This window comes from Equus przewalskii, chromosome 2 (assembly GCF_037783145.1).
Source record: "Equus przewalskii isolate Varuska chromosome 2, EquPr2, whole genome shotgun sequence".
NCBI lineage: Eukaryota > Metazoa > Chordata > Mammalia > Perissodactyla > Equidae > Equus > Equus przewalskii.
In genome coordinates, this window is record NC_091832.1 from 11025747 (window position 1) to 11089006 (window position 63260).

At 53.3% G+C, this 63260-nt stretch overlaps 2 protein-coding genes across 2 annotated transcripts; both read right to left on the reverse strand.

Moving 5' to 3' along the window:
• Window positions 1-15281: 15281 nt before the first annotated feature.
• On the reverse strand, window positions 15282-18168 carry FOXD2 (forkhead box D2). The gene has a single exon (XM_008541872.2). The coding sequence runs from the start codon at window positions 17812-17814 to the stop codon at window positions 16324-16326; it is 1491 nt and encodes a 496-aa protein (XP_008540094.2). The 5' UTR covers window positions 17815-18168; the 3' UTR covers window positions 15282-16323.
• Window positions 18169-35272: 17104 nt separating this feature from the next.
• Window positions 35273-36893, reverse strand: FOXE3 (forkhead box E3). Its single transcript, XM_070592681.1, has one exon. It carries the CDS (start codon window positions 36891-36893, stop codon window positions 35961-35963), a length of 933 nt encoding a protein of 310 aa, XP_070448782.1. The 3' UTR covers window positions 35273-35960.
• Window positions 36894-63260: the final 26367 nt, after the last annotated feature.

Below are 63260 nucleotides of genomic sequence, written 5' to 3' on the forward strand. Positions count from 1 at the left end.
CTTAAGCCCTCAGTCCTGCGAGTGCATTTTAAACGGGATTGAGTTTGCAGAAACCCATTTGCACATGACTTTTCAAGAACACAGCAGCCCAGGCTCTAATGAAGGCAGGCAGATCCACAGAGAGAGCGCCCTGGGCAGACTCTCTCAGATCCTGTCCAGCAGGATGCTCTGAAAGACTGGAGACTAAAAACATCTTCTCTGAAAACCCACAAAGACCCAGTGGCTGCCCTCTGGGAAGCCTTTTTTCCGTGCACATTTGGAAGGGCTGTGGGATCTCCAGCTATGGGTCTAGGCTTATGAAGACAATAGCAAGAGGCTAACGACATGAGCTAACGTTTATCGAGGGCTTCCTATGTGAGAGGCGCCGTGTTAATGCCCGTGCATTATCCTGCACAAGGCGATAAAAGCGAATGTCTGTATAACCACAACAAGTGCTTTCTGACAAAAGACGTTCCTATAATTCCTCACAAAGATCTCACGAAGTATTACAATCTCCGCTGGTTGTCTTTTTTCAGTTAGAGAAACTGAGGCACAGAGTAGGTAAATCATTTGCCCAAGGTGACCCAGCTGTAAATGATGATTTATTCAAACCAGCCTAGCTCTGAAGCCCAGCCCATTACAGACCCACTGCTCGGCGCCCCATACCCGCTCCTTACCAGCACTAGATCCAGCAGAGACGGGACTGTAGGGCAAAGGGTCCCTGCAGGAGGCGCTGCCCCCACCGCCGCCCCCTCCTCATCTCACTTAGCCCTCCAAAAGCTGTTGTCAATTGCACTGAAGTATTTACAGCAACCAGCGACCGCTGACACCTCTGGCCACGTGGGCTATAATTTGATGCTCAAGTTGTTAAACAGCTGCTTTCGAGAGCTGAGCTCTTCACACATGAGTGTCTCTCCCAAGAGCCGGGCTGGCTGCCTCTCGGCTGCTCCTGCCGCTTGCACACCTCTCCTGCTGGCCCCAGGCGTGCACACATGGGCACACATGCCAAATTCACCATCACAGACAGACACCTCTTTATACACACAACGACCATCACAAAATGCCCCCAGCTCTCTGTTCAGGACACACCTACCAACACTCATGATATGAATCACAGACTCCCAACCCACCCAGTTCACACACCTCTTGTCATCAACACACAAGACGCCACAAAGACAATGGCTGAGGATCCTCTGTGTAAAGCAGAATGCACAAGTGAGTGATTGCTAGTCACGCCCAGCCCATATCTACGTCCACGGAATATGCTCTCCCCACATAACCATTTATGGGGCAATTATCTACACACTCATCTCTGCACTAGTGTAGATAGAAAAGTACTAAATATATTTCTTCTCTGACTTGTGCTAAATGCTGACTTGAGCTAAAGCTGTCACTTGGATGTACCTGTATCTGATCTTTGTTTTATTGAAGGGGTGGGTGTGTAAGGAGTTCATTGTGCTGTTCCCTCTATTTCTGCATATGTCTGAAGATGTTCATCCTGGCATGTGTACCTAGACCTCTGACTCGACATCTGTGTGTTTGGGTCTGTGTGTGCGGTGGGGTGGGGCTGGGGTTGAGGGGTGTGCATGTGCTCACACACTAACTAGCATGCTCCTCTCTGTGTCCGTTTGTACAGAGCAGACCCCGCCCTCTCCCCAGGAGTCTTTGCAGAGTAGGGCTGCCCTCTGCATAACTAGCCAAGAGCAACCACATCAGAAACCAGATGCCCATGCCACCCCGCCATTAATGTAGCAATGGTGGGGAGCAGTTCTGAAAGAGGTGAGGGAGCAGGGGATAAGAGGGGGTGAGGGTCATGAGGGCAGAGGAAGAAACTGGGGCGCATCAGGCCAGAGGAGAAGAGATGCGGGAACAGGTGCTCACCCCTAGTCACCGAGGAAGTGGCTCAGAGCAGCAGAAGTTGGCAGCGGAGAGTCTGAGGAAGACACAGGTTGCCAGCCTCTCCGGGGCCCTCCAGGGTCACCAGGTCTGTGAAGACAGGGATCAGCCTTAGCCCCCTTCCTGGAGGTGCTGAGGCAGGGGGCCCAGGAGGCTCCATGGAGTGGTGGCCACAGAGTGAACCTGAGGCCAGAAGGCGCCCTGCAGAGCCGCCTGCATATGGAGGTCTGGGCCTGTCCCAGATGAGGAGATGCAGCCTGGACACAGAGATAGGTCAGAGAGATAAAGGAGGAAAGAGAGGGAGACGGACGAGGGATGGAGGTGGGTGGAGCGAAAAAAGGATGTCTGAGAAGGATGGATAAGAAGACGGAGGCCCGAGGGAGACCCCGGCTGTGCTGAGAGATGAGAGACAGGAGCTCTCTTGCAGCAAGAGGGGATAAAAGGACTCAGGACTGCAGTCTCTCCTGCAGCCTCAGCAAGCCCTGGTGAAAAGCAGGACCTGCCCTGTGCACGTCTAAACTGCTGCCAGTCCTCGGACCTCCTCCCTGGGGCCTGGAATGTGCAGAGCAGGGGGAGAGGCGAGCACACCTCCCTCAGCCGACCCTGCAACAGGACCCGACCGGAGGCCCAAGGAGGAACAGGACACAGGGGGAAAGAAGACCTCATAGCCCCCGGGGGGAAGGGAGCACGTGGACCCATGGAGTCAGGAGATCAGTCCTGATGCTGCCGTTGACAGTGCAACCCTGCAGCGGCCATGAGACTTTACCAAGTCTCTTCCAGAACATCATGGCTACACATGCCCATCTCAAGGCCCTGTGAGGACTAAATAAGACAACAGGGGTGGAAATGCTTCCTAGGGCAGTCTGGGAGCCTCCTCATGGATGGAGATTGCCAGTAGGGGAGAAGTCATGAGACTCAGGGTAGACAGGCCAACCTCAAGATTTTATTATTAATACTTTTGTATGCTTATGTGTCCTGCCTCATCCCACAAAGGACTTGAGTTGACTGAGAGGGCAAAAGCACTGACAGACTGACTGAAGGACAGATGGGTGGATAGAGGAATGAAGACAGAGGCAATAAGGAGCAAGAAACCTCCAGGGAAAGAAGATCGTTGATTCAGATGTTCAAGTCAATGTTTATTTTCTAAGCATCTACTATGTTTGGTTTCAGGTGACTTCACCCAGGAATAGAAGGATGGCATATGTGAACTTATTCCTCTCGCTGTTCCTTTTCCTCCTGCACATACAGCTAGATGATATTTCCCAGTGTCCCTTGCAGCTAAGTGGAGCCATGTGACTTGGTTCTGGCCAAGGGAAGTGGTCAGACGTGATATTTGCCACCTGCAGACCCGGCCCTTTAAAAAAATCTCTCCCAGAATCCTCCATTCTCTCTCCTCCTCCACTGGGTTTAGAAGATGCAGCAGAGGATGCCAGGAGCCAAGGACCGGGGTCCACAACCCCCAGTGGTCAATAATAGGATCTGTTACATGGGAGCTCCGGAAATTTGGATGGGAAAAATTTTATCTTTCTTTTTACAAAACTCTAAACTCAAATTCAGCATTTTATTCAATTATGAAGGGAAGCAACAAACCACGGTAATATTCCTCAAAGCTGTCGTTTTTCCACTTGTAGAAATCGCAGGTACTTTTCTATATCATGTTAAGTTGTTGCAGAAATATCAAAAGGTCATTTATGAGGAAAACATTCTGCAATTGTACTGTTAATCCCATGGCTATTTTTTAATTTGTTATATTATTATTATATCAGAAATGTATTCTATTGTTTTCTCACACATACTATCACAAAACTGTAAAAATATTTTGATACTTGAATTTCAATATAATTGATTTCTTTTATAGTCCTGCAAATTGGATTTTGAAAAAAATCTTTATTCTTGGGGGTCCATAGGCTTCACTAGCCTGCCCAAGGGGGTGCAGGGCACAAGAAAAGATAAGAACTCCTCCCCTAGAGAATGATGGAGCCCCCAGACAAAAGGACCTGGGTCTCTGAGTGACTGTCGGGAGCAAAGTACCCCACACTGCCACCACCACTGATCTGACATTTGGATTATGAGATGGAAGAAAAATAATCTTTATTTGTTAAACTACTAAGACTTCGGGGACTGTTTATTATACAGAGGGGAGTCCTTGTGGCTACAGGAGGAGTGCAGGGTAGACTTCTTAGCTTAAGTTAACTCCGGACTCACCCTGGCTCTCTCAAATGCCTTTGTTCATAAAGGATGGAATGCCCTGGATGCCCTCCCCTCACACCCAACCTTCTACTGTCCAAATTCGCCCAAACCTTCAAGGCTCAGATCAAATGCCACTTCCTCCAGGAAGTCTCCTGTGCCTGCTCTCCCCTCACAGAATTCATTGCCCCTGACCTGAAGTACCAAGAGCTAGCAACTTCAGACTCCGAGCTTCCGCAGGGGTAGGAAGTTGGATAAATTCCCCTCCTGTCACCCAACCTCCCCCCACCCCTACAGTGCGCCTAGTCCAGTGATGCCCAGCCACAGGAGGGCCAGTGAATGCTTGCCGCATGGGAAGCACTCGGTGGTCAGGGACCTGCCTGTCCAATTCAGCTTTATTACCTCAGCCTGGTTCAGGTGCACACAGAGGATGCATGTTTAAGGAAAATTAGTGATCCAGGGAGGCGCTGGGGGAGAACCTAGTGCTTTCCCACACTGGGGCCTCAAGTCCCCTTCTCTGAGATTATTTCTGCCCAGTCTGAGTTTCCAACCAATATATTTTATCCTCTAGGTCTCTGCAGTTCGGGTAGCCAGATGAGACTAGAAGTCGCGAAGGAGTTAAAAAGAAGATGAGTCTTGAAACCCCCTTGAAAGATACCTCTTGTGGTCCCAGCTGAGTTAGCCTCTGTCCCACACCTGGAAAGCCACTCCCTCTGCCCACTCTCTCTTCTTCCCACCCTGCCCACCTTCAACAAGCCCTGGGAGCCTGTGCCCTTGGGCAGGGAGCACTTGTCTTCTCTGTGCAGCTCTGGAAGCACAGGCCTGCTCCCTGGACAGCCGCTGCACAGTGGAGAGTGGGGATGGTGGGGAAGCGTCTCTCTGGCCTCCTCCTTTGCCTTCAGAGGTGCCTGCCAGCCCCAGCTCCTTTGGAATGGAGACGAGAATGGAGAAGAACTGAACATGAGTAAAGGCCCCGTCCCCTCTCTTCCTTCAGGTTATCTTGCTACACTGGGGCTCAGGCCCTGCCCTGGACACTGGGGTCCCTCCTCCTTCTTCCCAACCATGCTGGGCGCCAGAGACCATTATTGCTCTATTAAGGGTCAAACTTCTGAATAACATTAACTCCACTTGTCCTTGGGCAATGCGACCCACTTTTGGAGCAGTTCCACACACATGGTACGTTCATTCACTCACGTGCCAGGCCTTGCACCCAGAACATAGTAGTGCATCGGATCCAACTCTTGCCCTCAGGGAGCTCCCAGTCTGGTGAGGGAGGTAGAGTGGTAAGCAGAAAATAATACACCCCAACACATTCTTTAAAAGCACCAGGGACAGGATCTAACCCCAGGTTTGGGCGAGGTGGGAGCAGAGGCAAGAGACAGCTTCCTGGAGGCGGTGACATCTGAGCTGGGAGTGAACCAGGTAGAAAGGGAGAGAAGGGACAATCAGAATCACTGGCTCTTGGGTTCATCAAAGGATAGACTCATAAACTCCTAGAATCATTCTTTTAATGAACAGCTATTTTTTGTGCCAGCTGCCATCCTGGGCAAAGAGATCTGAGGGACAGCCTGGTGATAAGCTCATTTCATTTCACAGAGAGGGACACTGGGCCCAAGAGAGGATGGAGTTGCCCCAAGATAGAGTTGCCAGTGTGCATGGAGGTGGAGGGGTGGAGCAAGGCCTGTGGCTGGGGTGGGAACATAGACACAGCAAGGCACTCACAGCCCCACCCCAAAGATGCCCCAGCCTCCAAAGACTCAGGTTCCTTCAGGAAGCCTCCCTTCCCACCCTCAGCCACCTTCTTGACGTTGTAAACTCCTTGTTCCAGAGCTGCAGGGTGTGTCCAGGCTTCTCTTCAAAGGACCTCTGTCTCAGAACTGCCCTAAAGGGCCAGAGGGGAGAGGGATGGAGCAACGACCAGTGCGGGGGTGGGGAGCCTGCTTGGGAGTCAGAGCTAGGGAATCCACAACAAGGACTGGACAGCCTCAGCCCCTAATCTGTGCAGGTAAGCCTTGAGACCGAGAGCACAGGGCCACCGCGGTCAGCCCAAGCACGTGTCCTGAGCAGGGATCCGCCGCGGTCAGTTCAGGGTCCTGCCTCTTAGCGCACGGTCGGGCCTGCTCAGAGCTGGGTCGCCCCATTGGCACAGGGTCTTCCCTTTAGTGTAGGGTCTGCCCGCTTTGGGGCCAGAGCGTCCTGGTTTGCAGAGTGAGCCTCTAACGGAGGGTTTGACCAGGGCGGTGTCGCCTCAGTCAGCGCCGCCTAAGCTCCGGGTACTCCGGGGCCAGCGGCGCCCCCAGGTGGCTGGGCCCCGCCGGCGCTCGCGATGCGGGTGGGGCGGGTTTCAGGAACCTCGCTCCTCTCAGGCTCGGGCAGGGAGCCTCGCCACTCAGGTCCCGCGCCTCGCCCTTCAGGAATTGCTTCTGCTTCGGAACATTCTTTTCACGCATCTTTGGGGCTCCTTCTGCTCGCAGAACACAGCTGGGTGCGCGAGCGCATCGGAGAGGGAGAATCCTAGATGCAGGCGCTGAGGAGACGAGTCGGGAAACTCCAGCCCCAGCTCCAGGGGGAGCGACGACAGAGCTCGGTCCTTCCCCTCCAGCCCCTCCCCAGTCCCCGGAGCCTCTGTCAGCCAACACCCACGCTGCGGACTTGTCTCCAAGAGCAGCGGTCCGGCCCCCCAGGCTTTGGGTAGCTCCCGCTCCGACCCCACAAAATCTGAAGTTCTCCAGTTTGGCCTGGGACTGCGGGACCCCGGGGGAAGGAGGCAGAGCCGAGCCCCTTCCCCGCTCCGGCTTTGGGACTGTTCTCCCCACACCATGACCACCACGTGCACAGGTTCGTTCTCCAGCTCCCAGGGAGTGCCCTGCCTCTCTCACCTCGGGCTAAACACTCCAACACTCCCCAAGGCTTCCCAGAAACGGAGAGGGGTCAGGGTGAACAGAGACAGGAGTCAAAGGGCGCTGTGGCAGAGGCTCCCTCTCACACTGAGGGCTGGCCTCCTACCCCAGGCCCCCCATCCCAGTGCCAGGGCACCAGGGCAGAGACACAACCGGCAGGCTGCCGGGTGGGGATTCACCTCACTCTCATTTCCCACCCTCCACCAAGGAGACAGGTTCATGCAGAACCGAAGGACCAGGGTGTCCATGGAGACTTTGTCACCCCTCCATGGCCCTGCCAGGGGAGGAGAAATCTCAGGGTCCTAGGGGGAAGCCCCTTGGATCCAGAAAGGAGGGAGCCAAGTCCCCTCCACTCAGCTCCTGTTCGAAGTGGAAGCCCTGAGACGGCCACCTGGGCTGTGTCTCCGGAGTCCCAGCCAACCTGTGGTAGGCCATCACTGTCCCATCCTGCATCCTGCATCCTCACTGCAGAGGGAGAGCCAAGGGAGGGTGGAGAATGCTTCAACAGACCGGAGAGGGGAGCTGGGAGAAGTCACTGACCCCAGACCCAGGAGGCGAGTCCAGGCTAACAGATTCCAGCTCCATTTCTCAGACAGAGAAACTGAGGCTCACTGAGGGTGAGAAGTACCAGCCCAATGTCCCAGAGAGTCAGCACCCTGGCTAGAATCAGGAATCCTCTCCCCTCCTCCCCTTTTCTACCCCCAGTATTAGATAATTAATCATCTTCGGGGTGGGTGCTAAAATGAAGACCGAGAGGGAGGAGGAAAGAGCATCAAACTCTGATACCTTCCAGGGCTAAGAATAACCCAGAGCCCCTATGCTGAAGCCCAGCAGATGCAGTCGCTGGCCTGCACCACCCCCCAACCCCTACCCCTAAAGCCCCAAAGATCGGCCAGCACATCCCAACCTGGAATGAATAGCTCCAGCCAGGGAAGCTTCGGGCCTAGAGGGCCCGGATTTTCTTCATCTATTCTCCACTGTGTTAAAGGTCTAGAGTCGGGGGGGCCCGGGAAGTAGGGCTTGGAGTAGCCAGATGCGCAGAGTGGCTGCAGATTCTCCAACAACAGACTCATAGAAGCAGGGAGAGAAAGATGCTCCTGCCTGGGAAAACTGAAGGCCAAAGCAGCGATTTACTGTGAACTCTGACCACTCCCCTCGACCCCTTTCCTGTCGCCAAGCTGGTGCCCAACCTTCTTCATGGCCTGGAGGAAGGATTCTGCCGCCTTCTTCAGCCTGGGAACCCAGAGTGGCAACCCAGAATGGGATGACCGAAAGACTCTCTTGCTCGCCCACACTCCTCTGGATGTCCGCCAGCACCTCGTTCACCTAAGGGCGACCTATTTCATCGCTGATTTGTCTTGATAATTGTCTGCCCTCCCACATCTCCATCTCGATTTTCCTCCCATTCTGCCTCTGGGAAGGAAGGAGGATTCAGAAGCATCCACAGTCCAGACGACACTGAGATTTCCCGAGGCTACAAGGGGAGATGCTGGGTTTTCAGTTTCCTCAAAATATCTAGCTGAATGCTTTAATTATCGATGCAAGTGCATAGAGGCTGCAGGCTCCAGCTTTACATCTGGCATCTGGCTGACTGACTCTGGGCAAACCCCACCCTCACCCCTCCTCCAAACCTGCTTCCCCATCCGGTCAATGTTAGCCTTGGAAACCTTGCAAGCTCCGGTGTTAGCAGCTCTACAAACTGCACCCACCTCCTTGCTGCAGGAGGACAGTTTCCTGGGGACGGAAGGGAAGGCTCCAGAGCCTGTAGGACTGCCCACAAGAGGTCCCTCTGTGCAGGCTGAAGGGAAGGGAGCTGGCAGCACCTGGCAGGAGAGCAGGTCAGAAGCCAGACAGTAGAACCCCTTGACAACTATAGAACAACCTGGATCCATGTGAACCTAAGGCAGGCTAAAGGGGCTGAACATCAGCAGGAAAGGGAGGAAGCAGGAGCTTCTGGAGGAGGCCAGCCTGCTCCACTGCTGGTCAAGTCACCGAGCCGCCTCAGCACCTTCACTGGGTGCTCTGTATTCCCAGCTTTGTCTGCACTGGGGAAGGAAGTAGAGAGAAGGTGGAAGATTCTAGTCTTTGCTAGAAGAATAAGCGAAGAGGCTCCGAACTCAGGCCTTTTCCTCCCCACCCCTGCAGAGACCCATTCCTAACCCTGCCTCCCAGCCCTCCACACCCACATCCCTCCAGCCTCCGCCCCAGCCAACTAAGGAGGGGGGACCACACTCTCCGACTCACACTGCCACAGTCACAAATATACACATTAGCACACAGAGTCACTCACAAATATTCACCCCCAAGCACACACACTGATACACACTGGTCCCCTCTCACACACAAACATACACAGTCACAGACCCCAAATTCCCAAAAAGCACATCGCATCTATGGGATGTGATACCTGAACCATCATCATAAAGTGGAAATCGACCATCCTTAACCCTTGAAACACCAAACATTTGTTTACCTCAAAATGGTGATAATCACTTGTTTTGCCTTTCCTTCAGTTCTCAACTACTGAGTTAGACGGCTTGTAAGGACGCTAGGCAGATGCTTGCTGCTTGTACCTCCAATACAAGGCCCAGCACACAGTAGGTGCCCCATCAATATTTGTGGAAGGAAGGAAGGAGCCAGAGAGCAAAGAGATCTCCCTGGCTGGAAGCAAAAGAACTCGCCTGTGTTTGATCCTTACCAAGTAACTCCTCAAACAGGCAGAGCCCTGACGCTGGCCTCACACTCCTCAGACGGTCAACAGACAGACGGACAGCGGGACCGAGGCGCGCCGATCAGAGGCCAGAGCTGCGCCTGGGGCGCATCAGAACCAGGAGCGGCTTCACAGTCCCTCTGTCCTGGCATTCTATATCGAAGACCCACGGATTTGCAAAAAGGACTGGCCCTCGATCCTGCCGCCTGCCTGGGGGTCCACAAAGCGTGGCTGGCTGGGGCCGCTGAGGCGTCTGGAACTGGGCGCAAAGCCGGCGCACCGGTGTATCTAGCCCAGAGATCCTATTCCTTGTACCCGGAGTCCAGGTCCTTGGATCCACTCCCCGGCTCTGCAACTGATCCGCTCTGTGATCTCGGCCTGGTCCCTTCCGCTCCAAAGCAGGAAGTGGAACCCTACGATCCTCAGGCTCCTGCCGTCTGGGTCTGAGGCTAATTTAAGCCATAATCTCACCAGCTGCCCTCTTTGACTGGGTGACTCGTTGGGAAGACAGGACTAGCCCCAAAAGACTGGGACATTGGCATGGAACTCGCAGTTGAGACGCAAACCCACAGGGCCCAGGAGAAGAGGTGGCCCCGAGGGAAGGAGCAGATGAGGCGGAGGGCAGGTGGTCCCCCCACACCCAGCCAGGACCGGCACATCTGCATCTGAATGGGATGGGGCATCTAAGTCAAGGAGTCCGAACCGCACCAACACCTGCTAGGCAAGGGGGGCGCAAAGCGAGGCCCCTCTGTAGACGGCGGTGATTAACTTGGATAATAAGCCCCACTCCCGTTCCCTCAGCGCCCCCCACCCCCGACTCACACACATGTTTGGCAGTATCTAGATAGATCTTTTGAAATACGCTTTACAGGACCGCAGTGATTTTCAGGAATCTAAGGGATGGATTTAAATGTTTTGTTCCCCCAATAATTCGTCCTTCCCAGTCCTAAGATCCGTGCAACCGCAATTGCAAAGATACTTCTTTCTGCGTAGACAGAAATGCCCCAGAGGTGAGACCAGCCTCAGGCGATTTTCCAACGTGGGGGCGGGAGGGGGGGAGCACACATCTCCAAAACCCCAGCTCCCCACCGCGAAACGCGCGGGACCCCTGCAGGGCAGCTCCGTGCATCTCCGCGGTCGCCCGCGCGCGCGTGCCGGCTCTGATGCGCACCCCGCGAGAGCCGCGCATCTGCGAGTAGCTGGGCGGGGGGATGGGGGGCACACGGGGACAGGGTGAAGACCCGGACTCTGTCGACACCTTCCAGGAAGACAAAATTGCGGCGCAGAGGCTGGCGTGGCCGGGAGGAGGGCACCTGGCGCCGAAACCTGCCGCATGAAGAAAAGCAAAGGCGCAGAGAGAGAGCGACTTCCGCTCAGAGTCCGTGTGGAGCGAAAAGAGAGCGCTCCGCAGAGACCCAGGCTCAGAGCTGGGAGCGAAGCGAGGATCGGAAATAACCCCGAGGGTGTCGGCGCCCAGTCCAGCCCCGGGGCGCAGGCACCAGAGGAGACCGCCTTCCTTCTGCAGCAGTCCGGAGCCTCCGGGCCTTGGGAGCGGCCGCATTCTCCGGCCGCACCGCTCGCTCGGCTACGAAAGGAGGCGGCGCCCGCTCCGCCCCGCGCCGCGCCGCGCCCACTAGCTCGCGGAAAAATTCGTTCCTGAAACCAGAGCTGGGAACATCTGTCCTCCCCACAGCTTTCTGTACTGGCACGTGTCTATGCTAACCTTAAAGAACAGAATAATTCCGCTCTGGAACTCCAATTAACATTTGTTTTGTTCACAAATATTCTGATAGACGAAAAGCTTAAGAGGCTGAATGATCCCTACGACCTCTGCCCACCTTTAGTTCCCTTTCACCGTTTCTCCACAAATCTCAGAACGCCAGCCCCAAGGACGAATGTAAGCTGGGTTTGATCACCCTGCCTGTCCTCCTGGACGCATCTCCAGGCCCTGGCTAAGACGACCATTTGGACTACGTATCGGAATCATTTAGGCGCAAACCCAAACTTGCCTCGTTTTTCTTTGGCGGGATGCGCAGGGTTGGAATTAAACTCCGAATCCGGTCCATAAAGACCCTTTGCGCGCAGCCTCCTCCCACCGCCCTCTAAGCTCGAAATCCTACGAGGCACGCTCCATACTCAAAGCCTTTTCTCCCTTTCTCTCCCAAGGTCCCTCGTTTAAACAGCGTCGGCGCCTTTATTCGCCTGACCCTATGCGGAGGAAAACCCGCCTGATCGGTCATTGTCTGGTCCGCGACCGCCCCCACCCCCGCCCCAATCAGTGTCACAAAACGCCCCTTTCAACAGATTCCAAACCCTCTTCACCCGGGCTCACCGAGCCTTCGACTTCATTAAGTGCGCGCTACGGCGGCGCTGGAGGAGGCGAAGTTTAAATAAACCGGAGCGGAGAGGGAGGAGGGGTGGGCCTGGGGTGGGGGGTGGGGGGTGGGAAGCTGCTAGTTGAAGGGAAGAGAGAGAAGTGTTTTTGAAAAGGGGAAAAAAGTCATCAGGGGAAAAGCGCTTTGTAACCACGAAGACGCGCCCGCTGTGGCGAGAACAAATTGGATATGGAGGGGAAGTGTCCGCCCCCACCTTAACTCCCGCTCCTGGGTGGTCCGGGGAGCCCCAGGAGAAAGAAAGATGGGGAGGAATCGGCGGTGAAAAGAATTAACCACTTTAATTGGGCTGCAAGAGAGAAGTGGGGAGAGGCTCACCGACGTGCCTCGATCGCCCAAACCAAATACCCTTCAATAAAGTAAAATAAAATGTCTGCCCTTAGCGGTGGCTGAGAGACGTGCGTCAAAGTTTGAGAATCAAGGCCGTTCTCAGCCATAGAAAGTAAATCTGCAAGATGGGGGAAATTCTGCCCGGAAAGACCCCCTCCCCCTCCTTGTGGCCTCGGGCCTCCCGGCGCCGGATGAAAAGGAATGAAATTGAACGAAATTGAACGAAATGAAGTGAAATTGACCAGTGAAATTCGCCAATTTTCTTCCCCTTTAAACTGCCCGCTCTCAGCAGCACTCTCTGAACCCCGGGCCGATTTCTTAGCATTTTTTTTCTCACCTCGAGAGATGAAGGTGTGCCCTGGATATTTTCTTATTATTGTCACCGATTGTTGGGGCCTGCGGGGGCAGGAGCTCAGCTGTCTCCACCCGGACAGCGAAGGAACCCAAGGAACAGCTCCAGATGGGATGGTCTATTTCTCCTCCCAGGAGCCGCCTTACACTGAACACCCACCCTGTGGGAGGGAGTCACTTACAGACCCTCTGGTCTGGAAAAAAAAGAAAAGAAAAGAAAGTGGGAGGACTCTACCATACAAACCTGCAATTCCCTCATCTTTCTCCTTTGCCCCATCTAAAGTCCAGGTCCCAGGTAGGTCCCTGCCAGGTTAACAGGTTCCCAGCCCACGCACCTAAAGGAGTCCGGAATTCCAAACACCCTCCCTTGTTCCTCGCCTTCAGCAGCACAGATAGCTCAGCAGTTCTTTTTCTGGTATTTTTAAAGGCCAGTTGGGCATCAGTGGCTTCTTTCTGTCCCCTAGTCCTCGGTCACAATTATATCTGGCCCAGATCTAGCCTTCTTGACCCATGGGGAAACTGGGGTCTGAGTCATGTGTCTGGGGCCCCAAGCTCCCTAGAAGCCCCTGGAAGGGTGCGTCTCACTCTTCCGCAAGTCTTTTATTTCTACCTTTTCCTGATACGGACCCTCTAACACACACATAGACACTGAGCAATGTGCTCAGATAAATTCACACAAACACACACTTTCACAAAGCCACATTGAGGAATCTAGTTGTGGAAGTATCTCACCAGTCTATCCACCATCAGAGATGAATTCTGGCTGACTTAATTTTCTCTCTGCTACAGAGGAAAAACCAACTAATAAACATTTTACTCAAAGATCCAACCTAATATCTGGGAGTGACATAGTCATGGTAAATGAGATCACGTAAGCTACAAAGTGCTTTATTAACGGCAAACACACACAGTCATGTTCAACCTTCCTCAAGTGAAAAGAAAATGAAATGAAACTCAGCAATGTAAGCCAACTAAGCAGACAGCCAGAGACCACTATCCCAGGATCAGCAGACATTTCCCTCTTTTTTTTTTTTTTTTTTACCATTGAATCTAACCTTACTTCTCCTGGACTTATTTGATAAAATCGTGGGAAGGTGGCCCACTGCATTCCATCTCTCTTCACTCCCGTAGTCTCAACAAGATGGCGGGGAGGGCACCTCACCTCTGGCAGAGGGGCTGCGTTTACCATACGCCCTCCGACCTTGTCTCTCCTCCACTGGGGAAGGGGCTGGGAGACTTAGGAGTCCCAGCCACTCTTCCTCAGCCCCGGTGCATTCTCTCCACCCTGATCCTGATTCCAACCCTCTTCCATAGGACACTCCATCCTCTACCTCCTCCTTCTTTCCTACTACTGCTGATGCCTGGGGATCTGGCAAAAGAGGTCTCAATGGCTTCTCCCTGCCTGCCCCTCACAAGTTCTCTGCATCTGGTTCTCTTCTTCTTTCTCTGTCTCTCTGTCACTTGTCTCCCAATGCTCACCCTCAGCACGTGTCTATATTCTGTGAAAGCTGAATGGCCTCTTTCCGCACCTCCATATTTCTCCCTCTCTCAGCTGAATGTACAGAGGAAAGAGCTAAGAAACCATATTTGCTTCACCCAAAGCATCACATCTCACCCAAAACGCTCGCCAATCTGGCCACCAGGAGTCGGGCAGCGAGCTGGGAGGCTCAGTGAGCTGATGGAAGCCTCCAGCAGCCCAGTGGCCTTGCACGCAGGCAACAGTCCCCGGCTGTGAGCATGACTCAGGATTGCGGAGGTTGGCCTAGCAGAGGGAGACCACACTGACGCTCTCCCTCACTCATAGCACACCTCTCACCCTCTCAGCTGCAGGAGAGAGGCGGTTCACAGTCCCCAATTCAGTCCTTTCACTCTGACTCTTCCATGTGCCAGGAGGGTGGGGGATCCAAAGAAGGCCCTACAGTGGCCGAAAAACCCTTCTCCCCTTAGGGACACAGAAAGAGACAGTGACAGAGAATCACAAACACAGAGGCACATGTTCACGGACACATGTAGAAATAAAAACCACAAACATTGTGAACTACAACTCACCCCTCCCCAGTAAAAGGACAAAAAGCAAGGATGCATGTCAACCCAGACTGACATGAACACAAATCTGAAGCTCCGTAAAAGCCCCTGCACACAGAGGCACACGGATATGCATCAAGAGACTCATTCACTCAAACCGTACTTCACAGGGACAGTGTCCACGAGCATGGGGCACCCAGATCTGCCCAGCCCACGCGAAAGTCTAAAGTGGAAGGAGATGAGAATCCCCAGGTGCATTTGAAACAAAACCTCTCTGCAAAACCCCAGGCAGAAACCTTTCTAGGACCAGAGCGAAAACGAAAGTGCTGGAAGGGTCACGGGCTTCCCAGAGTCCTGGCCCATTAACAGCTGAAGGCCCAGGCCAGGGTCCCCTGCATCTGATAAGCCCAAGCTGGCCTTGGTCTGCCTGGACTGCAGGAGAGCCCGGGGTCTTCTGGGAGAGCCCCAACCCGGGCAGGGGAGTGCAGGCAAGCAGACCGAGCTGGTGACTGCCGGAGTTCACATACATTTATTCAATTGACACCAACGAGGAGTGGGGGGAGACATTTTTCTTTTTTTCCACACAAACCGTCAGACGATTTCAGAGTCTCCCCACAGTAGAGAAGTCTAAATCAATGCACACCCAGTGGACAGAGAACGCAGATAGCAGCCCGCTGTACAGATATTTACAAATAATTACAGGACCCCCTGCCACAGGATGTGCCCTCACCCACCCCACCCCCACCTCTCCAGCCCCTGACCCAGACCTCCTCTCCCACCCAAACCTCATTGCTTTTAGCTACAATAAATATCCCAGGGCCTGGGACAGAGCAGAGCACTAAGAGGACTGCTGGCCCTGGGTGGCTGGACCCAGCCGGCCACGGGAAAGGGGAAAAGTTCCTTCAAAAGCACCCCAACACAAAAGAGGGAGGATGTTTCTCGGCGGGGTGGGACTCCGCATGGATTGTGGAGACCCCTCGCTTCACCTCTTCGTTCAGCTTCGCCTGTGGACACTCCTTTATAGGCTTCAGAGAGAAGGAACCTCCTTGGAGAACAGCAAGGAAAAAAAGTTGAATTCTTCTTTTGAGCACAAAGCGGATAATAGGTGTCTTTAAATTATAATATTGGACAAGCAGGGCCTCAAAGCCGAGGAAGGAGTGAGCGGGATGCAGAAAGAGAGACCCCTCTGCGCAGTTGGTGTTTCTGGCGGGACCCGCGGGGCCTGGGCAGGCTTCTCTCCGGGACAGCATTCTTCCGGGGCTGCCGGGAGAAAGCGAAGACTCCCCCCGCCCCCGTTATACTGCTCAAATTGGAACCGGATCGTGGCTTGCGAACTCGTCGCGTAGACCCGGGCCTCTCCCTGAGCGATGGAGCCCGCTTCGTCCCAACTGTCGGCGAGATTCTGAGCGTGGAGCCTGAAGTGCCAAGTCACGCGCGCCGGCCCAAGGTCTGGCGACTCTTCATAAATAGACTCCCTGAGTTCCTCTGGGACCGCAGGAGCTCCCGGGAGAGACTTAGGAGTGCGGGCCTAACTGGCCCTGAGCCGACGCGGTCAGAAGTGGCAGCCACTGAGACCGGCGACTTTGCCGGCAAACGGAGGCCCTGAGGACAGGAGCGCGTCCCCGGGGTGCGAGAGGCGGATGTGGCCGGCCACTGGAGCCAGGGCTGGGGCAGTCAGCATGGCCAAGACCTGGGCTTGACCGCCAGGACCCGCCGCCGCCGCGAACGGCGATCCCGGGGAGCCCTCGCCTCCGCCCGGGGGTGCTGCCCCGCCGCCGCCGTGGCCCATGATGTGGTCTATGGAGAAGGAAGGCCTCTGGCCGGCCCCGGCGCCCCCGCCGCCCGCACCACCGCCCGCGTCCGTCTTGAGGCCCTGGCGCAGGAGTGCGGTGGACAGACCAGCCGCGGTGCCGGCTGCGGGAGGGCTCAGCGACGCGGGGTAGAAGGCTTTGGCGCAGCCCAGCTCCGCGCCCAGGAAGGCGGGCAGGCCTGCGGGGCCCGGGCCCGACCCTGTGCCCGGGGCAGGCGCAGGGGCCGGAGCCGAGGCTGCGCCTGCGAACACCGAGGCCGTCGGAGGTCCGGGTGGAGGCGCGGCGGCACGGCCTGGGGGTACCGACAGCTGGCAAGGAGCGGCGGCGGCGGCGAAAGCGAAGGCGTGCGGGTGTGGATGCGGATGCGGGGCCGGGCCCGGCGGCGGTGCGCCGTAGGCCGGGAGAGCCAACCCGTAGCCATAGCCGTAGGCTCCGTAAGCGGGGAAACCCGGCAGAAAGGCGCCGGGGTCCCCCGCCGCCGCAGCCCCGCCACGCAGCAGCAGCTCCGGGTGAGGGTGCGTGTGTGGATGCGGCGGCGGCAGCGGCTGCCGCTTGAAGCGCTTACGGCGCCGCAGGAAGCTGCCGTTGTCGAACATGTCGGCCGACTCCGGGTCCAGCGTCCAGTAGTTGCCCTTGCCCGGGTTGCCCGGCTCGCGGGGAATCTTGACGAAGCAGTCGTTGAGCGAGAGGTTGTGGCGGATGCTGTTCTGCCAGGCGGGGAACTTCTCCCGGTAGTAGGGGAAGCGGCCGCTGATGAACTCGCAGATTTCGCTCAGCGTCAGGCGCTTTTTGGGGCTCTGCAGGATGGCCATGGTGATGAGCGCGATGTACGAGTAGGGAGGCTTCACCAGGGGGCTCCGCGTCGCCGCGCCCCCCGACGGCGGTCCCGGCCCGGGCCCCGCCGCGCCCCGGGCCGCCGCCGCGCCTGGCCCGGGGCTTCCCGCTGCGGCCGCCGCCCCCCGGGGCGCTAGAGCGCGGGGCTCGCCGTCCGAGCAGCCGCCCGACTCCTCGTCCTCAGCTGCGTCCGCCTCGGCTTCCTCCGAGGGAGGCTCGGGGCCGTGCGGGAGCACGTCCCGGGGGGCGCGGGGCCCGGAGCGGGCAGGGAGCTCCCCCCCACCGCTGCCGCCGCCGCCGCCGCCGCCCACTACGTCTATGTCTGCGTCGGCCTCGGACAGCGCGGCCGGGGAGCTCTCGGAGGACATGATCTCGCAGCAGCAGCTGCCCAGGGTCATGGTGCCGCCGCCGCCGCCGCTCTCCGGCTCCGCTCCGGCCGCGGCTCGGGCTCCGCCGCGCTGCCTCTGGGGCGAGTGTGTTTTGCGCGCGGGCGGGGAGGGGGCGGGGGACTGAGGCGGGCAGGGAGGGGTGTCCCCCAGCTTCGCAGCGCCCCCTCGTGGCCCGACTCGGCCGCTCTCACCTCTCGGGGAGTACCCGACCCGCGGCTCTCTCCGCTGCCCCGGGAGCCCGAGCGGGGGCCTGCACCCGGGGCGCGGGCGGAAGGAGCTGAGGCCTCCCCTCACCCTGGCCGGTCTCGGCCCCAGTCCCCCCGGGGCGGGGGGGGTCCGGGTATTAGTCCCTCCCGCCCAGCGGCTGCCCAAGGCGGAAGAGCGCGAGCCCGGGGCGGAGCTCCCTCAGCGGGGTGGGGCGGGGCGGGAGGGGGCGGGCGGAGTGTCTCCGCGGAGGGGCCCGGCGGGAACAAACAGCCGCCGCGGCGGGAGCTCGGCTCCGGTGCCGGAGGCGGGTCCTCCTCTTCCCCGCAGATCCCGCAAACCTTTCGCTCCCTGGAGCCGCTGCCTTCACTGCGTTCGGCCCCTGGATGTTAAAGTTCACGCGGACGCCAGCGGGAGCCGGGAGAAGGAGCGACAGCGCCCACCCATCGTCGCCCCAAGGCAGAGACAGCGCCCGGGCCACCAAGGCCGAAGCGCAGTCGGAGCTGGAGCGGGAGCCTGAGACGCCCAGACCAGCGCCGCCCGAGGAGAGCGGGGCCCGCCGGCGCCCGAGCGGCTTCCGGCCCAAGGGGAGACGCACTTGAGTGATCGCGAGGAGCGAACTTGGCACTCTCAGCCTCGGGCCTCGGAGAGGTGAGCGATTCCGGCGGCGCCCTTCTCCTCCCCTCAAAGGCCAGGACCCTGTCACCCATCCCCTTGCCGCGCTGCGGGACTCCAGACCGGTGCGCGGGGAGATCCAGGCAGCGCGCCGCCTGCCCCTCGCCCCCTCCCCGAAGCTTCTCTGCGGTGCTACGGCCGCATTCTGCGAGCGCCGACCGGTCCATCGTCCCGAGCTTGCTTTACTCTGACCTTTTTCTATCTTGGTGTCCGCTTGTCTCAGTCTCTGAGTCTGTCTCTCTCTCGCTCTCGGTGAATTTCTCTCTCTATTTCCTGTGGGAACCGTGCATTTGTGTGGGTATCTGCTCGTGGGTCTGGGAATCCCTCGCTCTATTTCCCCCACCCCCAGTCGCACTGCAGGGCGGCCCCCCAGCTTTCTGGCGGGCCTTGTAGGCTCTACAGACGGACAGCAAGGACCCCCACGGAGACCTCCAGTGAACCCTGACCTTAGCCCCGGGCCAGTGTTGCCTCCATCTCTGAGCATCCTGTGCTCACAAGGTTGGTCCTGTGCCCTTTTTCTCGCCAGCCGCGTTCCTGCCCGTTCCATTAGGCCTCTTTCTCCCCTGGCCTCCCTCCAGGGACCCAGCAACGAGTACCACCAGCTCAGACTGGGCCCATCTCAACCTCTGGGGGTGAAAAGGGAGATGGGCACTGGACGTGGGCAAGAGCTGAGAGGATGGGCGGGCTGCTGCCCCGACAGCGCCGCGCAGTGGTCAAAGCTCAGCCGTGCGAGGTCTGAGAGCCAGCTGCAGTCTGCTGTCACAAGGCTGTTATGAAGGTGTGCATGTTGTTTCCCGTCCCCAGCCTCAGTTTCCCGCTGTGCATAGTAGTTAAGAGCAAGGATCCTGGAATCAGGCTACTGCATCCTGGCTTCACTACTCACCAACTCTGTCACCTTGGATAAACTCTTCATGCCTGTTGCTTTCTCTCTAAAGTTGAGATTAAAAACACCTACCTCTTGATTAATATGTAAAAGTAGCCCTCACATTCGCCTACTTATGAGAGGGTATGGAGAGCACATTGCAGACTCTTGGGCAGAGAGAAGGTGGTTGGGGGTGGTGTAGTCTCCCACCTGGATCTCCAGGCCTGGTCTAGCTCCCCACTGGGTTACCGCTGCCACCTGATCCTCCTCAGTCACTGTGCTGAATTAGATCCCCTGTAGATAAGCGCTGGGAGCAGGGGGGAGGGAATTTGCAGCCCCTGCAGGCGCTCTCCCAGCAGGGCTGGTGTGCGTGTGGATGAATCCTCCCTTTTATCCAACAGCAACCTCCAGTCTATGGAATAATCTGGTGTAAATCGAACTCCCTCATTCCACAGGTGGGTCAAGAGAGGCCCAGAGAGGGGAAGGGGCTCACCTAGGCTCCTGCGACAAGATAGAGCAGGGCTGGGGACAACCCTTGTCACAGAATCCTCATGATAGAGTTCTCTATCCTCCCAAGCCAGAAGAGGATGGAAGGCAGGTCTGGCTGCTCATGTCCTGTGAGAGCAAGTCCTCTGGGCTGCTCTCTGGGGCCTCAGACCGAGGGGATCTATCTAATGTGCTGGGTTTGGATAAACACACTGTTCTTAGGAAAAAGAGAAGAGGTCCAGTGCTCAAACCATGGACAGGCAATTGGGCAGGGACTAGTGGCCTGGAATCAGAATTTCTTAGGTGATGGGCTCTCCAGAAAAAAGGGGCCTTGGAGAACAGTTTCTTGCATGAATCCAGATAAACTTACATGCCTAGGGCTGCTAGATTTGGCAGATTTATTTTATTTGCCAACCCTACACTTACCCCAGGCTTGCTCATTGCTACATGGAGATCTCTCTCCCACTCATAGACACCCCACACTACCACCCACCAGCTCCAACCAGCCCAGCTCTGCTAGTGTCTAAGGAAATGGAGAGAAAAGCAGCATTGGCATCATGTGACTCCTTCTCAACTGGTGAATGTCTTCATTTCTAAAATGGCAAATGTGAACACGTGGCTTCCTTCCTTGCAGTGCTCTCCTGGTCCCCCAGGTCGCAGCCCCCTGCCCAGCTTCAGGGTTAGACTGGCTGAGGCATTTGCTGCCCAGATACTCTGGTTCTAACACGCCAGGCAAGACGCTCTACTGAGCACCAGCGGCTGCCAGCCCTTGCCTCTGCCTGGCCCTGCTGCACACTGGCTGCGGCTGAGACCTAGGTCGGGGAAAGGGGATACAGGCCTCTCAGCTCCTGTTCTGAAAGGTGAGGGTGGGACACGATCTCAAGGAATCATGCAGACTCTTCAAACACACACTTTTACAGTGTGTAACTGTAGGCTCGAGAGATCATGTGACTTGCTGGGCTTTTGAAGGGCCCCGGTTGGGCTGGACCCAGGTGTGGAGACTCCTGGCCCAGAGCTCCTCTAGTTATCCCAATAACTCTGCTTGGCCCCTGGCGGAGCTGCACGCTTGCCTGGAAGAGGTATTTCTGGGAGCCTGTCATCCCTCCCGAGGTTCTGGGCCACCTTGTTTTGAACAATTCCAGGCGTAGGTGCACTGGGGGCTGGGAGAGGGGCATTCGGGATTCCTTCAGTTTTCCTGTCCTCCTCTCGTGTGGGCTTCTCCCACCTGCCGGCTCAGCCTCTTCGACGTCTTCGAGCCGCCGTCTGCGACCCCGCCTGGGTCTGTCACTCCCCTCCGCGAACACCTGGGCGCCTTCCCAGCAGCCTGGGCTGCAGCCTCTACGAAGTACGAGTGACGGGCTCTGTGGGTCTTGGTTACAATGTCACAGTTCGTGCCCCGCCTCTTCCTTCGTCTGCCTCGCTATTTGGCCACCTCCTTCGAGCAGCCCAGAAACAATTGGGAGGAGGCACTTGGCGGGGGGAGAGCGCCTGTTCCGGGGATTTTCCACTCCAAAATGTTCGGATAATCGGGGAGCCGTCGTTGCGTGTTTTGCGATGTGTTGATCTCAGTGGTGTGCCTCCGCTTATGGCCCCTCCCTTGCCTTCTTATGGTCCCTGTTCATGCTGTTTTCCTCGCCTCGGGGCAGTGAGAGCTCTCAGATGATTATGAGAATATTATTAAGTCAGTTGCGAAACTGGCGAAGAGCGGAGCTGAGCTAGCGGCGGGGATGCTGCGCGGACGATCGCGCGCGGCCTTCCCAGGGTTCGAGTTCTTCCACGCGGCGGTCCGCTCCGCGCAGCCCGGTGGCAAAGCGCGGTCTGAGCTGGGCAAGGGGACCCCGCGCCTGCACACTTCTCTGATTTTATTCACAAACCTGGCCAGCCACGGGACAAGCGCGAGACCGGCGTGGCCGCCGCCCCTTCCCACCCTTCCTGGAGTGAGCGAGACGGTTGCTTGGCCGCGGCTGGTACATCTCCTGACCCCTCTCTCCACCCGGATCTTCGCCTGCTCAAGAGCGATTGGCTCCCTCGGCCCGGGTGGGAGATGGGAGACTCGAGATCTTGTGACCTGCAGGGGCAGACCTCAGGCGGCGGGGCTCCCCACCCACAGAAGCAGGACTCCCGGTTAGAGTTCAGGGAGAGGCCCGACCCTCTGCAAGCACCGAATGACAGGGCTTCCAGCTTGTGCGCCTTCACTCCCGCAGACCACCCGCCTCTGCGGTACCCTCCACACCTGTGTATCCTCCGCTTCTCGGAGGAAATGTCCATCTTTCTGTCCTTCCATTACGCCTGGCCACGGTCTCCTCCCAGCCCCACCTCCCCCAGGGCTACGTGGTGGGAGGCTCGAGCGCGGCGTGGCGATTGGGACCCGGGCCAGCTGCGGAGCCTGTCGGCTCTCGTTCGTGGGAAGAGGGTTCCGGGCTCAGGAGAGGGTGAAAACAGCGCAGCTCCTAAACCCCGGACCTAGGGCGCCGGCTTCGCAGCGACACGCCTGGGAGATGTGCAGCCAGGGGCAGGGGAATAAGGGACGTTTCCAAGTGTCTGGAGCGAGCGTGAGCCTCAGATCTGTGCCCCTACTGTCTGAGTGCATCCTGGGTTCAGGGCCCAAGGGCCTGTTTCTCCATCCGCATGTGTGTGTGTGCCCCTCCTGGTGATGGTGGCTCTGTGTGTCTGAGTACGTCCCTGAGCCTGAGTGCCTGTCCTGAGTCCCCCCTCCCGATCGCCCGATCTGTGCTGGGGACTGCCCTGGAAGGCTCGCCAGTTAGGCCCACCGCTCTACCCAGAGCATGAAGCGGCGCGACCTGGACGGGGACTCAAACCCACTCCGGGCCGCAGCGTGACCCCGGCAGGGAAGGAGGATGTGTGACGGTGCGAGCCTGGGTAGAGGTCTGGGACTATGGCGGGGAGAGGGAGGAGAGCGCACAGGGACCGGGCAGAGGAGAGCTGGGACGACTAGCTGCGGCCTCCTTCCCACCAATTACACGCCGCCTGCTGGAGCAGCAATACCTCGGGCACCGGACGCCCTTCCGCAGCCCAGAATTGGGGCGGGGTAGGAGAAAAGAGGGGGCATAGCCATCCAAACCAGGTCCCCCTACGCACCATACACACACACACACACACACACACACGTGTACACACACGCCATCGCGTTTAGGCTTTCGGAGCCCCAGGCAAGGTAACCGGCGAGGCCGTAAGCCCCGCTTGCACGAGGAATATTGCCGGGTGCCTGAGCCTTCCAGAGCCTCTGCGGAGCCGCGTAAGCCCCACAGAAACAGCAAGAGGACGAGCCAGAGTTCTGCCTTGCCGTGCAGACGCTGGGACAGATTCCTGGGGAACAGCGACCTCTGGAGGAGCCGCTTATCCACGCAAAGAATCAGAACTAGACGACCAGGTCTGGAACCAACGCTCCCTTTCCCCACCGCACCCTTTTGGCAAAGTCATCCAAAGACTCCTAACCTCCGGACTCCTCTTTGCACATGCTTGCTCTTTTCCTAACCTGTACCCATGCTTCAAATCCTTGCTCAAGTCCCTCCTTCTCCAGAAAGAAGCCTGGAGAGCCCAACCCATCTTCCCCTCTTCCTTTCTGAGCTCCCCAGAACCCACAGCTTGAACCCTCCACTCGAGCACTCCCACACTGCCCTGCACAGCCGACCTGCTTCCTGCCTCGCCCTTCTCCAAAGAGACCGTTAATCCATCCACTCCACCCACCCTTCTACATTGCATGCTGGGTGTGCTGTTTTTCTTTCCCTCTGGTAAATAAAGACTGAAGTCATTTATCCCAAAAGTGGACTGTAGGTTTTCAAAGCTAGTCTCTCAGATGGGAAAATTGAGACCCAGAGAAGGGCTGACTTGTCCACGGTCACCACACAGCAAATGGGTAGCAGAGGTGGAACTAGATCCCCAGTCTCTCATTTCCCGGGGTCCTCCCCATTTCACGGGTATGGGAGCAGGTAATGTGGGGGAGGACTCATTTTTGAGGGGCAAGGCCTGATTGGGGGATTTTGGGCATAGGAGAGGGGAAAGGCAGGAGGGAACTAGGGGAGGGGGCACTGCTCTGGATGGGTCAGTACAGAAGGAAGGGGGGCAGGAAGCAAGGAAGGGGGGGCTGGCAAAGGTGCCCTGGAAGGGCAGACCCTTCCTGCCCCAGCCCCAGCCCCAGCCCAGATCAAGCTACTTTGAAGGGCTCCAAATTTCAGGCATTGGCTGAGTGTCTTACATCAGCAAGTGGGTCAGGTGGAGGCTGGGAAGAGACTCAATCCAGACAAATACCACCCTTCTCTCTGCCCTGGGCAGTGACAGAGGGGCTGAGAAACCTCTGCTGCTAATACACACCCAGAGGGCGCTACTGAGACTCCAGCTCAACAGGAGGAGGCCTCCTGGCGCTGTAATTATAAAGTTAAAGGAGAAGCTGGGAGGGTGGTTTGCATGTAATTTGCATGAGGCCCCAGTGGTACCTGCCTGGCTGCCTAAGGCCTTCTCAGAGATGCATTGCTTTCTGGACATCACGTGCTTATCTGCCCTGGCTACTGGAAGCCTGCCCCACACCCCCATCTTCGCTTGTTCCAGTCTCACCTCCAACCCCTGCACTCCACTTGCACCTGATTTGCTCTTTCTCACCTCTTCACCTTGGCATGTGGCTCACTCCTCCCTGGCTCACTGCTAATCTTCCGTCCATTTCAAATGTCAAGCTTTGTGAGATGCTTCCCCCATGACAACACCCCACATTGGCCAGGCTGTGAAGGGCTCCTGCTTCTGTGCTCCTAAAGTACTTAGCTCCCTCTGTTGTCATGACTTGTTTTCCAGTCTTTGGCCCTCTGTAGACTGTGAGCTCCTTGAGAACAGGCATTATGTTGTCTTCATCCTCATCTTTCCTCCTCTACCTGGTGGGGATAATGTACCTATCTCAATGAGTTGTTGTGGGATTAAATGAGATATTGCATAAAAAGCACTTAGCCCAGTGCCTGAAATTTTGAAAGAGCTCAGTAAATGTTTCTAATTAGCATCATCATTGTTAATCACTCTACCTCCTGCTGGGCACAAAACCCAACACACATAGGTACCCCATTAATGTTAGATATGTGGATACGTGAACAAATGACTGAGTGAGTGAGTGGTGTGGCATATCTCTCCCTCCTGTCTGGAACTCCCCAGAAAGCTAGTTTACATCATCAATACAAATAATTGTTCTCCAAGGACAGACATCGTTTCTCCCCCATCAGTTTCTCCCCATCAGGAGAACATGTCCCGCATCAGAGAGGGTTTTCCATGGCCCCTGACCCCAGCAGTCACTGGATTTCTCTCTTGAGCTCTTTGCCTCCATTTCCTTCTTTTAAAATGGTTACAACCAGCCAAACCCTGCCAAAATCTTCCAGGGGCTCCCCACTGCTTCTAAGACAAAACTCAGTCTCCTTAGTCTGGTAAGCTGAACAGGTTTACAGTTTTGGGTGTCCCACCTCTCCATTGGCTAAGACCTCCCCTCCCATATTCCCTGTGGTCTTGATGGGACTGTCCGATCTCTGTCCTCACCCTTACCTCCGGGCGCAGACAGGCCACCGGGCTGGATCAAACATGGCAGTGAAGTCCAGGGCCTAGTGATTGGTCTAGGCAGGAGTAAGCCACCTAAACCAAGCCAATGGCTGCTTTTACAAGATTTGATATATGGACTCTGGGGCTCCAGGACATATGGACTCTGGGACTTCGGGAGTGGTGCCTCTCCTTTCGGATCGGAAGATAAACACTATCCTTCCTGCTATGTGGAGAGCACTGTGTGACATGGAAGCCCATACACAAAGGGAAACAGCCTAAAGAGAGAAATAGAGCTTAGTAACAGTGTTAGTCCCCCAAATCTGCCTGAAGCTAGAACACTTAGACTTTCCAGACATTCTAAAAATATTCCCCCTTTTGCTTAACCTAGGATTGCATTGAATTTCTGCTAGTTTGAGTCAAATGTCACAAACAGCAGAACCACAAGAGAGAAGGATCTTGGGTCCCTGAGACCACTGAGGTGCCCTGCCACCCTGAACTGCCAGCACAGACTTTTATGTGAAAAGGAAGTAAACGTCAATCTTGGTTAAGCCATTGTTGCGGAATTATCTCAGGGGGTGGGGTTGAGTCTGTTACTCACAACTGAACTTAATTAATACAGGAAGGGATGGGAAATTCCAATAGGGCTGTTGCTCAGAGATACTATTTTGATAGTAGTGAGCTCCCCATCATGGAAATGCATGAGCAGAGGCTGGGTAATCACTGGGCAGGAATCTTAGAGGCAGCCAGGTGCAGCAGAAAGAGTACAGGTCTTAGGGCTGGGTTCACATTTTGCTCCGACCACTTAATAGTTTCAGACAAATAATCTCTCCAAGCCTCAGTTTCCTCATTTGTAAAGTATCTAGACAGCTGGGTTGGATATGGAGACCAAGGAGATTTCCTAGGCTGCCACCTTGCAGGGACTCCTGAGACCTAGTACTCTAGTTGGAGCCAACTATGGGTCAGGAGCCCTCAGTGAGTTCCTCGCTCCCCTCTCCAGCCTTGACATTTTGGAGGATGCCTGCTCCAACTTGCCAGGAGAATGCACCTCCTCCTCTGTTCATGCGACTGGATGGCGAGGAGCAGTGGGGCCTGAGTGGAGAGGCCTGGGATCTACCCCCAGTCCTGCCCCTGCCGTCCTGTGTAACCTCAAACATGCGTCTGCCCTTCCCAGGTCCCCAGTTTCCTCATCTGACATGTGAGAAATGCAGCCCCTGTCCTGGACAGCCTGCCTCCAGAGTCAGGTCTCATAACCACTGTGCCCTCCCTACGGTTCCGAATGTGAGCAATTGCCATTCACGGCAATAATCATCATGTTTCTGCATGGCCTTGCCCTGCCCAGGCTCCTGCTCATCCCGGCCTAGGTCAGCCCCAAGTGGCAACATCTGCTACAGGAGCTGACATCACAGGTCTGGGCCAGCCCCCAGGTTCCCAGGCGGCTGAGGGCCTTGTTTCCAGCCATGGAGTGTGGCTGCCCCTTAGCCACATGCGTCCCTCTCACAGGGGGCTCTGCTTGATCTGCCCTCACCCACTTCCTCCCACAAAGCTGAGGCCACTCAGCTCTGAGGGGTTAGAGGCAATGAAATGGGAAATCCGAGGCCAGAGAGGAGCAGATTTTAAGACATGATTGTATGATCAGAAGAAGGGAGTCACAGTTGAGGTCCCAGCTGGGGAGGGCGGGGCAGGAGAGATGACAGCATTCAACAGGAAGCCTAGAGGCCCAGAGGTCCAAAGAGCCCGAAGGTCCTGACACCTGCCCCTGATGCCCAGGATTTGGGGGCTAGAAGAGAGAAGGAGCATCACCCTGGACAGACTGACAGCCAGGGCGCAGACCCCACCCAGGGTGGAGGTGCTAAGTGCCCAGACTTCCCAGATCCAGAGGCCAAAACATCTGGTAAGGGGCCCTGGAGAGAGACTTTGATGGGAAGGCCACTGGGGAGGAGGGCAAAGAGGTTTGAGAAGATGAAATTCTGACCACGGTCACCAACTGTCCTTTTGAGAAATAAAAGAGGACAGCTGCCGAAAGAGCCAGTGTGACCACACAGGGAGCTTGGTGTCCTGACAAGGGCTGAGTGGAAATGCACTTCTGGGAATTTCTCCTTCATGTATACCTACACAGGTGATGTATGCCCAAGGTGTCACTGCCGCTGGCTTTGGAATGACAAAGGGTATGAAATAACGTACATGTCCGCGATTAGGGGGTTGATTACACAAATAATGGCCCATCCATATAAGGGAATAGTATGCTGTGTAAACTAGAATAAAGAAGTTCTATATATATTGATCTGGAAAGAGCTCCAAGATATGTTGTTGAGTGAAAAAAATCAAGATACCTAACAGCATAAACATTATGCTTCCAACTGTGGTTTGTTTTTTTTTTTTTTAGGAAGATTAGCCCTGAGCTAACTACTGCCAATCTGCCTCTTTTTGCTGAGGAAGACTGGCCCTGAGCTAACATCCGTGCCCATCTTCCTATACTTTATACGTGGGACGCCTACCACAGCAGGGCTTGCCAAGCAGTGTCATGTCTGCGCCTGGGATCCGAACCGGCGAACCCCAAGCCACTGACGCAGAACATTCGCACTTAACTGCTGCACCACCGGGCCAGCCCTCCACTGTGTTTTTTTAAGGGGGAAAATAATGTATATTTGTTTTGGTTTGTATATGCAACAAAAATATGTAGGAGGATGAATAAAAACTGAACAACTGATTATCTGTTGAGGCAAATGGGGAACAAAAATGGAGGTGAGACTTTTCACTGAATACTTTTTTTATATGGAATCATTCCAATAAATAAGGCTGAGTGTGCAGAACTGAAGAGTAATGAAGGCCATTACTACATGCTGGGCACTTCCTATGGGCTCCAACATGAACTGTGGTTGGTGGCTGTAGTTTTGAAGGTGGGACATGAAAGCAAGACTTACTGGGTGCCTCTGAGCATTGGCCTGCCACCCGTCAGGCAGGGAGGTAGGTGGGTCTGCTAGCTAGGACCCCAGACTTTCTACCTTGCCCACCTCTCTTCTGTCCCCATCCTTCTGTCTTTGCCTCCTCTCTTGGTCCCACTGAAATTGCTCTGGAAGTAGTCAGACTTTTTCAGTTTGACAAGCTAGACAAGGATTAGGATGGAGGAAAGGGTTTTATAGAAACTAAAATAGCAGGCTCTCCCCTCCCTTCCTTGAAAACCCCAAGCCAGAGCTCACCTCCTCCAGGAAGCCTTCCTCGTGAGGCCCACCAAGCCCCAACCCCTCCACATTGCAGGGAGATGGTCTGATGCCCAAGGTGGGGCCTGCGTCCCCCTCAAGCCAGGCCTAGGCCTCTTGTCTCTAACTCTCCTCCACCCCTTAAACCTCAACTCCAGCCTCCAGACAAGGGGTATCTCAGGCCAAAGCCTGGCATGCCCGCCCTGGCCAGGCTGCCCAGGGAGGGATACAGTGGACAGAGAAGGGGCAAGCCCTGTCCTGGGAAGCCCACAGCCAGGCAGGGGAGAATATCCTCCCCCAGCATCACTACGGCTGTAGCAGTTACAAAGGCCGTCCCACCCAGGCAGAGAGAGCAGGGCACATTCTCGCTAGTTCAGAGGAGCCTGAGGCTGGGGTCGGGGCAGAGGCTTGAACTGGTGAGTGGCCACAGTGACCTGAGAGCTCCCTGATCTTGTCAGCACTCTGCACTATATTGTCACCCACCAATAGTTGACTCCTTTGCGCAAGGCCATCGTCTGATTCCTCTGAGTCCTCGCTGAGGTGGGGCGCACAGTCACAGAGCCTGGAGAGAGCTGTGAGTTGCTGTGACAGAGGGAGAAGGAAGGCCTTGCCTGAGTGTTAGAGTAGACCTCAGGTTTCCTGACACCCACCCAGCACACTTTCCGCTATTTCCTTCTTACGGAGTGGATCAATTCTCTGCAGCTAGAACCACCTACCACACCCCCATTCCAAGCCCCTCTAAGTGGGCCACTACCAAGGGCTGCGAAGAAGAATGGAGGAGGATGGAATATCTGGAAGGGCTTCCCAGGGGAGGTGGGAACTGCAGCCAACTTTCCTCTTCCACACCAAACAATTGGGTTCCCCCTGGAGCAAGTGCCTCTCTGCCACCAGAAGCCACCCCAGCCGCAACCAGCGTCCAAATGGATCCTGGCTTCATTCCACTGCTTTCCTGCTCAAATCAGGTGCATACAAGGTGGCCAATAGGTGGCGCTTTTGTCTCCACAAAATTGGTGAGGGGAGAGGGAGGAGGGGGCCGGAGTACAGGGAAAGGAGGGGAAGAGGGAGCGTGGAAGGGGGAAGAAGTGGAAAACTGGAAGAAAAAAAAAAAAAAGGAAACCAAACCTATCACTTGGCTTCGAAAAGTACCTTTCAAGATCAGGACTGTGGGCGTGATGGATGGGGCAGGGGAGAATATGGTGTGAACTGAGGAATTTTTTTGGTGCCTGGGGCTTTTGATCCAAGTTTCCACTGCCACTTGCCTATTCCTTGGAGGCAGAGAATGACTTTGGAGTCAGGCGGACCTAGAGTCAAGTTCTGAGTGGGTCACTTTGCAGCTTGACCTGGGTAAGTCACTTAACCTTTATAAGCCCCAATTTCATCATCTATAAAGTGGAGCTGTTAATTCTAATAATGCCACCCTGCGTTCCAGGGATAAGCTGTGTTTGATCGTGCATTGTTCCGATGCAGTACCGGATTCGGTCTGCTGATATTTCATTGAGGATTTCTGCATCTTCCTTCATATGTGCGAATGGCTGTATTTTGCATGCTCACGCCTTCTGTATTGGGTTTTTCATAAGGTGATTAAGTAGATAGAATTGGGATGACTTCTGTTTTTTCTGTGTTCTGGAACAATTTATGTAACTAGAAAAATAGGTTCCTTGATGGTTTGACAGAATTCACAGGTAAGACCAGCCAGCCGAGGTGCTCCCTGGCGGGAGCAATGAAGGAACCATCTCTGGCAGTGTTTTCATTTCTTCTGGACTAAGAGGTCTATTGCGATTGGTTACTCCTTAAATCAGTCAAGCCCGACCAGAGTGCCTACCAGCCAAATGACCACCCTCAAGCTTTCAGGGTCAGCATGAGGCTAGTAAGTTTGTAACCTCTCTGGAATAGGAGGATTTGTTTCTATTCTTTTGTGGCTACTTTCCTTTGTCACCACCCCTACTTCCACCAAGTCACCCTCCTTTCCCGCCTGGATACAGCAGTAGCCTTTTCATTGGTCTCCCCACCCCACCCCACATCCCCTCTAATGGCATGTTTGGGGCTATGAAATTTCCTCTGAGCACAAGTTTGACTACATCCTATGGATTTTAATGTGTGCTGTTCTCACTTTTATTAATTTATAAATAATCTGTACTTTTAATTTTCCTCTAACCTAAGAGTTAGTTAGATAAGCATTTTTAAATCTTCAAGTGGTTAATTCAAATTGTGGTCCAAGAACATATTCTTATACATGTAGGAATTTATGAACATTTTTGAATGTTGTGTTTTCATTTCAATAATAATCTTAAGCACATTCATATAAGCATATTCTGGACCACTTAGAAGACCTCTTGATATCATGAGTATCAGAGATCTGGTATTTAGAGTCTTCATTTGCATTTATTATCAAGTAGTGCTATTTTAATCTTGAGATGAGGCAAAAAACAGTGTAGACTTTATAAATACATGCTGCGTTTGGGCCAGTTGGAGGCATGGCCTGCTATATGAAGAAATGTTTGCAGTTCATTCAAAAGAAAAAGATGGTGAGTCAATTTAATGTCACATGGCTCAAGGCAAGCCAAACCCAAAAGACCTCAGGGCCACACTCATGTGCAAGTAATTTAGTTTCAGCAAGACAATATCTTCTTTTACATTTGATTAATGTTATGGGTTTGAATTTTTATTTTGTAGTTCTGTTTGAATTTAATTTATATAAAAATTGTTTTACAGTTACATAAAAGATACATGTCTAAGGATTTTATACCTGTTAATAAAAAATTAAGTCAATACTGGGGGTCCACAGGACTTTTTTCCTTTAAAAGGAAACCACTTTAGCCTCCTGTATCTTGCAAAATGCTCCCCCTCCCTCATACTTCTAGGATCTTCCAAAGAAGGACCTCACCTGGGCTTAAAACCACGCCAGTCACTACAGCAGAGGGTCTCCACGTTGTGCATTTGTCCTTCTGCCTTCCCAGGTGAGGCCCACAGCCCTGAAAATTGCCTGAAGGAGCTTTGTTGATATGCTTGCCTGTGTCCCTGCCAAGGATGCCACTTTCCTGTGTACTCAATTTTCCATGTGCCAGGGTGATGTTGGCCTCTTTCTTGAGCCAGGTCCCACAGGCCCTCTAACCAGCTCAGCACCATCCTGGGCCCAAAGCCATCCTTCCAGTGTTCCAGGTCCCCCTAAGTCAGGAAGCAGCCCCCTCAGCACACCAATAAAGAACTCCCTATTCCTCTAAGGAACTCCAAACCTTTCCCTCCTTAACCTTCCTGCCAAAACTCACATCCCTCATTTCCATAACAATGAGGCACCTTCAGTTTCCCAGTAGGCAGTGCATACTGAACCCAGGAAACAATCTCCCATTCCCCTCTTCCTCAACCTCCCAAAATAAAAGACTATAAAACACAGCTTCGCCTTAACCATTTCGTTATCAAAGTGTACACTTAGCTCCTCACACTAAAATAATCACCTTAATTTCAGATGTGCAAAATTTTCCCCCAAATTTACCTCGACTGAAACAAAGAAACAAAGCAAGAGAAAGGAAGATATGGAAGCAAAGGATCCAAGACAGGAGAGAGATGGAGGGAATTCCAAAAGAGAGAGTGAGTGGAAATTTCAGGTCCACATCTGTGCAGCAGACACGGAGAGCAATCAGCCCAGACCGGAGCTGGAGGACAGCGGGCTCTGGGAGAGATGCCCCCGGGAAAGGAAAAACACAGCAACCAAAAGCAATGACAGATTTCCTAGTACGTTTGACCTCGTGGACAATCGTACCACAGCTATTGGAAGATACAGGAAGATTTAGCCATGAATACAAAGAAAGCTAAGCAAATGAAAAAACATGGCATTGACTCCAGGCAAAATCAAGAGTTGCACCACAAAAACAAAACAAAACCTGATAGTCATGGTACACTAGTAGCTTATCAGAGAAAAATATTTATATAGTAAGAATAACGTAAATGCTAAAAACTAATTTAACCAGAAGTTGGTAATGTGGGTGGGGATGGGAAGAGAGAGAAATTTTAAAGGTCACTGATCATCTATCATAATAGAAAGTTAATCATTACTGTCTCAAGAGAGAGGAGTATAAACGTGGGAATGTGGAAGTATATTCCAAAGGAGACAAATATGAATTGAACAAAGCAGAGGTCCCGAGAGTGGGGCAGGACACCAGTAAAGGCGTTTGCTATTTGACTTGTTAGATTATCTGCTTGTTTCAATTTAATAAGATCAAAAATTAATTGTTAAAAGTGTGTCTGCAGATTAAAGATGACTTCTAGGTTTCTACAAGAATGAAGGGGAAGTATTTACTTAACAGTTCTCAAGTCTCTATTCAGATTATTTTCTGCAAAAAGGGGAGCAGGGCAATAATATTGAAATCTCTCTTCTAGATAAAAAGTGCTTGGTGCTTTTTAAAGACAGAGTTGGATTAAGGCTGTTTTTTGTTTTTTTCAGCATCTACCAAAGTGTCACAATTCTTGGGGCACTCTACCACACATAGCTTTCCAGACAATGGACTCTGTAAGGGCAAGAACAGTCTCGGGTTTGTATCTGCACTGACCTCAGAGCCCAGCACACACCTGGCACACGGTACGCCCTCAATGCTGTGGAATAGGGAAAATTAAAGAGGCATTTTTAAAATAAAATCTTACTCGTTTTCCATTTCAGAAATGACATTTCTAGAATTTCCATACAGACATTTCCCACCTCGTCCTGACCTCACTGTTCCAAGATCCCAGGGACAGAGACCTGCAGGGTGGTGACAAGAATGGAATTCAGAGCTCAAGAAGCACTTCCTGGCTTCAGCGGAGGGAGAGGGGTCATCCCCTTCCCTGGAAATTTCTTGGATTAGGAAGGAATTTATCAACAGGTACTCTGAGGCGGGAGGAGGAGCTGTAACACCATTTGGGAGCAGAGGAACATTTGCGATCTTTGTAGAGACTTACTCCTTCAGGAACTGAGGGCTGGATCTTCTGGCCCCTGCTGGGCCCCAGGGAGGGGCAATTTCCTCATAGGATGAATGGGCAAACCGCCTCCACCTCCACCTCTTTCACCTCTGTGGCCTCTTTTGCAGGTCACTGTGAGGTCCACAAGTGAGAATGGATAAGAAAGTGCCAAATACTGTTAAGCCAGTCCTTATTCAGTAAGTCAGGCACAATATTAGACTGTGGGGATTCACTCAGTCAGTCAACAAATATTAAGTGAAGGGCTGCTATGCATCAGGCAAATTAGATCTGACTTTTTCAGGGGTTAACAGCTCAGGGAGGGGGTCCATCCAGGGCATTTCACACCAGACTGTGCATCACTACAGCCCTACCTCCAAAGAGGGCCTTCCCTTCTTGCTCAGATTTCTGGCACATTTCTCCTCCAGAAGCTGCTCATTCTCCACCCTCACCCTCCACCACCACCCCAGAGCTTTAAACTCCTGTATCTAAGAAAGGTGCATCTGGCCTGTCCAACATGCAAATCTTGATCACCCCAGGCTCAAGGCACACTGATCCCCTCCCCCACCCTTCGCTACAACTAATCCAGGCCCTAACAGACCAGGAGCCCCCGGGCGAGGGAGCTTGGAAAGCCTGACGCTTAGCCTTTGGGTCAGCACCGGAGAGCAGGACTGGGTCAAAGGCCAGCTCCCTCCCTCGTACTGCAACTTCGGAGTCTCTGCTCACTGCTGCCCTGTCCTTGGTGCTGGGGACAGTCATAAATCAGCTCAAGTCCCTGCTGCCCCAGCTCCCAATCCAGCAGGGGAGGTAAGACAGGGGGCATGGCTGATGGGGCAGAGTTGAGCTCCAGAAGTGCAAAGGGGGATGTGTGACTCTGCCGCCTGGTCCCACTTCTTAAAGTAGGGAGCTTGAGCCTTTTAACTTGAGCCCCTAGCCTTGGCCCAGCGCCTTTCCTCCAGAATACTGTGCATGCTAATTACCTGGGGATTTTGTTAAAATGAGGAATCTGATGATTCAGTGGGCTGGAGGTGGAGCCTGAGAGCCTGCATTTCTAGCAAGCTCAAGGGTAATGTTGAAGGCCCGTGGACCACACTTTGAGTGCAGGGCTTCTGAGCACTTCTCCCATCTCTCTGAGGACTGGTTGGCCATGTCTCTCCCCCAAGGATCCCTAAGCTCCAGAAGGCAGGGATCTTGCCCATTTGTTTAGTGATGTGTTCCCAGTGCCTGGCACAGTGCTTGGCACATTCAGTAAGTACCTGCTGGAGGAGTGTCCAATGCTCCCTTATCCCTGGGAGCTGGGAAGAATCCCACAGAGCAGACAAACCCACTGCCCAAACACACGCGCGTGCACACCCCACCTCATCTCCACCAGCCTCTGGGACACAGCAGGTGATGGCATTTCATGAGGCCTCCTCCCTGCATAGCTATGGCTTAATCACATCCTAATCCCACTTCCTGAACCTTTGCCTGACAACTCACAGGGGGCTCACCCCACGTGGCAACCTAAGATCCTGCACTAAGCTCACCACTGCCTCCCCAGACCACCCCCAAGTCACCAGCCAGCACACTGAGCCCAGAGGAAGGTTTCCTCTTTCTTTTTAATTGGACCAGCTTTATTTAAAAAAATAATAACCTACTAAGTTTTAAGTTTTCCAGATGGTGGGGCAGCCTACGGACTCCCCTTTCAGTCAGGAGCCCCTGGTGCTGCTTTTCTCAGAAATCTCGAAGAACTGTCCTCGGGGCCTGGCAGAGTGCTGCCAGGTGTGTCTGTGTGGAAGGAGAGCTCTCTCCCGGGAAGACACCAAGGGCAGACAGGTAGGTAGGGGCAGCGAACAAACACGTGGGGAAATGAAGGGAAGACAGCAAGGGAGTCATCAACCCGGGAGTCTGACTTCTAATATGTTGTAAAAACCACGAAGGAAGGTTGAAGAAGTAAGGAGCCCGTCGAGGAAGAGGCTTGAGAGCGAAGGTGTGGAATTTACCAGAAACCTGGGGTGGGGGCTCACTGGTGGTGGGACAGGGGGCCCATAACAGCGCTGGGGGAGTGCACAGATTGGGGCTCCCAGTGGAGGGAGAAGAAATGAGGGACTCGCAAGTCCGGTTCGGGGCAGGGGGTTCCGTGCGATGGAGAGACGGTGGGAGTCTCCCCAGGGATGAGGGACAGAGAAGATGTCACCGGCGCGCCGGGTCCAAGAGGCAGGGATGCGGAGCTCAGGTGCGCGCCCAGCCCGGGGGCAGCCCCGGTCCCGGCGGAGAGAGGGCCCCGCAGGGCGCTGGGCTCACAGGTAGCGCTCCAGCCCCGGCGAGTAGCCCGGCGGCCGCAGGTAGGCGTCCCCGGGGCCGAGCGGCCCGAGCGCGGCGGCGGGCCCCGCCAGGGCCAGGAGCGGCTCGGCGGGCAGCGGGCCGGGGCCAGGGCCGGGGCGCGCGGGGGGCAGCCCCAGGCGCTCGGGGCCGGCCGGGTAGAGCGGCGGCGCGGCGGCGGCGGCGGCGCAGGGCGGGAAGGCGGCGTCGGGCGCGGCGCAGCAGGGCGGCTCGGGGGCGCCCAGGCCGGCCAGCTCGGGCGGCAGGCTCACCAGGCTGTCGACGCTGAAGAGGCGCGCGGGCCCGGGCCCGGCGGGCGGCGGCGGCGGCGGCAGCGCGGGCGCGAAGGGCGCGTAGGGGCAGGGCGGCGGGCCGGCGGCGGGCGCGGGCAGCTCGGCGCGCTTGAAGCGCTTGCGGCGCCGCAGGAAGCTGCCGTTGTCGAACATGTCGGCGGCCGCGGGGTCGAGCGTCCAGTAGTTGCCCTTGCCCGGGTTGCCCGGCTCGCGGGGCACCTTGACGAAGCAGTCGTTGAGCGTGAGGTTGTGGCGGATGCTGTTCTGCCACTTGCGCGGGCTGTCGCGGTAGAAGGCGAAGCGCTCGGTGATGAAGCGGTAGATGGCGGCCAGCGTGAGGCGGCGGCCCGGCGCGTGCGCCAGCGCCATGGCGATGAGCGCGATGTACGAGTAGGGCGGCTTCCCGCGCTGCAGGGGCCGCCGCCGCCGCCGTCCCGCGCCCGACGCGGGCGCAGGCTCGGCCCCCCCGCGGCCCGCCGCCGCCTCCTCGGGCTCGGGCTCGGGGCCCGGCTCGGCGGCGGCGGGCGGCGACGGCGGCGGCCCCGACGGCGCGACCGAGGGCAGCGCCGGGAAGCCCGAGAACGCGGCGGGCGGCTCCATGTCGCTGCGCCCGGTCATGGGGAGGCGGCGGCCCCGGCCCGCGCTGCTCCGGGAGAGCAGGGGCCGCTGACCGGCCTTATATGGACACAGCCCCCCTCCCCGTCCCCCCAGCCTGGGACAGGGCTCGGACCTGCCCGCTGGCCAGCCCTCCCGCCTAATTTGCCATCCCAATGCCCCAACTAGGCTCACAGGACCCCCACCCCCACCCCCTCCACACACACACACACACACACACACACACACATTTCGCCCCTCCCTGGTCTCGTCCCTTTGGGTCAGTCTTTCCCAGACCCAGCCTCAGCCCTTCCCCGCCTCCACTGAGTCAGGCCCTGGCCCTGGCCCCATCCCACCAGATTCGAACAGCCCCCTTCCCTTTCCGCCCCTCCCTCCATCCCCTCCCCTTTGGGTCAATGCCAATCACAAATCCACCCATTCAGTGCGCTCTCCAGGCCCCCTCCCCATTATGCTTCTCCCAGCTGAGTCCTGTCGCCTCCAGCCTCCTCTGCTAGCCTCCTCCTGGTCCTTCCAACCCCAGCGGGGCAGAAATGAGGGCGCCCAGGGTGGCCTTGCCAGCCCTCAGCGTCCTCACGCTGTGCTGGTCAGGGAGGCGTCGGCCCACCCTCGGACATTAGGCAATGTGGCAGGGTAGGGTGCAGGGAAGGGCAGGGCGAGGCGGGCTTTGTCTCAAGGGAGGACCTTTGGTGGCTGCAGGGTCACCATCTCCTCTCTCTGCTGCCTGCCCCACAACTCTGTCCTGTCCAGCCCACTTGTGAGCATTCTTTGAAAAAACGGAATGGTGAAAAGTGGTCCAACTAGCAGATTTGGGAACTAGAGGACCAACTGCTTTAAATCAAGAGCCCCCAGAACATCCACAACTTGGAGTTGCCTTTCTGGCTGCTGCCTCTCCATGCCCCTTCTGTCCTAGAAAAAGGTTCCCTTTCTTACACACACAGCGTGCGGGCTGGGAAGATGCGCAAAGCGGGCCTGCTCAGCCCGGGGTTCCAAGGAGCAGTTACTGTGTCAGAGAGAGCCCCCAAGTGCTTCCACAGACCGGATATGCATTTTCTCACTTAAGTGTGAACGCCTTGTGAGGTGGGTGCTGTTATTATTCTGTTTTGCAAAGGAGAAAACTGAGGGTCCGAGAGGTTAAAGTGACTTAGCCAACTTTACACGGCTACTAAGTGGCAGAGCTGGCCTTAAACCCAGAGTTCAGAGCACTGGAGTCTGCTAAGAACACCGGATTTTATAGCTGAGACTGTAGAAATGCTTTGCTCAAGGGTTCTTCCAGCTCTTACAATTTCAGCTGCAAAGTTGATTGATGCCTAGCCTCTCTCCTGACCTCCGGGTCAGCATATCCAGGTGACCACTGGGCATCACCCTCAGCCCACTGCAGCCCCTGACCCCCGCCTGCTCCCCTTCCTGTGTTCCAGATCTCAGCACATGGTGTTTGCCCTCGCCACCCAGATCAGAAACGTGGACATGATCATGGGCTCCTCCCTCCCCCATCACGCCCACATCCAAGCAGTCTGTGAGTCCTGTCAGTGCCGCGTGGATTCCAGATCCATCTCTCCCTCAGTTCTCCAGGCCTTGGTTTAGTCCACCTCATTCACCGAGCACTTCTGTGCCAGGCCCTTTGCCAGCACTCAGGGAAGACAGAGATGAAGAAACTCACAGCCTGGTGGAGAGATGGACACAGACAATTACAACTATGAGAGAGGTGGGCAGAGGGGGCTGCAGAAGCAGAGGGGAAGGAGATGATGACACTCGGAGGTCTAGAGACAACCCCTCGCCCCACAACAACGAAGAGGCAACAACCCCTGGCTTATAGGAGAACAGGTCCCGCCTCAGGACGCTCTTCCTGGCATTCTGCAGTCTGAGCACAGGCCTTATGGACAGGACAGTGCAGTCACCACAAACAGCTCACCAAAGAAGCCAAGACACGCGGCTGCAGCAGCGAGGAATCTAGCACCAAGAGCTGAGGGACCCGCGGCCCGTTGCTCCCTTGGGCCTGGGTTTCCTCACCTGCCAAATGGGGGCAGTGATGAACCCTCTCAGCGCTGTTGGGAGATTCGGATGGGTCGTGTGTGAAAGTGCCTGGCCCACACTGGCCCTGGGCAAAAGGAGACTTTTTTTCTACTACACACTGGCATTTCCACTATTAAAGCAGGAAGGGAAGGGGAGGGGCAGAGCCAGAGACAGGATTTCAGAGCCTGTGGATTTTCAACCAGGTGCAGCACACCCTGCAGCTAGACTCACACAGAGCCAGAGGCACCATCTTCCCCACCCTCCCTTAGGGCTGAAGCCCCCTCCGAAGCCCCTGCCACAGCCTCTGTCTCACACCCTCAGATGGAGAGTGGCTCTTACTGCCTCCCACAGCAGACTAAGTGCGTGCGTAGAGCCTGGGACATAGTATATGTTGAGTAAACGACACTGAACGTGCAGGTCGGCTGTGCTGATCCTGGGAAAGGTGGGGGCAGGGAGCTGGGCCAAAGGGGTGAGAACCCAGACTTTTCCAGTTCTCTGTGCCTGCCTGGCCCCCTCCATTGGGCCTGCTTCCCAGAGCCGAGCAGGCCGGAGTGAGGGGGTAGCCCAAGGGCTAATCCGTGTTTTCAGCGTGGCTGGGCCCTCTTTTCACAGGCCCTGGGCCGGACGGGATGCGGCTGAGCATCCGGGCATAAGATGGCCAGTGAAGGCGGCCCCTTTCTCATGGGCCTGGATTCCAGGCGGCCCAACGTCTGAGTGGAGCCCCTGGGGCGGGGGGAACATAGTGGCTGGGCTGGGCAGTCCTTTGTCTGACCACGCTGGGTGGATATTCAGGCTGGCAGGAGGGATTAATGGCCAGGGATTGGCCCTGGGGCCGGCCTTCCCACTGCCCTTTGGAGGCCAAAGGCCCAGGTCAGGGCACACAGCGTTGATGGCTCCCTAGATAGGAGTGGAAATTCCCACCCTGTCCAAAGCTGTTAGCATCAGCCCCCAAGGCTCCCTGCCCCCAGCCCCCTCAACAGAGGCACCATGAGCCAAGATGGGCTTCGAGGCCAGGAGCAGAGTGTTGGGGACAGAGCTTCCCAAGCACTCTGGCTGGGAGAGGGGCTGAGGCTGAAAGTCATTTCAAGTCCTTCCCCAAGTTTACAGCCCCTCTAGGAGGGCCCCACGATTGCCCCCATCCCTACCCCCAGAACTCTGGGGAGAAAGAGCTATGTTAACCCAATGAGAGTCCAAGGGGCCAGCCTGGGCTGTCACCAGACCCCATAAGGCTTCCTGGAATACTCCTCAAATCCCTCTAGTTTGAGAACACTCTGGAGTCATTTATTCCTAAAGACTTCCATCATAGCATCCACGGATCCCATAGCCCAAAGGCTGCAGAAGCGGCTCAGGAACCAAAGGAACTCTCAGAGACACCCCTACCCAACCCCCTGCCACCCAGAGATCCTGAGGCTGCTACGGGGCCTCCTCGCTCTTACCCTCAAAACCAGAGCTGCCCAGGATGCTGCTCCTTCCTCAGGATCCTGGGGCAGACAGTTCCGACCTGGCTGGGGAGCATACAGGGCCCCCATTCTCGTGTGGCCTTGTCCAACCAGGCTGCTCCTAAACTAGGGTTGAGAGCAGCAGCCCAGCCTTACCCACAGGCCTGACCCCTGTGGGGTGCCCTCTGGGGTAAGGGTCTGAGCCAGGCTCAGGAAAGGGAACAAGGGCAGGCCTGACTCTGCGAGCATCAGAGACCAGCCCAGGAGTATGATACCCCTCCTCATGACTCTTCATTCCTCCAGCACTTCCACTCAGCAAATCCTGAAAGGCTGTGTCCAGGCCGCCTGGGTGCTGGGTCAGGGACGAGTCAGACTGTTCGCTGCCTTCGCTGCGCTCAGAGCGGGCAGCCACACAGACACTCCCCATACAGAGTGGTCAGTGTGTGATGTGGGCAGAGAAGGGACTGCAGGGGCACAGAAGAGGGGCCTCACCCAGCCTGGCAAACTCAGGAGGCTTCCTGGAGGGGATAAAGCTCCAGCTGGCCAGCAGGGGCAGCCCCAGGCTGGATTGGGGCTCATTCTCTGAGCCCCCATCACATCTCCATCACTGCACTTACCTTCCCGACTCTTCAGGTGTCCGTCTCCCGCACTGGACTCTGTATACACTCTGGGCAGGTACCATGTCCCACTCGTGTTTGGATCCCTGGCACTTAGGATAGTGCTTGGCACAAGTTGATGGTCAGTAAGTATGTATCAGATGGCTGGAAGGAAGGCTGGATCCTAGGACAAGAAAACCAGGGGTCGAACTTCTGACGGCAAGAGGAAATGGGCCTTTCTGGGAAGTGCAAGACTGTCAATGTTTTTCTACTAAGAATGACATGACCTAATATATGTAAAGTTCTTAGGCCACAAGTGGCACATATCAATGCTGTGTAAGTGTTAGCTGTGGTGGTGCTCTCTTACTATTATTAGTCACTGTGGCTAGTGCACAGTGTCGAGGGACTGAGACAAAGAAGGCACATGAGCTCAGACCGTAGATGACTTGATTTGCCAAGCTCAGGAGCTCGGATCTTCCTGGAGAGAACAGGGGGCCGTTGAGAATTTCTCAATGGGAGAGTGGCATGGTCCGATTCCTTGTTTAGATCAGGGTGGCAGCGGATCGACTAGAGAGGCCAGAGGCAGGAGGCGAAGAGACCAGATAGGGGGCCAAGCGCGATGAGGTGGGAACCAAGGCTTGGCTCTGGGGGAACATCAGACCCTCGTTCCCAGTCACCCCAGACCAGGAAGAAAGACAACCTCCAGCCATCCCTCTCAGAGAGTGACTTCACTATCGACTTCGTCACACAACCAGGAACTGGCCATCATCCTCTATTCCTTTCTCTCCCTCTCCAGCCACCTCCAGTCACCGAGACCGGTCAGTTCTCAGAAATCTCTTTCAAATCCACTCTCTTCTCCTGTCCCTCTGTGTCACTCCTCCTCCAGGCCAGTATCAGTTCTCACACTGCAGCAGCCGCCTGGCTGTCTCCCTCCCTCCCCTCTGATTCCTTCTCTACTCAGCAGCTAGAGCGATGCTCATCAGTGGCCCCTGCTCCCACACCTTCAGTGGCTCCCCATCCCCTCAGGAGCCAGACCACACCACTAACACAGCTGGCGGGCACCAACTGACCTGAGCTGAGGCCCTACTGCCTCATCCCCACCAATCCCCCGTGCCCTGCTTCCTGCTCGCACACACACTCTCTACAGAGCTCCTCTCGGCCAGAGGGCCAGGGAGACTTCGCTAACCAAGTGAGCAGAACCGGCTTTGCCAGCTTTAGATGCAAATAGTCTCCTTTATTTTCCCATCCCCTCAATCTCCTAAGACCCTTATTAACAAGAAGTCCCATCTTTCCCTCTGAGAGACTGCCTGGCCTGCCTGCTGTACTCCTTTTTGTCCTCTAACAACTGCTCCCAGAAGATCACCACTTTATCCCCTGGAAGCCATCTCCCAATTTCTCCTTCCCCAGGCAAAAGTCCCGCTGGTGCCTCTGGCCTGACCGCACCCAGAGAGACTTCAGCACATGCTCTGTGTTTGCCTCCCTCTGTGCCCAGTTCCTCCACGGACCCTAGGCCAGGCTGTAGAGCGGCACGGCTCAGCGAGCATTTGTTGAGTGACTGACCAACTGCCTTGCTGAATGAATGAATGAACGATAAATGGATGAACAAACAAATGACCACACATGTCTGGAAAGGCAAAAGAACCCTGTGCCTGAGTTCCAGCTGGGAATCTGCCTCCTGCCCTCACTGCCTCTCTGCTCGGCTCTGCAGCCGGGGGCCCAGACGCCCCCCACGGTTCTTGCCTCAGCAGGGTCCAGACTCCGTTCAGGCTCAGACTCAGACAGTGTTGGCTCAGCCCTGAGGGTGTAATTCCAGCCGCTCCTAACCACACACCCGGCATCTGAAGTATGTTCCGTGTCATTTCGGGCTGTCAGCGTTCTGTGTTCTGCCATCTGCCTCACCCCTGAACCCTGGGCAATCTCAGGGCTCCCAGGCTCCCCGCTTCTCATTTCCAGGGAAGCTGAGGGGGAGGTGCCGTCAGCCAGGCTGGCTGGGCCAAGGGAGCCGGGCTGAAGAAGAGGGAGTTTGAACCCACTACTCATTTGCTGTGTGATCCTGAGCAAGTTGCACAACTCCTGTGGCCCAGATTAGACACATAAGCCCCTCGTGCCTGAAGACCTCTGAGATGATCTAGGCCAGTGAGTTCCAGCCTATGGGCCCCTCAGGCAGGGCCCCTGGAATCCACATGGCCCCCAGGGCTGTCTGTAAAGAGGATGCCCAATGTCTCACACACAAGTATGAATGTGTTTCAAATGGATGTCGATGCTGAGTGACTGATAAATACCCACATTTAAAAGCTTTGCAGTTGTTTTTATTTTTAATCCATCAATGGATACTAAAAGCAGAACTACTATCATATGGAGTAGCTAAGAGGTATTGTTAATCCCCATTCTTAAACTACTGCCTCAGTCTCATATGCCTTCTTTACAGCTTTGGGTATTGAGGTCCAGAAAGGGGAGGAACTTGTCTAAAGTCCCATAGCAAGTCAGTGCAAAGGCCAAAATGGAGCCCAGGATTCTGTTCATTCAACAGTATTTATGAAGTACCTGCCTGTGGCGGACTCTATCTGGGCGGCAGACAGCCAGTGAGGAAGACCAACGGCCCTACTCAGGGGCTGGCATTCATCTGGGAGCGGGGTAGGCGTTATGGGGGGAGTGGAGACATGGAACAAAGACTTTACCCTAACTTCGAAAAGAAGCCATTGAAGGACTGGAACCAGGAAGCAATGTGATAAGACTCCTGTTGTACAACAGCCACTGCACTTGCAGTGTGGATGATGGGCTCGAAGGCTTCTATCATTTAGGATGATTTTGGCTCCAAGTAACAGAAAACCTCAACTTAAAGCAATTTATGTTGTCGGGAAATACATTTTCTCCCTAACAAGAAGGTCAGAGGCAGGATGCAGTTAGGGCTCTGGCTCCCCTTTTCTGTGAGTCTCTTGGCTCTGCTGTCCCTCATGGGCCGGCCCCATCTTAAGGCTGTGGCGAGATAATTACAGCACCCGAAACTACACAGAGTTCCAAGTCTCCAGAAGAAGGAGAGAAGCTGTCTCTTTCAGTGCCTGTGTCTTAGGGAGGAAAGCCCCCCTCCGCCCACCCCAGTGTCTCCTCAGCTCTCATTGGTCAGAATTGGATCACTGTCCCATCCCTAAGCCAATCAGTGGCGAGGAGGAATGAATTGCAGGTCTGCTTAGGACTGATCAGAGCCCACCTAGCCCCAGAACTGGGGTGGCTCCCTTTCCCACGAAGCAGGTGGCTGTGTGGAAGAGGGTAGAAACTGAAAAAACGCTTCCCTTAGAAGGAGGCAGAGGAGCCGCAACAATGTCTGGAACAGGGCGAAGAGAGGAGGCTGGGAGCCCAGACTGGAGGACTGAACAGGGCGGCTTCTGCAGAGCCCTCACCTCTCGGCCGGGACTGAGCTGCTCACAGTGTCTGCCTTCCCGCTTGTCTCTCGGCCCCTTGACATCCAGGCACAGAAGTCACCAAAGAGGAAGAGGAGCGGTTAGAAAAAACAGTGCGTTTCCACAGCCGGAAGCACGGGCTTCTATCTGAGAAGTGTCCCAAGCAGGGACCAGGGACTAACACCCTGTGAAGATCACCTGCTGGGTGACCTGGGGCAATCATCCTGACCAAATGGAGCCTCAGTTTCTCCTTCACGGAACTGGAGGAAGATGTTCTGGTTCTTTAGCAACATTCACCTCCCACGAAGTGTTCCATCTCTATCTCCTTGGATGACAGGGTGGGGCGGAATGGGAGGGGTTAAGCAGAAGGAGACTTGGGCAGGTGGAAAGAGGAGGACAATGTGCTGGAGCCAGCGCCCACCACCTCGTGAGATGAGGTGCGTCTCCTCTAACTCTGCTTTCCAGGACGTGTTGGTAGTTTGAAATCGGCTGCGGGGGAGGTTTTATGCCATAGAAGTCTGGAAATGCTACAATCAGAACCTACCCCCCTAGCCCTGAGATCTAGCTGTTAAACATTCACCAGCTCACCACTTGGCAAGACTCCAAAGATTAAAATGCTAAAACTCAGACAAGACAGAGACTCTCTTTTGTGGTTGTCAGGAAGCTCAGGGAGGAAGGGCCTAGAGAGCAGGGCCTCTCGGGGAGGAGGAGCAGGCACTTGCCTGTCCTGGGACCCCTCAGCTGCCACTCACGGAGCCGCTGTGTGCACCCAGCGCTAGGCCAGAGCCTTCCCTGCCGTCCCTGCCCAGGACTCTGGGAGTCAGGCGTGCCCAACCCCTTTCACCTGGAGTTCATACCATGTGATCGACCATTCCCTGCATCTTGAGAGAGGTGCTCAACGACGCACGTTCAAAGATGGTCATCACGGTGTTATTTACAAGAGGGGAAACATTGAACCTAAAGTCCTGAGGTGAGGTTGGGTCCATTCCTTGAAACATTAGGCAAACATTGAAAGAAGAAAATTTTTGAGGGATTTTTCATGACATGAGGAAATGTTCATGATATAATGTTAAATATAAAAAACAGGGTACAAAAGTTGCACAGTATAGTTCCAATGTTTATGAACATATCCATACATAGAAAAAGAATGGGAAGACAATACACCAACATATCAACAGTTTTATCTCTCAGTGATGGATTTGGGGTAATTTTTCTTCTTTTTTTTTTTAGCAATTAAAACTATGAACATTATTCACTGAGTTGTGCTTTTGAGACATATGTACTTTGCTGTATATATATGTATTAATGCTTCAATAAAAAGTTTTTAAAATTTATACGTATTTAACACACCAGAAACCAATAACGATGGTTGCCTCGGTGGAAGAAAACTGTGTGGTTATGGAACAGGAGTGAGAAAGACTTTAACTCTGTATCATTTGCATCTTTTGAACTTGGAATCATCTGAGTCTATCACCTATTCAAAGAGGGTTGATTAAATTTTTTTAAAAATAGACAATTAGCATGCATGGGTTCTTTAACCAGAGGAAACAAATGTTAATTTCAGAAGCCACCCCCAGTTTACAGAGGAGGGAGTGGAGGTTCACAGAGGGGCAGGGAGCCGCGCGGAGTCGCCGGCAGACAGTTCCACGCTCCAGCTCCAGTGCTCATCCAGCGGTAGCAATCCCGGAGTGCGTCTGGGGCTTGGAGTTTGCAAATGACTGCTTCTCTACAGACCACTTGATAGAGGCCGAAACTGAAAACACTCCAGTTTAGAGCCCACCTCCCTCACCCCCAAGTCACCCAGAGCACTGGCTCCTGGCTTCCTGCCTGGCACCCTTCTCTCAACACCCACCAGGCAGGCAGGCATAGTCTCCACAACAGTCCGCTAAGGCCAAGACCCCCTAGGCTGCTCCTATGAGGCCCAGAGAGGGCAATCACTTACCCCAAGACCCCCTGCTGACTGTATGTCTCCCAAAGGGCTAGACCCCAAGGAAAAGTCCAGAACCTCGGGCAGGAAGAAGGAAGGGCTCTCCCAGAGGCAAGAAGCAGCATCTGGAACAGTTTATGCCTTTGGAGCAGGCATGCAGCCATTAGCAGAGCTTTGGCATGTTTGGGGGCAATGACTGCATGTTTTCTCCAGGGCGCATTGTGAACTGCCTTTGCTCAGAATGTAATGAGTATGTTTCCTCCACAGGAGGGATGTTTACGCTCCTCCCAGGCCTGCCTGGGCTGCTCTTCTGCCGTCTGCTTGGCATTAGGCTCCCAGCCTTCCTATTTTTAGATGGGTCCAACAGCCTTAGGACCAGCCTCTAGATGCCACTGAGCATGGCTTCCCTGATGGGACCAAGGACCAGTGGGGCAGCCGGCTGGGGAAGAATCATTCCCTCCAGTGCTTTACTGTGGTCAAGAGTCACTTCCTGTCATCTCCATTCAAAGACTCCACCCTGGGGATTTTCCAAGCTTAAAAAATGGAGGTTTTGTTGGGTTTTTTTCCCAGAAGTTAAATGGGTGGAAAATACAAATAAGTTCATCTCTTGTATCCCCTTCCCTCTGGCCTCAGGCTGCCGCTTTCTCTCCGTCTCCTTTGGGCCCATACAAAGGTGGGTTCTTCTGCCTGGAATGCCCTTCTTCCTCTCTCCATGCCCACCCCCATCTGAAAAGCTCAGCTTGTGCCACCTCCTCCAGGAAGCCTTCCAAATGGGGCTATGTCTCCTTCTCTGACTCCCTTACAGTGGCTGTGCTTCCCCTTGTCACAGCCGCTACCACACTCAGCACTGACTGCTTTCCCAGCTCCCTCCCTGCGTAAGTCTGTGAGTCTTGAGAACTGGGGATGTGAATTTTTCCTCTAAGAAGAGTCCCACTGTCCAGCATAGGGCCAGAGACAGAATAGATGCACAGTGGATGCTGACTGACTGACTAATTGATGGAATGAATAAATTGATGAATATAGTAATAGAGCAGCAGAGATGAAGGGAGCAGGATGCAGCCCCATCATTTTACAGATAAGGAGATGGGGGCTTAGAGAGGGAAGGGAGAAGGTATTTCAGGAGTCATCGGTTGCAAGTGACAGAATACCAACTCAAACTAACTTAAGAAAAATGACAGGGATGATGTATTGGCTAATAAATCATGGCAAGGATGAAAGTGGATTTAGGGATGTCTGGAACCAAGTACTCAAACATCGTCTCATGTCAGCTTCACTTTCAGACCACTTTCTCCACGAGGTTGGGGACCTGGCTGTCAGCAGCTTCATGCTCCAGTCCCTACAGTTCTGCAAACAGAGACAAAAGAGCTGCAGTTGGAAACAAGCCCCAGAGAAGCACCCGAGTGATCCAATTTGGGACCCATGCTCCCCCCTTGGCACGTCGTTGTCGGGTGACGGCGGCTCACGACTAGAGGAGGAGCGAGTATCCCAAACACGTGGGTTATCACAGCTGTGACCCTCGGCGGGAATCACTGTGAGCTGGGCAGCCACCTCAGTCTAAATCTACTAGACACTCACATTTCTTGAGCGTCTCTGTACCCAATCCATGTTAGATATTTTCACTCCCGCTGTCTTACAATAACTCTGTGAGTGGATATCATTACTCCTATTTTACAGATGAGAAAACTGAGGTTCAAAGAGGGTAAGTAATTGGCCCCAAGTCCCGGAGAGTTAAGGAGCCCAACAGAACACTTACTCCCACTCTCCCTTGTGTGCCAAGGAAGAAACTGCTGCCCTAAGAAGGTCAGGACTTGCCTGAAGTCACAGAGTAGGATAGTCTGGAACTGGAATTCATGAGCATTTAGTCACATTACATTATCGATATGTGATAGACATCTTTCGGGTACCTGCTCTGCTCATGACAATTTCCCTTCTCTTGGAACAGCCCACCCACCAATCCCCGTGACTATGGGAATGACTCCCGGAGGAGTAGCTTGGCAGCCATGTTAGTCCTACGTGACCCCATTCCCCTTCCCAAAGCTGAGTGGCCCAGAGTTGGACACCTGCTTCAGTTGGTCCAGCCTCCTGTTCTGGGGAATTGGGAGGTGTTTTTCACGTGGCTGGACCTGTCAGGTGCTGTGAGCAATTGTGTTTTCCCCCATCTGACCGGAGGGGCAGAGAAGGGCAGTCTGGGAAGAGAAAAGAACGAGGAGGCAGGGGTGGAGGCAGGGAACTAACCCACCCCTGGGTTCCTGAGCTGGCGTAAATCCTCTTCTGCCTTACGTTGCTTGAGACTCCAAGTCCCTGTAGTCAAGCCCCGTTTCTTTGTCTAAACTGCCCCTAGGTGATTTCTTGTTGTGAAAGTAGCATCCACACACAGTGTGTAGCAAAGTGCCTCTACTGAAGGGGGTCATTGCTGAAGCCACGTGGCCACTGCAGTCACTGTAGGTAGTCCAACAAGGAGGCTGGCGTGGGCTGGAGCGTCAGGACGGCTTCCCTGGAGCATCCGGACTCCTGTCCTTGAAGATGAGATGTTGAAGATAAGATGCGTGGAAGCAGGGAGAGAAGAGGTGGGAGCGCTTCTTGGACACTCGAGGTGATGCAAGGGAGGTGATTAGAAGGAGTTGCATGTAGGGCCACGCAGGGAGGTGACACAGTAAAGAAGAAAGACCGTGGTCTTCTGGTCCCCTGGGAGCCGCCCAAAGTCATCCAAGGTGTGAGGCGGGCGTAGGGAGGGGTTGGGAGGCACGACCCCTGGGGGGTTCTCAGGGCCAGTTACAAACCAGATCATTGCAGGGAAAGCGGTGCTGTCCCACCTCGCTCCAGCGACCTCAGGCAGTTCGCCATTTCCCGCCAGCCCCTCACTCTCCACCCCTGTGCCTCTATTCATGCAGTTCCACCCACCGAGGAGCCCGTCTGTCTCATCTCAGGCCAGCTCAAAGCTGACCTTATCCCGAAAGCCTTTCCTATCACCCTCTCCCAACCCCTAAAGTGGAACTCAGGCTCTCTCTCTGTGGGCTCCCACCTGGACCCTCAGCCATGTCATTTATGTTATAATTATCTGTGCAGGTGTCTATTTCCCCCACTGGAACGTGAGCCCTGAGGCCAGGACTCAGATCGGATTCATCTGCTTCTCTATTGCCCAACACGGGGACCGAAAGTTTGCCAAACCCCTGAGTGTGTCCACTGTCCACGCTAACCATGCGAAGAAGAGGTGTTTTTGCTGCCTTCTCATCAGCCTCCCTCCCCCACTTACCTGTCAGGAGGGAGAGCAAGATTTGAGGGAGCAGATATCTGTCCTCCCAAGGGGGCTGTGGAGTTGGGAGTGGTGTCTGGATACATGTGTGTGTTGCATGTGCGTGCATGTGTGTGTGTGTGCACGGGTATGTGCAGGGGGCTCTCTCTAGGTGGTAAGTCAGTCAAGGAGGGCTCCCCACCAAAGTGAGGCAGTGGGCTGCGTCTCAGCCCAGCAGTGTCAGCCACCCTCTGGCCCCCTCTTCATTCTAGTCCCGTGGTCCTAGGGCCAACAGGCATCAGGCCTCGAGGCTGATGGGAGATAGAGTCAATGGCTCCAGAGGCAAGCCTGTTTGGCCTGGAGCCCAAGAGAGCCTGGGGCACAGAGGAGATCAGTGTGATCTCCTGTCAGATGAGCCCCCAGAAGATCCTGCTAATCTCTGTTAACCTGCAGGTTTACATTCGGGGTGAGAAGATGCTTCCCTTCCTCGTACCACTCCCCAAGCTCATGCGGGGCCAGGAAAGAGATTGGGGCGGCCAGACTCAAAGAGAGTGGATGTGAAAAGGTTTGACAAAGAAGAAAGGAACAGGAAATGAGTCAGTTCTTACTGAGTACCTACTGGTTCCAGCTCTGACAAATCTTCCATCTGTTCCTCCCAGAAAGCCTGGGAGCTAGTTATCCCTTCTCCAACTGACAGATGTGGAAACAAGTGCTCTGGCCCCCAGGTGCCTCGGCCCAGGGTGAATGGCCGGGAAGTGGCAGAGCGGGGACTTGAGCCCGGCTTGCAGATGGCTGTTCTCTCATCATGGAGTGGGACTGCCTTTAGAGGGTCTGGAGGTGGCAACCTGAGCTTCTCCAGCGCCTCGTCCTCCCAAAGCTTCATGGCCCCAACCCTCATCACCCTATGCATCCAGTCCTCTCGGCAGCTCTGCAGGCTCCGCAGACCGGCCTCCCTGGCACACCGTCAGGCACCCCCCTCACAACTGCCGCTTTCCCTCCAGCATCCATCACAGTTGAGTCCCTCAGTCCTGTGGGTGACTGTCTAATGTCTGCCTCCACCGTCAGACCGTAAGTTCCAGGAGGGTAGGGGCTTTATCTTCTTCACTGCTCTATCCGCATTTGTTCCGTCTATCACCACGTATGCACTGAACGCCGGCTGTGTGCCAGCCACTGTGCTAAGTGTCTGGGATACAGTAGTGAAAAAAAACAACACAAATCCCTGCTCTTTGGACCTTAGCTCCCAGTGTGGACAGACAGACAGCAGATCTTGCAGCGTGCTGTATCTTAGAAGGTAACAAGCATGATGGACAGAAAGAAACAGGGAGGCTAATAGAGAGGGCGGGGTACGGTTTTCTGTAGAGAGGTCAAGAAGGGCCTGGAAGAGAGGGAGGGAGGGAGCCATTTGTGTACATGGGGGAAGGGCATTCCAGGCAGTGGCAACAGCAAGTGCAAAGGTGCTGAGGCAGGAGGGTCCCCGGCGTTTTCCAGGAACATGGATGCAAGTGTGGCTGGAGCCAAGTGAGCAGAGGGCTTCGCCTTCCCTTTGACCCGGGAAGCCTGGAGGGGGACAGGACTAGCTTGATCTGATTGAGGTTTTAGAAGGACCACTCTGACTACTATGGTAAGAATTGATAGTTTCTGGCACAGCTTAGGGATTTGATAGATGGTTTTGAATGGATGAGTAGAGAAGAGTGAGAGGGAAGCAAGCAAGAAATTATTATTGAGGGGAGAAGCTGGAGAGGCAGCCCCGGAGGACAGCTGTAACCTTGACACTCGGGGCTTCTGAGTCCACTTATGAGGAGGTGAAAGGAACAGATGGCTTCAGGGCAGAGTGCGAACCTTCTTGCTGTCAGGGTCTCAGTCCTGGGAGATCAGACCACCTTGTCATGGGAGGTGTGCACATCGAGACTGGAGGGCCTCAGGAGAACCTCGGAGCTGTGACTTTCCATAGGCCAGGGACAGCCTGTGTGTCCCCTGACTTCCCCGCTCATCCTGCAGCTCAGCTGTTGCAAGTGGACGCAACGAGGCGCCCGTCTCCTCCTACAGGACCCCCATCAGGGATGTCGGGCCTTCTTGGTAGGTTTGGTCTACAGTCCTTAGGCGGTACCAGTGATAGAGGTGCGGGGAGCAGGCCCGTGAGGAAACCCTGGCAGAAGACGGAGCATTTAGACTGATATTTGGCTGGGGCCAGGAGGCTGCCCAGGGTGGCAGGCTCTCTGTGGGCAGAGTCCTGGATTCCAGGGAGCCGAGGCCAAGGCAGGCCAGGAATTCCTTGCCTTAAATTTTGCCTCTAATTCCTCCCAGAAATGAGGCGTGTCTGTCTTCAAATTCTCAGGTTTTTACGAGGCGATTATGGTGATTACTATAAATCTCCCGTGTGCTGTTTTCAAAGGGGCAATTAAGTGGAGGAACCAGGGAGCATTTTCATTTCTCATTAAGTGATTAGGGTTTCTTGGGCAAATCCCAACATCTGTGTCTGGAGGCAGGCTCTGAGGAGCTTGACTTGGGCAGTGTGCAGCCTTCACACACGTCAAGGCTCCAGCTCTTCCCTTCTGCCCTGGTTTCTCCTAGCCTGTGCATCATTGTACAGATGAGGAAACTGAGGCACAGAAGGGGCAACTAATCCACCAATATAACCATCAAGCTAGCAAGCAGTAGAGCCAGGTTCTGCCTCCCAGAGGAGGACTCCAGCCACCACACTGTGCTTCCCCAGTAAAGAAGGAGTTCTCAACAAACTTGTTCCCACTGAGTCAGCTTCGCTTCTGGAGAGAGCAGTGAAGGTTCCTTGTTCGGTGCAGGGTCTTTTTCTCCCTGATTCTTCTTTCTCTCAGAATAACCACCACATTAACAAATATGGCAGACATTGTTGGTTGCCCACCCAACAGTCACGCTAGCCTCCTTTCCCTCTGCCTACCTCCCTCTAAATAGGTTGTACCCAGCCTCCCGAGTGATTAGGAGAGGCTATGTGACCCAGTTCTGGCCAATGAGATACGTGGGGGGTTCTGCTTGGACACTGCTGAGTAAGACTTTCCTCCTTCTTAAAGTCACTCAAGGAGAAAGCCTTTGTTCCGTCTTCACTCCTTCACTTGTGCTTTTAGATGTGGTTGTTTATAATGATGCTTGGAGCTGAAGCAGCCATCTTGTAACTTGAGGCAACAGGCTAAAGGAAGAAAGCCAACCATTCCAATCATCTATTGCTGCATAACAAATCACTCCAAAAATTTGATATGTTAAAACGACAATTTATTATTATCTTTCAGCATTCTGTAGGCTGATTAGGCTCAACGAGATGGTTCTCACTTGAGTTCCTTATGTGGTTGCAGTCTGATAGAGGCTCGGGCAGAGGCATTTAAAGGCTCACCTAGGGTGGATGTCCTGGATGGCTCACTCATAGCTGGCAGTTGATGCTGAGGGGAGCTCAGCCGGGCCTCTGACCAGGACACTGCACATGGCCTCTCCATGTGCTTGGCTGTCCCATAGCATGGCTGCTGGTTTCCGAGTATTTCAAAAACTAAATATTTTAAGAGGCCCAGACAGATGCTGCAAGGCTCATGAACTAACTTGAAAGATCAAAATGTTATTTCCACCACATTCTATTGGTTAAGCTAGTCACTAAGGCCAGCCCAGATTCAGAGGGAAGAGAATTAGACTCCACCTCTTGATGAGGGAATGGCGTGGTCACATTGCAGAAGAGCAAGTGGCATGGGAGATACTGCTGCATCCTGCTTTGGAAAATGTAATCTACTATACCCACACCCTGAGGACGATGATGTGGTAAGATGGAAAGAGTCATGGTCCTTGTTACCTACGAGCCACCATACCAGCCCTTGGACTAGCCCCTCTGGACTTCTTAAATAAACGCATAATATCTTAAAGGTTTAAGCCATGTGAGCTGATTTTCTGTCAAAGTTTGGTGCAGGAGGCAAGCGTGATCAACAAAGACTTTCTGGAGAAGGTGGGACTTAAAGTGGGTATTTCAAGACAGTTTCAAATTCTTAGGCTTCGGCATAAGATACTCCTAGGTGTGAGTTCTATTTCTGAAATTTCTACTAGCTGTGTGACTCGGAGCAAGTTAGCCTCTCTGAGCTTCAATGTCCTCATTTGTCAAATAGGAATAATAATAGCTGCCTCTAAGGTGGTTCTGAGAATTAAATGAGATGATACATAGAGCTTAGCGTGAGATCTGACACACAAGTGGTTTGTACATGTTAGCATCATCATTATTTTATCATGTTATTAGTTGAGACGAGAAAGAGGAACCCAACTTGTTCACTTGTTCTGTGTGGTTATGGACGTCATTGCTGAGACCGCTGAGGGGAGGAGTCAGGAAAGCACTTTGTGAGGGACCTAGCTGCCTCTGGATGTGCCCAGCTTCCATCTCCGGGGGCACAAGCAGAGCTGAGGGGCCCTGCGAGGGAGGCTGCAGTGGGGTTTCTGCCCTGGGAGAAGCTGGACTGTGCTTTATAGCTCAACCGTGGGGGAGCGGTTGGGGGGAGCTGTAATTTGGGGGCTGATGAGAGGGGCCCAGTTGGGACCCTGAGCAATCGGCTTAGAGCACTCAGTCAGGCCCTGGACCTTCTTCTCTAGAAACCAGCCTGAGGTTGGGGCAGGAGGCAGGGGATAGGGGAGCAGTCCTGTGCAGGTAGAGTGACCAGTTCGTCCCAATTTGCCCAGGACTTTCCAGTTTTAGCGCTGAAAATCACCCATCCCAGAAGCACCTCAGTACAGGGCAGGAAACCAGGATGGTCGATCAGATCCCACCTGATCCTCTGGGAGGAGCCCTCCAAGACTCAGGGAGGCCTGGCGTCCCAGTCCAGGTGTGTCCCACAGAGGCCTGGCATGCAGAGTCACCTCCAGGGCAACCAGACTTTCCAGGCTCATAGGTCAGGGAGAGCAACAGCCCCTCGGGGATCACAGGCTGCGCGTACAGGCCTGGGGATGGAGGGAGTCGTGCTGAGTAGCAGCAGCCTCTGCCCAGCCACAACTGGCCTGTCTCAGCCCTTCGCCAGAGTCACTCTTGTGCTGTTATCAGCAGTGAGTAACATGGGATCATTTTAGGGGCTCAAGACACAGAAGCACTGCATTCATGCCTGAAATGTGGCTTCTCCAAACCAAGCCCCAGAACTGAAATCCCTCCATTCACTCTTCGCTGGTACATCTGAACCAACAGGGACTGGGTTTCCAGAAGTTCTCACCTGACATGCCCCCTCAGAGGAAAGGAGTCTCCAGTCCTCTCCTGCGGAGGAGAGGGCCTTGAAAGGTGAGGAGGAGCTGCCTGGAGCTAGGGGAGGAGGATGCAAGCATGGGAGTCCGGAAACACACTTTGAGGACCACACCATTGGGCCCATGTGGGAATGAGAGGGATAGAAGAAAGAGCTCGGGCCGACACGTCACTGGGGAAGATAAATTGACTGCTTATCTCCTTCTCTCTTGAGAACCTTCTAAAATGACTGTTAAAAATATAAGGGATGTAAACTGACAACTATAAAGATAATGGGCGAGGTAACCTCAGTAGACAGTGCAACAAATTTCAGGACAATAGAAAGCAGATGGAGTGGTAACTGATGCAGCAGGACAGAGAAAGCCTTAGTATAGAGTGCGCAGAGAGGAAGATATAGCCAAGGAAGGAGGCAGTCGGCCTTGGCGGAACCAGCAAGACGCAAAGCTTAAGACGGGGGATTAACTGGAAATCCAAACACTGTATAGTCTCTCCCCAGCGCTGGGCACAGAGCACCAAGAGGTCAGGTCTGCTCTCCAGGCATATGTCCCCAGAAGAAAGCCCTTCATGTTTGGCATTAGGGTGGGGTGGGGATGGAAGTCCTCTGCTGTAGTGACTGGCTGCCTGCCCAGTCAACCCAAGGCATTCTAGCTAACCAGCAAGCTTTTTAGTTCTCCTTTCTTAAATGTGAATGGATAGCAAAGATCAGCAGACATTTGAGGAATGCCTCCCCTCCGAAAGAGAGTAAGACAAACAAATGAAATGACCTCAGAGGAAGTAACACAAGTAGCAGAAAAGAACTGAAAAAATTTTTTAACTTTCTATTAATATCCCCACAGAGATTCAAGGAGGTATTGTATTGATCAATTAAAAATTGGAAGGTATGAAGAATAGAGAAACAACCAGAGAACAAGAGAAAGCTCTTGAAAATTTTTATATATATACATGCATTTTTCAATTTGATAGATAATAGAATATTTTCAAGTTAAGGAAATTTCTCAAAGAGTGAAATAAAAAGATAAGAAAGTAGAAAATATAAGAGACATAAGAGATATATCCAAGAAGTTAAAAATCTAACAAATGGAAATTCTAGCCAAAATAGATAAAAATGGAGAGGAGGAATTATTTAAAGTTACATAAGAAAATTTCCCATAAACAAAGTTTATAAAGTCTCCATATTAAAAGAGCTCAATATGTGCCCCAAAAATGAATTAAAAAATGGCTCACACTCAGGTACAATAGCCTAACATTTTTGAACACAGGGATAAAGAGAAGATCTAAAAGCTTTCAGAGAGGAGAAAAATGAAAATACAGAAAAAAGGCCACAAAGGAATGAGAATCAGAATGACTTCAGAATTCTCAGAGCAATGCTAGATGCTAGAAGGCAATGGAGAAGTGCTTCCAAGTGCTGAGGGAACATAGTGTTCAGTGTGGAATTCTACATAGGCTGGATCGTCCATTACAGGGGTCTAATAAAGACATATGGAGACACACAAGGAGTCAGAATATTTACCTCCTATGCAGTCTTCCTTAGCTGATTACTTGGACGGTGTGCTCCAGACAAACATGGAAATAAACCATGAAAGAAGAAAACGTGAGTTTCAGAAAAGAGTGGACCCCACAGAGAAAGCTGTGAAAGGAAGTCAGGATGATAGATGTCCAGCAGGCTTGGACACTAGCAGATCTGACTGGAGTAGGAGAATAGAGGGCCTTGGAAGGAGGTTTCTGGGGAGAGAGGGAGTCTGGGTGAAAGAGAGACTGGATAAACATGAGGGGGAGATAAAGGCAGTTAGGAACTTGAGGAAAAGAAAAAGTGATGAAAGAAAGCAACCACCACTTCTGCAGTGAATGATACTAACACAGTTACATGGAAATCACAGTTTATCAGTTTTTAAGCTTTCAGATGTGTCTATAAACAAAATGTAAAAGTCTTGATTGTCCAGCTGCTAACAGAAGAGGAAGTCAGAGATTCGAAGCAGGAGGAAGATCCTATCTGCCTCTGTTGTCTGGAAAATGGACGTGAGCCCAGCCTCTGAGAGTACCTCATGACCAACAGTCAGCAAGGAAACAGGGACCTTAGTCCTACAACCGCCAGGAACTGAATTCTGCCAGCAGCGTGGATGAACTTGGAAGTGGATTCGTTCCTGAGCCTCTAGATGAGAGCGGGGCCCAGCTGGTATCTTGATTTCAGCTTTGTGATACTGTGAGCAGAGAAGCCAGACTTCTGACCTACACAACTGTGAGGTAACATGCGGGTGTTGTTTAAAGTTGCCAAGTTTGTGATGCTTTGTTACACAATAGAAATCGAATCTGGCATGCCCTTTCCCTCCATGTCTGCCCCCGTACTCTTATTTTGTTTATGCCATAAGAGGTGTTTTGGCCTAGTGGTTCAGCTCCCAGACTGCAGACAGACAGACCTGGGTTAGAACTTCTCCTCTCAGAGGATTAGCAGTCATGGACACAGTATATTCAATAAACAGAACTGTAATTATTGTTACTATTCATTCTGTGAGTCTCTGTTCTGCTCTCACTCCCTCTGTGAATGTTTCCCTGACTCCTTGCCTCACTCTTCTGGAAAGTTCATCACACCCTCCCCTGAACTTTGTACCTGTTGTACTTTCTCATGCCTCATGCTGTACTGGTTAAATGCCCTCACCAGACTGCTAGCTGTTGAAGAGCAGAAATCTTGTCTCTTCAGAGCCTGGCGTAGCCCCTGTCAGGAAGAAGGAGCTCTTAGAATGTTTATGAAGAAACATGGAAGAACTTTCGAGAAGTCTGAGTCAGCCAGTGAGGACTACTCTGGGAGGGGTGAGTTCTATGTCACTAGCGTAGCTACCTGTCAGGGATGCTGAAAAGGATTGGCTGCATGACATCTTGGGTCTTTCTATGCTAGCTTGCGTTTTGAAGCCAGGATTTGTTTCATAGAACCACAAAAAAAGCTGGAAGGCAGGCGATGGAGGGTGAGAGACCTCTCCAGCTGGGGTTAGTGGGGAAGGTAGAGTCAGGTGTTGAGCCCAGCTCATTCATTCAATTATTTTAACATGCATCCTTAACTTCGACAGTCCTGAACGGGGAGATACTGTTTCCGACTTTGAAAAATAGGTAGGATTTTGACAGCTGTTCCCAGGGAGAAGTTTTTGGCAGAGGCCACATTATGGTCAAAACCTGACAGACCCAGTTCTTTAAGGAGCAGTCTCAGGAGAGAGCAGGGGGCACTGAAGCGTGCATTCAGCTAGTGGGGGGAGAGATGGGGCGTTGTGTTTAAGTGGCTTGGGAGAGGGAGTAGGTGCAAATGAGTATAGTGGATCCAAGAAGGTTGGGGCTGGGAGCGAGGAGCCTCCCAGGTCTGTGCAGGGATCCAGAACTGAAAGGAGCAGGCTTGTGGGTACAGATAACAATTGACCAGCTGGCCTAACTGCAGAAAGGTGGATGCAGGATGGATCCTGGGCGCCCCTTGGTGGCCACACTGAATAACTACACTTGATACCACCCAGACACAGCCAGCGCCCCGCTGACTGAGCGCTGCTCTTATGCCAGGACTGGGAGGACCCTCTCATTCACCCAGGAGGTCCACTCGCTGCAGTAAAAATGATTTGTGTGAGAGCATCCTAGTCTGGGTTGTGTGTCGGTGTGATTGCCCAATTGGGTGGGGGTATACATGTGTATGAGTGCATGCATGTGCATTTGTGTATGTGTATTGGTGCCAGTGACTGGGCACGTGTGAATGGGTTGTGCATGCATGTATGAACTAGGTGCTAGTATGCAAGTATGCATTTGTGAGCAGTGGTGCCAGAATGGGCATCTGTATGTTTGTATGTGTGTGTATCTGTTGGTGTGATTGCTTGTGTCTGAGTGCATGTGTGTTAAAGTAACTTTTTGGGCCTTGGCTTTCTTTTCTGTTACACATTGAAACAGTTAAGCTCCATAATCTTATTGTTTGTTTAAAGTTTGCTCTTGGATGCAGGCCTGTTTCAGAATAACTAGCAGATTCGAAAAGCATCCATTATGTATTTTTGCAATTAGCCGAAAACCCAGAAACTTTTCTTAAATAACAGACACAGTTCTGTGGGTTGCTTATTGCTGGGAGCCACCTCCTCTCCCCGGCTCGCCTGAGCCGGCCCTGGGCCCAGCCTCAACCCAGGCCAAGCCAGGGAGGGTTTGCAAACTGTCCCTAGTGAGATGGAAAAACCATTAAAGGTTCAGAATAGAACTCGAGGGACGGCTTACAGTGAGGAGGGGAGGAGTGGAACAGCCTCCAAAATCTGAGAAGCCTTTGTCAAACTGCCTCATCCAGCCTAGCGGTGATCATCTTGCATTCTAGTCTGGACCCAGCTGAACAGACACAGGATAAGTGCACATTCCTTTACCTGTCTGTAAGGTTTGTCCATTTTATTTCCCCACCTTATCTTTGCACACTCCTGTCTCCATTGTTTGGTACCTGGACCCCCACCCCTCCAGCTAGGTGTGTCTCCCCCACCCCTCACTGATCCTGCCTTCCTTTTGCTGGTGCTGTTTCCCTCTTCTGGAATACACTGTTCAATACAAACCAGCGCCTCCTGACCACCAGCAACATTACCACCGGCGAGCTTTGATGAGTACCTATCCTAGACACTGGTGAGGGCACCCAGGAGCAGAACCAGCAGCTTAGGGAAATTTCTCAGTATTTGGGTTCTTGTGGGAAGGCACAGACTCTCATGATGTTCCTTAGCCTTTCCTCCCGGCTTCTATGGACAGGGAACTGTTCTGTGTCCTGGGTTTCAAGGGGTCCCAGAGGGCATGGCTGGGGTTCCAGGTAGACTTCAGACTTAGATAGCTACCACTTGAACAGGATGGTCTGCAAACCACAGAATCTCAGGGCTAGAAGACTAAAACATCCTGCTGAGTAAGAGTCCAGGCTCTGCTTGCATACCTCCAGTGACGAGGAACTCAGCATGTCCTCGAAAAGCCCAATTCACTGTTGGGTGGCTCTAACATTAGAAGGTCTTTCTTATGTTGTTTCCACTGCCCAGCGCTGCCCTCAAGCCCACATTGAACACATCTACTCCATCTCCCTTCAGAAGTCTGGAGATAGCAGCAGTGGCCCCTTGGGCTCTCCTCACCTTTTAAGACAGTGGCAGCTGCTAAGTGAGATGAAAGCAGCCCTCTGCCATCAAGTTGGTACCCATGTGACTACTTCTTTAGTGGGAGAACGTTTGTGATCATCTCACAGTCCTTCTCCCCCCTCAACCCATGAGCTTCAGGGATGGCAGACTAGGCAACTGTGGGATTTAAGAGCTTTCACTACGGTTGTTATCACTTTGTCAATCCATCAAGCACTAAGCACCTCCTCTATGTTAGGCCCTGTGGATACGAAGACCAAGACTTGGTCCCTTGCTCACAAAGATGCAAGGCTGGGAGTTTCCAATAGTATTGGCTCCAGTCACTGTTTAGTACAGTGTTCTCAAAGTATCAATATCAGCATCACCTGGAACTTTCTAAGAAACGTAAATTCTTGGACCACAACACCAGATCTACTGAATCAGAAACTCTGGAGGTGGGTCCAGCAATCTGGGTTTAACAAACCCTCTAAATGATTCTTATACACTCAAAAGTTTGAGAACCACTGGTTTAGATTCACCTGGGGAGACTTTAAAATTAAATTAGAATTTCTGGGGGTGGGGCCTGAGGCATTGGTTTAAAAGACATTCAATAAATGCTCGCAAACTGAATGAAATCCTGTTCAACAGTAGTGGCTCTGGAGCAACACAAGATGCTCCCTTGCTTTTCCAAGTCCTTGTTAGGAATGATGGAGGTAAAGCAGGTTGGTGTCGAGGAATGAGAGCCGGGAGAAAGGAGAACTGTTTGAGGCCTAGCTCTGCTTCTAACTATCCGGAGGGCTTGAGAGGATGCTTTCCTTCTTTCAATATACTATAAGATGTATTAATAATGTATACATAATAAAATGTATTAAGAATCTACTCTGTGCCAAGTCAGTAAGAAAATAGAAAACTACAACCAAGACCTCTAAAACCTCCTTCCCAAAGACTCCACTGATCAAGAACCACAACACATAACTTAGAGGAGAAAGCAGGCTGAAGCATCCCACTTCATTCTTTCCCAACTCAATAAATACAGTCAGTAAAAGTGCTCAAGATGCGCTGTAGTCTTGGCTTCACGTAGAAATTTATACTAAGCAGTTCAGATCTGCAATGTGAACCAGAAACTGTCAAAAGTCTTCATAAAGCAGAGATTTTCAGTCATAACACAGTAACAATGACATAGAGGTACATACCAATAGGTCAAAAACCTATCAACTAGATTGACCTATGGAGGGTGGGTGAGATTTTCACCAAAACATTGTTTTCTGGTCCCAGTCTTTCCTTGTTTTCTTTCTGAGATAGTCACACTTTAAATCTTTCTACAGGTTGTATGCTAAAAGTAGAGGGATGCTGATGGGGTGGAAAATTCATCTCCCCTCCCTTCCCCTGCACTTTAAGATTTTTTTTTTCCTTTTTCTCCCCAAGGCCCCCGGTACATAGTTGTGTGTATTTTTAGTTGTGGGTCCTTCTAGTTGTGGCATGTGGGATGCTGCCTCAGCATAGCTTGACGAGGGGTGCCATGTCCGTGCCCAGGATCCTAACCAGCGAAACCCTGGGCCACCGAAGTGGAGCGCGCGAACTTAACCACTAGGCCACGGGGCGGCCCCCCTCCCCAGTACTTTAACGTTATCAGCTTCCAGTCTTCAGGGGGAATGCAAACAGAATGCTAAGGAGATGGTAAGCAGACCCAATTGGGATCCAAAGTTTAGTGATGCAACTTGTAGCTAGAGCTACAGCCAAAAATAATTCTCCTTTTCAGTTTATTTTTTCAACAAATATTTGTTGGGTCCTGCTCTGTGGCCGAGTGGTTAAGGTCGTGCGCTCCACTTCAGCAGCCCAGGGTTTCGCCAGTTCGGATCCTGGGCACAGACGTAGTACCACTCATTAAGCCATGCTGAGGTGGCATCCCACACAGCAGAACTAGAAGGACCTACAACTAGAATATATAACTATGTACTGGGGGGGCTTTGGGGAGAAGAAAAAAAAAGAGGAAGACTGACAACAGATGTTACCTCAGGGCCAATCTTTAAAAATAAAACAAATATTTATTGAGTGCCTACTGTGTACAGGCACAGGGAAACAGATGAAGACGACACACAACATTTTTGCTCTCTTGGCACTTATACTCTAGCAGGGGAGATCAACAATAAGTGAACAAAGTAACTTCACAAACTGCACATATGTGCAAAAGAGAAAATAAACAATGGTCATAGGCTAGTGACTGAGGAACCACGGTGGGGTATCAGAGGTCACACTTTAAAATTGGGCTTTATAACAGGTAGGAAGCATGGGCTACTGGAAAGACAAGAAGCAGATAGGGTAAGACTCAGAGGTCTGGGTTCCAGTTCCAGACTCAACCATCTAGCTGTAAGGACGGTGGTGCAACTGACTTGGAGTCCTTGGGCCTCAGTTTAATCATCCGCGAAACAGGAAAATCACCATCCGAACCTGCCTCATTGAGAAAACAGAGTAAGATCACTGAGGGAAAAGTGTGCCAGTATTAAAAGCACTAACAGAAACACAATACGGTTAAGCAACCACTAGACTTGAGCTTAACTAGTAAGTTTGTTGAGGGCAGGAGCTATGATTGATTGTAGCATCCCTACTAAATCTCTCAAATATATTTTGAGTGAATGGCCAGCCAATTTTTGTAATGTCATCATTTAGTGCTATTGTCATTTCCTGGTCTGGTGACAGACGCACTGCCTAAGGAAGATGGAGATTTCCTGTAACAAACTCTCTGATGTCAGTCACAAGGGTTAGCACCTCTAAAGTTTGGCTTGCTAACGTGACCAGTCAGCTCAGTCAAGATGGCATGAATTACATGACTGCGATTAGACTGTAACGCCTCCTATATGCATCTGGCTATTATTTCAGCAATTGGCCATAATGTATCATCATATAAAACAATGATTTAGCTGATGACTATAAACAGCCACTTTCTTAAGTCAAATACACAAGCTAAACTCAAATATCTATAAAATTACTCAAACCAAGAATTAACGATAAGAAAGTGTTAAGGGAGTCACATTCTGAAACCCATTTTCATCACCAAATACTCATGGAGTGGAGTGGGAATGTGGTCTACGAACAAGACGACTTTGGACAGATTAACAAATCGTGTTTGATGGGAGTGACTACGGGCAGAATAAGCAAGCTCCTACAAGAGCCGTCATGTAGGAAGCAGAACTGGACTTCTCTATACAATGGTTTTACTCTTCCTCCTCTGATCCCGTCCCATCCCCTACATGTCTGGCTCTTCCATTAGCACATAGTAGCAGCAGCCTGAAGTCCAGGAGTTACCATCTTTCCCTAAACAGCACTTAGCCAGACCTATATAAAGGCCATAAGCAGAGGAACGAATACAGATATAGTCTCTGCTAGATCATGTTTGATACTGGATGACATGGACGATTTGACACTGTGTTTCACACCAGGGGAATTTGATGAGCTATTTTAACTTGGTTGTTTT

What these genes read in the sequence shown, in the direction of transcription:
- FOXD2 (XM_008541872.2), bottom strand. Translation starts at nt 17,814, where the DNA reads ATGACCCTGGGCAGCTGCTGCTGCGAGATCATGTCCTCCGAGAGCTCC.
- FOXE3 (XM_070592681.1), bottom strand. Translation starts at nt 36,893, where the DNA reads ATGACCGGGCGCAGCGACATGGAGCCGCCCGCCGCGTTCTCGGGCTTC.